Source organism: Pinus tabuliformis, chromosome X (assembly GCF_031772625.1).
Source record: "Pinus tabuliformis cultivar Carrire ecotype Pingquan chromosome X, CPIR1, whole genome shotgun sequence".
NCBI lineage: Eukaryota > Viridiplantae > Streptophyta > Pinopsida > Pinales > Pinaceae > Pinus > Pinus tabuliformis.
In genome coordinates this window covers 335,092,274-335,164,362 of record NC_142308.1, presented here as the reverse complement: position 1 = coordinate 335,164,362, position 72,089 = coordinate 335,092,274, and the positions used below count along the sequence as shown (strand labels likewise).

General features: G+C 34.9%; 3 protein-coding genes across 3 annotated transcripts; all 3 read left to right on the top strand.

Annotated features, from left to right (window-relative positions):
* Positions 1-15,863: 15,863 nt before the first annotated feature.
* Positions 15,864-16,865, top strand: LOC149139826 (putative UPF0481 protein At3g02645). Its single transcript, XM_089450831.1, has one exon. It carries the CDS (start codon positions 15,864-15,866, stop codon positions 16,863-16,865), a length of 1,002 nt encoding a protein of 333 aa, XP_089306957.1.
* Positions 16,866-26,745: 9,880 nt separating this feature from the next.
* Positions 26,746-28,776, top strand: LOC149139825 (putative UPF0481 protein At3g02645). Its single transcript, XM_089449255.1, has one exon. It carries the CDS (start codon positions 26,987-26,989, stop codon positions 28,550-28,552), a length of 1,566 nt encoding a protein of 521 aa, XP_089305381.1. The 5' UTR covers positions 26,746-26,986; the 3' UTR covers positions 28,553-28,776.
* Positions 28,777-40,765: 11,989 nt separating this feature from the next.
* On the top strand, positions 40,766-48,600 carry LOC149139824 (putative UPF0481 protein At3g02645). Its single transcript, XM_089450830.1, has 4 exons — positions 40,766-40,852; positions 40,978-41,068; positions 47,001-47,681; positions 47,765-48,600. The coding sequence occupies exons 1-4, from the start codon at positions 40,766-40,768 to the stop codon at positions 48,598-48,600; spliced, it is 1,695 nt and encodes a 564-aa protein (XP_089306956.1).
* The last annotated feature ends 23,489 nt before the right edge of the window (positions 48,601-72,089 follow it).

Below are 72,089 nucleotides of genomic sequence, written 5' to 3'. Positions count from 1 at the left end.
CACTTCATTTTCAAAGATTGGGTGAGAAAAATGTAAATATGTAAATACACGAAAATGATATATAATTTTTTAACTCTTTTTCTTTTCTTTTCTTTTCTTTTTCTTTTTCTTTTTTTCTTTTGTTTTTTTTCTTCTTCTTTTTCTTTTTTTTTTCTTTTTCTTTTTTTTCATTTTTCTTTTTTCTTCTTTTTTTTTTTTTTTTTTTTTTTCAGCCTTCTAGGGAGCCGGGGGTGGAGCGGCAGGGGTGAGGGAGTGCGAGAGGAATCTCAAACCTGCAACCTAGGATTATCCAATGCCTGAACCTTCACCTTAGTCTTCCTCGTGGCATTGGGGCATAGTCAGGTTATCACCTTTTTTGTAGGGTTTTTTTTGACACATTTTTATGGTTATGACTTGTTCGAACCTCCTCTTTGGTCCCTCTTTTGGTTTTTCGCCAATATTTTGATCGACAAGTGTCGCTGCATTAAGTTGAGGACTTTGGGGGCTTTTTCTATTTATTAGGCTATGATCTATGAGTTGGAAATCGATATGGTGGATTATAGGTGAGATACCAATATTTTTCCCATGAACGAAGATTTTTGACAAGTTTTCTATTCTCCATTAGATGAGTTGGGTGTCAGTGAGTTTCCATCTCTCGAGATCTCCCCACTAAACATTGACACTCACGATTATGTAAAGTAAGTTATAGATACTTTGATTCCTCACATTGTGCCATCGATTACTAAATGTGACAAGTATTTTTTGACTAATTTCCCTTTGTGAAATCCTTCATGTAAGATGACCCTGAAACCTCGGAAGGTTTTTGTGCTCACATCAGGTGAAGATATAGGATTACAAGAGGTTCTCATGCTAATGGAGAGAGCCTTAGTAGGAATATTAGTGGGCAAATTGATCAATATGGAGTTTTTCACGATTTGAGTGAAAGTTAATTAAGAACCAAAAATCATATATGTGTTCCTTATCACATTCTCATTAGAGGCTAGTTCTGCACCATTTTCCACTCCGAAAGAAAATTGTCACAGATAATTATTTATTATTATTATTATAGTTTTACATTATTTGTATTATATATATATATATATATATATATATATTCATAACATTTCCTTCCTCTTCAAAAAGATTTGTCCTCAAAGCTTACTGATCAAAGGGCTTGATCTATTTTCCTGTTTCAAATGTGTTTTTGTCTCTGAACTTTCATATTCGTTGATACAAGTCAATATGATGCTCTAAGTGATAAAAAAAAATAGATTGAGAATGGATTAGACCATCCTAGATTAACCATATGTGGAATGTTCTAATCACTAGAATTTTGTAATGAATTTTTATCATAAGACTGGATCCTACAAACCGCAGTATTCCTTGGAACATAAAACTCTTGCTTCCATTTTGAATGGTTCAAATCTGTAGATTGACTTAGTTGTCTACTCTTTTGATTTAGATGTCGATGAGGAACTCTTGCAATTTGATCTTTCCCTAATCTGTTTGTGGTGATTTTCTCATTTACTTGTTAAAAATAGCAACAAGAAAATCTTAATTTAATTTGTCCTTGGATTAAATTGGGAATTAAATTGTAATTCTATTCTCATAGCAACTTGTAATAGTTAACTAAGTTAAGTTGACTTAGTTGGCTTAGTGAATTCGAGTTGCAAGTTGACTAGAGTCGTGTAGAGTGATCCCTAAATTTTAGGGGCTCGAGTTGAGTTCTTATTGAGTTGTAATTATTTAATTTAGTTTAACTGAGTTAAATTCAGTTAAACAAGTTCTAACTGGGTTAAATTCAGTTAAACTAGTTCTAATTGTTGGGGGAACTAGTAAGTGGTCAAGTGAATTAAATTGGATTTAATTCACATGACAGTGATTAATCAGATAACTGATAATTCACTCAAAATAACGCATGCATATTAGTTCATATGAATACCCAGTCAAGATTATAGTTCAGGGATAGTGTAGTATCAGTTGTAAATTCATCTAAATTAAACAGGTGATGCATGCAATCAATAGAAGGCCTATGGATGGAATGCACAATTATGAGTGAGGAATTTATCAATTACATATGGGCTAATTCCCTTGGAAACTCCACAATGAAATAGGGGCTTGGTAGGCAACATATTTGGCTAAGTATTGGCTTGAGATGGTTTGTGAAACAATGAGATAGTTTGTACTTATGCAGAGATTGTTTGGGTTGAAAAAGAATTGTATTTTCTTCTCAGATCTTCTGGTTAATGCAATATACATAAAACGGGGTTTTTATCTGTTGCGTTCCCTAGATAAATATTGTGTTATATGCGATTGAAATTGTTTCTTTCCTGCTTCGTGATTGCATCAATCAGTTTTTTTTTCCACTGATGAGTAGAGTAGATTCAAGTATTTTTTTCTAGCATATTATATAAGTAGTTTGAATCTCAATAAAAATCTACATGGTATTAGAGATGAAGTCACCATAGAAGAGGAGAATATGAGTTTGTTGTGCAGGTGAAATGAAATTTGGAATTTCATACTTCAGAGTTAGCAGGAAGTCGTTCTATGGTTTGAGACTTAAGTATGACCTGGAGGGCAACTCGAATTACATAGCTTGGAAGGACAGGATGGAGGCAGTGTTGGAAAACAATGCGCTGAAGGAATTCATAGATCATGATATCCTGAAGCCTCCAAGATTTGATGCTAAATATCTCACTGAATGGAGAAAGTGTGTGGAAAAGGCGAAAAGGATTATCCTAGAAGGAGTTCGAGATCATATTGTCTCAAAACTCCATGGTAAGGAAAATCCATTTGCAACGTGGAAGGCATTGATGAACCTGTTTCAAAATAGCAGTGACCATAGGAAGCTGGCACTGTAGGAAAAGCTTAGAAAGATCAAGATGGAGAAGGGCAACTCAATTCCGAAGTACTTGACCAAATTCACCCAATGTCAGGATTAGATTTGATGTGTTGGGGTTACTGTTGCAGAAGACGATCTGGTGAGCTTAGGACTTTCCAAGAGTTGGCATAGATAATAGGACTCATTGAATGGCAGGGAGAAGTTACCATGGTGGGATCCATTGTGGTCCGACTTGGTACAGGAAGAGATTTGGCAGAACACTAGAGACTAATCTTCATTAAAGCATGATGATGAGGAAAAATGTGCCTTAGATGGGAAGGGGAAGTCATCCCATTCCAAATCAGATTCCAGTCAAGGTGGCAATAAGAATGACATGTCGAAAATCAAGTGTTTTCACTATCGTGAGATGGGACATTATGCCACAAAGTGTCCGCACAAGAAGGCTAGTAAGAATCCCTCAAGAGGAGTAACAGGTGAAGCTCTTGTTTCGTAATTCGAACTGGATTTTACCCTCATCATTTGCATGGTGTCATTGATGATGGGTAGTGTGTGGTACCTGGACAATGGAGTTTCATTCCATATGGCTTTCAACAAAGAGCACTTCGGTAACTTGGAGGAGAAGGATCTCCATAAGCATATCGATATGGGTGATGATGCGAGGTATAGCGCAACCGACATCAGTAATCTTACCTTCTAGAGGGAGTCTGGTTCCCCCCTCACATTGAGAGTTGTCATGTATGTTTCGGGTTTGAAGAAGAACTTGGTTTCTATTGCCATATTGGAGGATAGAGGCTATAATATGATATTTAGTAAGGGAAAATCTTTCCTTCGTCACATAGCCACAGGAAAATTGAAGCGGATCAGGGTTCAAGTGATGAAATTCTACAAATTTGAGGTAGAAGACTATGCAATATTGAGAACTAAAGTAGAAAAGGTGCAGAGTCGAGACATCTATGAGTTGTGGCATAGAATATTTGGTCACTTGCACCATGTATCTTTGAATATCATGTAGAAAATTTCGACAAGACTTCCCAAAGGTACACTAGAGTAGAGAGACACATGCAAAGGGTGTACATTGGGTAAGTATACCAAACTTTCCTTTCATGAAAAAGACAATCAAGCACAAGCAATCCTTGACAGAGTTCACTCAGATGTGCGTTGACTATTCTCGACAACATCGATGGCCAAGAACAAGTATTATGTAGTATTTGTAGGTGATTTTTCTCGTAAGTTTTGTATTTTCTTCATGCAGAAGAAAGATCAGATATTTAGTAAGTTTTTTGAATTTAAATCACTTGTCGAGAAATATACTAGTAGGAAAGTTAAAGCTCTCATAAGCAATAACGGTGGAGAATATGTGTCGAATGACTTCAACACCTTCTATTTATTAGAAGGCATTAAACAGAAGTTGATAGCACCTCATAACCCACAGAAGAATAGGGTGGCTAAAAGGAAGAACAAAATTATTGTGGGAGCGACATGGAAAATGTTACATGATCAAGGCCTACTACTACACTTGTGGGTTGAATCATGTAACACAACTGTTTATTTGCAAAATAGAATCCCTTGTGAATTATCGGGATGAGTACACCAGAAGAGGCTTTTTCAAGGAAGAAACCAGATGTGGCACACTTCAAGATCTTTGGTTCATCAGTATACTACCATGTTACCAAAGATGCACAAAAAAAACTAGAACCAACTGTTGAGTTGGGCATATTTGTGGGGTACACTGATACACCTTACAACTATTAGGTGTACCTTCTAATCAATAGGATAACAATGGTTCGTAGAGATGTGAAGCTCGATGAGGAGAAGACCATGATATATTCCCTTGATAGGGAGCTTCAACTACATGCGGTTGAGGAGATTTTAGCGCCAAAGGAGGAACCTAAGGATGATGTGGAGTAGCCACATGCAGAGGAGAAAGGAGTGGAAAGACACACTCATGCAGAGACTTCCAGAGATGGGATAAAGTGCACCTGAGAGGCTGATAGGTTATTGCATGATGCCAGAGAGAATGTGGGAGCACCCACATCACAGTGCAGGCAGAGGATGTCACCAGAGAGGCACACTAGCTACATGGCTCTAATAAGCGATAGTTTAGAGATTGAGCCATCCTCATTCAAGGAATAAGTGTAGCAACCATTGTGGGTTGATGCCATGGTTGAGTGTGACTCCATTTTCAGAAACAATGTTTGGGAAGTGGTCCCAAGACCAACCTACAAGTAAGTGGTGACGTCCAAATGGATTTATAAGGTAAAACAAATAGTAGATGGTAGTGTGGAGAAACACAAGGCCAAATTTGCGGCTAGAGGATTCTATCAGGTGGAGGGAATTGATTACGATGAGACTTTTTATCCTATAGCAAGGCACTCATCAATCAGATCTATTCTAGCATCGTTAGTGCAGATGGGATGGAAGATAGATCATATGGATTAAATGACAAATTTCCTCAAAGATATGATTGAGGAAGAGGTGTATATTGAGCATCCTAAAGGATTTGGGATCTCCAACAGAGATTCACATGTGTGCAGACTCGAGTGAGTGTTATATGGACTGAAACAAGCACCCCGTGCTTGCTACACCTGGATTGACAATTATTTCATTGGGTTGGCCTTCACCAAACATGAAGAGGATGCAAACCTTTACCATATTGTGGTTGAAGGTAAATTGTTGATTATTGTTTTATATGTCGATGATTTGATTTTGACAGGTGATGAGAAGTTGATCAAGTATTGCACAAAGGATCTTGCAAGAGAGTTTGAGATGAAGGACTTGAGGTTCATGCATTACTTTCTTGGTATGGAAGTATGGAAAGGAGATGATGAAGTGTTTGTCTCTTATGGAAAATATGACAACGAGATACTAAAGAAGTTCCACATGGAGAATAGTAAACCCATGGAGACTCCTCTAGCTGGTAACTAGAGGAAGGAGGATGCTACTTTAGGTGACGTAGTGGAGGCTATTATTTATAGGCATCTTGTGGGTTCACTTATGTATTTGGTGAACACACGACAGGACATGTTACGCAGTTAACCAACTTAGTCAAGCCATTGTTAATCCAACCAAACTGTAATGGAAGGTAGCTAAACAAGTGTTGAGATACCTCAAAGGCACCACTCATTTTGGTCTTTAGTACAGACAGATAGAGGGAGTGAAGCCTCAAGGCTTCCCAAATGTGGATTTTGTAGAGAGTCCATCCAGCATGAAAATCACATCGAGGGGAATCTTCAGTACGACAGGAAGCAGAGAAGTAGAGATCAATTTCACTCAGCTCAGCACAGGTAGAGTACATGGCTACTAGTCAAGCAACTTGTGAGGCTATCTTGATGAGGAATATTGTTGTTGGTTTGTTTGGTCAGCAAATGGATCTAATTGTGATTTACTATGACAATCAGAGTTGTATCAAACTCTATGAAAATCTAGTATTTCATGATCGGTCCAAACATATTGACATCCGGTATCACCATCTTCGATATTATATGCAGAGGAGAATCATGTTGCTAGAGTAATTTCCTATAGAGGAGAAGGATGCAGATATTTTGACGAAGGCATTTTCAAGATGCAAAATCAAGTTTCACAGAGGCAAGATCGAGGTAGAAGATAATCGGTTTTTTTTTAGAGGGAGTTTTAAAAATAGTATCAAGAAAATCCTAATTTAATTTTTCCTTTGATTAAATTGGGAATTAAATTGTAATTCTATTCTTATAGAAACTTTTAACAATTAATTAAGTTAAGTTGACTTAGTTGGCTCAGTATATTCAAGTTGGAAGTTTATCTAGAGTCATGTAGAGTGATCCCTAAATTTTAGGGAGCTAGGTTGAGTTCTTATTGAGTTGTAATTATTTAATTCAGTTTAACTCAATTAAATTTAGCTAAACTAGTTCTAATTGTAGGAGGGACTAGTGAGTGGTCAAGTGAATTAAATTGGATTTAATTCACATGCAGTGATCAATTAGGTCACTGATAATTCACTTAAAATAGCTCATGCATGTCAGTTCAGATGAAGACCTAGTTGAGATTAGAGTTCAAGGACTGTGTAGTATCAATTGTAAATTCATCTAAATTAAATAAGTGATGCATGCAATTAATAGAAGACCTGTGGATGGATTATGCCGTTATGAGTGAGGAATTTCCCAATTAAATATGGGTTAATTCCCTTGGAAACTTTGCAATGAAGTAGGGGCTTAGCAAGCAAAATATTTATCTAAGTAATGGCTTGAGCTGGTTTGTGAAGCAGTGAGATAGCTTGTACTTACGTAGAGATTGTTCAGGTTCAACAAGCATTGTATTTTCTTCTCGGACCTTCTAGTTAATGCAATAAACATATAATAGGGTTTTTAGTTTTTGCTTTCCCTAGATAAATATTGTGTTATGTGCGATTAGAATTCTTCCTTTTCTGCTTCATGATTTCATCGGTCAATTTTTGTTTCTGCTGATGAGTAGAGTAGATTCAAGTCTTTTATTCTAGCATATTACATAAGCAGCTTGAATCTACAACAAAAATCTACATTACTTCAGGTATTGTCATTGTTGAGTTGGTTACTGAATCATCACTTGGAATTTCCATTATTTTAACTACAATATCTAAATTGGTTTTAAATTTTATAGGTTTCTTTTCTTCTTGAGTTGTGATATTGATTGAGTCAAATTTCATATCTTTTTCTTCAACATGGACTAAAGACTTCGACACTTCTTTCGTGATAAATTCTTCTAATTTGTTGTTCAATTATTTGTTATCCTTTTTAAGTTTTTTAATTTGAATGAGTCGAATTTGATTATGATTTTTGAGACATAAGAGTTCCTCATTTTATGAGTTAGCTTTATTTTGTTTTTCAAGCTTCTAGTCTTTTAAACACTTGATTTGTCCTAATAATTTTTTGTTAAGGTCCTTTAAGTGTAAATTTTCCTCTTCTTTCTCTCATAGACTTCCGTTGAATTTCTTGTCAAAACTTTCTTTTTCTTGTTCTACCTTGTGCTTCTTAATTTTACACTTTTTGACTTGTGCAAGTAGTTTTTGGATATGATCTTTTAAAAGAAAATTTTCTTTGTTTTTATTGGATATGGTCTCCTCAAACTCTTTTTGCTTCTCCAATATTAAGTTTTGGTTTATTTGAGGTATCTATTTCGTAATATCCTTAAATTCTTCTGATGATGACATTATCGGTTTTGACTTCATTGTTATGTCTCCAAACGTGGTCATCTTTCCCTTATAAGAAAATATCATTTTGTTTTTGTATGTTTAACATGAACGCACCCAAATATCTAAATGAAGGTTGATCAAGAATTATGTCAAGCTCTATGTGATACATTTTTACAACATGAAATTGGGATATGTACTCATAATGATCTACTATTATTTGTAAATCATTAATTTCATCATTTTTCTAAAAAAATATATTGTTTCATCTACATTGGCATTAAAATTAACAGTCGATTCATCAGATTAATATTTATTTCATTTTCACCATTGCTTGCACTAATAACGATATTAACTATTTTCCCTTGGACGGTCCCTCCTAATGTAATTAACTCATGATGTTTGATTAAAATACCCTTATAAGAAAAATCGTCCTTCCTTCAGTTTTGATTTGGACTCCATGTTGTTTGTCAATAATTTTTCGTCAAACAATACTTTGACTACGTTCAACAAAATTCGCATTATTTCACTTAATCTTTAATCTCTATATAACTTCAAATATGTATTTTTTTAATAACTTTATATTAAGAGTCAAATAAATCCTTATAAATGACTTATTCACTTATATTTTTATAATACAAGATTGTCTTTTTTAATTTTCTCATCAAAAGTTTCATCAAAAAGTCACGAACCTTTGCTCTTCCACTGGAGAATTGAAGAATTGAGTTTTTGGAATTAATTATATGATTGGCTTTCGGACAAGGGACTGCAATTGTGGTCGACTTGACTCTATGAGTGGATGGTCATGACTCCTTAGTTCTATTATTTTTTCCACTCTTGATATTTAATCGAATCTTTAATGGCACGATGAAATAACCACTGTACACAAATATTTTAACTGTGGGTTGATTGGGAGAAATGTTGTGGCTATCGACGACAAAAATGCAACCACAGAATGTGCGTGTAGCATGAGAATGGCTTTTAGCGGCAGAGGATGACATAGTGTGAGAGCAGTTTGACAATGGCAGATGACGACCATTGAACGCGACGGACAACTGACGATGGGAGGAATGAGGTCAGCTGGTGGTTGTTGGCGGCTGCAAAGGTTAATCAAGAAATGGTGGCGGCAATGGATATGGACGACGTGCGACAAAAGAATTTGCAACGGGCGAGTAAAGTGGCAGTGGCTACAATGACGGTTGCAGTAGCTTTGGATCAATGGTGCTAACGACGTTGTTCCTGGTTGAGAAGTGGCAGGGTGGTTGTGTGCCCAATCCAACAATGGTGACAACTAGTGCAGGTTGTGGTGTTGTTGTTTATAGCGGCGGGAGATTTGTGGGGGTCGGCTATCCAATGACTTCCTCGTTAGCAACTTTGGCTATAGTTGGGCCATTGATGGTGGCATTAAGGCGACTAGTAAGTTTGTGTGCCATTTTGTTTTTTTACTTATTATTATTATTATTTTTAACATGTAATTTTTTATTAATTTTTTTTATTTGCATTTTTTTAATTTTTTCTATTTTTTTAATTATTTTTTTTATTGTTATTTTTTGTAATGGCCAAAGCCCAATTGATAAATTGGAGAAGCTCCAAATTCTTGTAACAAAACACCTGATTACGATGAAAACTACGCTGACAAAGACTTCAATGGTCAATTGTCAGGATCAAAGAGCATGGCTCTAATACCAACGTAACGAACAAGGTTGGTACACGCAGCAGAATAATTTTCAAAACACTTGGAAGATGTAAATATCCATAGCAGGACAAGTAATTGTATATTGAATATTATATAAGAATTGATGACATGATTACAATAAGGGTGAGGGTCTACTTATATGCTCTATGTAGGTACCTCTTCACCAACGGTTATGTCCTTAGGGACATACATTTTCATTAACTAGTTACTAATTAATCATTATTTATTATTATTATAGTTTTACATTATTTGTATTATTTTATATATATTTTTATTCATAACATACCAAATATAGAAATTGAGTCGTTGAAGCAAATAGAAATGCAACACAAGAAAACATAGGTGCAACTTGTAGAAATGACCACGGAAACAGAGCGTTCTCAAATAACGGCAAAACACTAACCCCTTGTTATTATTATTGGATTTAATGTTTCATTCTATAGATATTACAACATCTCCCCGATGAGCTATAGAGAACCTCTCGATCTAATTAATTATAAAAAACAAAAAAATTAACTAATTACACTTTAATTACCACTCTCTTTTTACCTTATAAAAAAATGTGGAATATGAATAGGAGTTGCCTTTAAGTGACACTTTTTGAAATTTCTCGCAGATTTCTGGCCATGTTCATATCTTGATTTGTGTTGTTTAAATTGGTTTTTTGATTGCATATATGGATTCGGCACAACACCCTGAAAAATCCTCAAGGCACTTCGTTTGCGCATAATTCACTCGTCAAAATTGTGATTTCATTGAATCCCTATCAAATTCTAGACAAATTAGCTCATAAAATAAACCAGAAAACTTTTCAAAAATCACATTTAAAGACAACTAGATATCATATATAATAATTACAATTTTGCAATAGAATGATACTATTAAATACTTAATTCAAAGTAAAAGAGAAACATTTAGATGACCAAAAAAAATATCAATTATTGGTCTCGTCATTATGGCATCTTTGGATGGTATTTCAATTTCTTTCACTTTTATTTTGGGTTCCATCCATTTGGGGGCTTTTGATTCACCTAACACGTGTTTCGCTTCTTTGACTTCATTATAGGCAAGTGGAAATTAATGTTCTCTGTATCGTCTTGCATCTGTCGATACTTTGAAAATAGTTTTGAAATGTAATCATCCGTCAATACTTTGAAAATAGTTTTGAAATGTTTGTTTATTTCTGAGTAGTTTTTTATGGAGGATTTTTTAAGTGTGAATTTTTGGACAGTTTTCAGTTTTTTATTATTATTTAATTTGCTTAAAATTTGATAGAGATTTATTGAAATCACAAGTTTGACCAGTGAACTCTTCACAATCTAAGTGCCTTAAGAGTTTTTAAAACAATGAATACCTATATGCAATCAAAAACCAGTTTAAATAACACAAATCAAGATTTGGCCACACTTTTTTTACTGAATTTTAATGAAAATCCACCAAAAACTCCAAAAAATTACAAAATGCTCCATTCTTTACTCTTTTAAATGTCATAGTTATAAGTCAAAATCGACCAATCGTCGACTTTTGACTTTACTCTTTTACTTTTTTTTCTTATTTCTTCTGGACTTGTTTTTTTCAATTATTTCTTGTGGGCTTGGTTTTTCCATGAATTTTGTCCAGTGATGTTTCATTTCGAAAGAAACCCAAAAAGTGGCTTGTTTGTCTATGTTGCCTTTGTAGACTGCGGTGGGCGGTTATTAAGTCTCGACTCTCGAGGGATAAAAAGAAATATCACAAGATCCTCCATTTGGAATTTCACTAACAGCAACATGATTTTGGGAGACAAGGGTTTCCAAATCAACTTTCTTCTACGAAGACTCATGCACGAACTCCCTAAGTTGGTAGGAGGGGAAAAATATTAGGAGATAATAACCATCATCAAATCCAACTACCTCAACATGGTTGCTGACTTGTGATATCCATAGCAGGTAGACTTGTCTTTGAGAATTTGGAAAATCATGAGGAATTGGGACCCCAATATTTCTTCAATATATTGGTCTAATCTTAATAAACATGAACTTCAAAAGAAAAAAATTCTAGTCATGGAAGGGAGGGACTTGATCAGATGAGGATATAAACTAGTTAGGGAATTTACAGTTAAGGCAGCCTAATATTTGGTTTCCAACCATCATCATTTTCCCTCCTAATCAATATGGAAAAAAATATAAATAGAGAGTCTCTGGTCCAAGATATCCCATTTCATCTAGTTGTTGTAAAGGAATTAAGCCCTTACTTGGGACTAAATCATTTGCAAAGGATTTAAGGGACCATTTCTATGTTATCTATGCCACTTAAACAAGGAAACAATGGAGCACTTATTCAATTCATGCCACTCTCTGGAAGCTCTTTGGAAAAAGGTAGGACAATTATTTGGTCAATCTGATTGACACTCCTCAGACATCTTAAAAACAATCAAAGATTGGCAATATTTTTCCTTTCTTAATCCCATTGTTAATCAAGCTTAGTTGCTTCTCCCCATATTCATTCTTTGGCACACTTGGAAGGAGCAAAATCTTTGAATTTTCAAAATGCCTCCTCCTCGGTGAATTATGTTTGGTCCATAATTTTGCTTCAGATCAATGAAACTATCATACTTTCTCCATGGTCCTTGTATGACTAGTCCTCCTCTCCTTCATATATGCCCATTCTTGCCAAGCTCAACCAGTGATCTTCTTCCTCTCGCACACCCCCGCAATTCTCCTCCCCCTCTCTTTTGTCTCCCTGTTTGTAGACTCCTCCATATCTAGGTCTTTTTACTCTTAACTTCGATGTAGCATCCAAAAGAGACCCATGTATAGGTTGATATAAAGGTCTCTTCCGAGATAACACATTTCAAGCTCTTTTTGTGTTTGTAGGGCCAATGGGCTACAACGCCAATAATGTAACATAATTATTTGCGTTGAAAAAAGGTTTTGTAGTTTTCCATTCAACAAGGCATCTACAAACTCATGGTGGAAGGAGACTCTAGACTAGTCATTGCAATCCTTAAAAAATTACTTATTGGGGCCTATACTAAAATAATCACTTCAAATTGGAGGTTGGAAAACTACACAGAAATAATTTTCCTCCTCCTCCCCCTGCTTCCTATTATGATCCCTTCCCATGTTCACCAAGTTGGAAAAGAGGTAGTGGATTGCCTTGCCAATCAAGGGCACTCATAGGTTGATTTTCATATATCTTCTCCCTAGACAAGCATCACCCCATCATCTTAGCTAAACAATTATGCCACTCTAGTGACTAGAAATAATTAGAACCTAGATCAGTTGGGAAGCATGGTAAGGGGCCTTTATTCTTTCATTCAGGCCTTTTGTGTGTTATCTAACCACCCTTCCCTTAAGAAAAAATCAACCTGTTGTCCCACATGCCATGCCATCATGCACACTATAAGTGTGGTGCAACCATCCGCGAGGAAGGGAGTTGTTGTGATTGCAATCAAGCCCACTTTGGTGCCATACTCTTCCACCTCCTACCCTTGCAAATATATAAGAGGAAATCCAACAGATAATGAATGACATCATTTTAGGCAGAGATGAGTTTATGAATGCAAAGATATTGGCTTTTGTCACCAATTGGGTGTTGGACACTAGCCATCCCAGAGGAAGACAAAATAAATATTTCTACACTATTGAATTATACTGGCTTATCAAAGCCCTATTAGGGAAAGTCCTCTTGGAGAGAATGAAGCCAAAAAAAAAAATCTATAGTTAAATGATTTGCATGCAAAACAGAGAGACATGGCACATCGTTTCATCGGGATTTAAGCTAAACATATTGATCATTGTTTTCTTTATATTGCTTCTCATATTTTGGCAACACTACTAGTTTATATGGCTATTACTATGACTTTATATTATTATTTAGTTTCAGAGGTGGCTTTCATTGTGCAGAGTGTGAAGCCACCTTCACACTTTGCACAATGATATTTAAAATTCCTTCAAATGAGCTGAAATTGCAGAATCAAACTTACCAAATATAGCAATTGAGTCGCGGAAGCAAATAGAAATGCAACATAAGAAAACATAGGTACAACTTGTAGAAATGATTACAAAAATAGAGCATTCTCAAATAATGACAAAATGTGGGCCCCTTGTTATTATTATTGGATTTAATGTTTCATTCTATAGATATTGCAACAACTCCCCTTTGAGCTATAGGGTCCCTCTCGACCCAATTAATTATCAAAAAATAAAAATAAAAATCAAATAATTAGCTACACTCTAATTACCACTCTTGTTACCCTTTAATAAGAGTGGAATATGAATAGGCTTTGCTTTTAAGTGACATTTTTTTAAGTTTCTCGCAGATTTCTAACGAACTAAAACATTTGTGGTCACATCTTGATTTGTGTTGTTTAAACTAGTTTTTTTTATTGCATATATGAATTCACCAACATGAGCCTGAAAAAGTCCTCGACACTTTGATTGTGGAAAGTTCACTAGTCAAAATTATGATTTCATTAGATCCCTGAAATTCTAGACAAATTTACTCGGGAAAAAAACATAAAACTTTTCAAAAATAACATTTACAAACAATTAAATATCCTCTCTGGTAATTGCAAAAAAAATATTAAATATTTAATTAAAAGTAAAAAAGAAACATTTAAATAACCAAAAAAAAAATCAATTATTCGTCTCATCATTAAGGCATCTTTGGCTGATATTTCAATTTCTTTCACTTTTATGTGCACGTCCATCCATAAAGCGTGTTTCCCTTCTTTGATTTCATTATAGGCAAGTGGAAAGTTTTGTTTTTTTATCGTCGTGTTTCCCTTCTTTGATTTCATTATAGGCAAGTGGAAAGTTTTTTTTTTTGGTATCGTCTTGATAATCATCTGTGGATATTTTGAAAATAGTTTTAAATGGTTTATTTATTTTAGTGAAGAGTTTTTAAATGTAATTTTTGGAAAAAAAGTTTGTTTATTTTTTGATTTAATTTGTTTAAAATTTGGGAGGGATTTATTGAAATATCAAATTTGATAAGTGAATTTTTTATAATCTAAGTTTGTTGAAGATTTATTAGACTAAAAGTTTGAGGATATTAAATTTATATATATAATTAAAAAACCAGTTTAAATAATACAAATCAAAATTTAACCACAAATTTTTTAGCTAAATTCTAATAAAAAACTCTAAAAAAATCAAACTAAAAAACTACTTTCTTTACGCTTCCGTTAAATTTGTTCATTTTCCACCTCTGACCGGATCCTGGCATGATACATAAATCGACCCGTCGTCGATGATTTTGACTTTACTCTTTACTTTTTTTTCTTGTTTCTTGTGGACTTGTTTTTTTCAATTATTTCTTGTGGACTTGGTTTTTTCATGAATTCTGATCCGATGGTCTTCCATTTCGAAAGAAACCCAAAAAGTGGCTTGTTTGTCTACGCCTCCTTTGTAGACTGCGGCCGGTTGTTATAAAATCGTGAGTAAAACGAGTGGTGATATGAAAGGTTTTCGTGAAGATTCGATCAGGTAATTGCGTTTATTAATTCGTGATTGAAGTTAGAGATGGGATTGACTTGAACATTCTGGCTTTTATAGCTACAGAATGTGTGAAAAGAAAAATAGTTCATGTCTGTGTGGCGTGCTCTAACTCTGAAACATTTAGCTTTGCGGAGGTCATTCGGCTCTTCAAAGGGGGAAGATGGGCAAAATACCATCATCTGAATTTCGATTGAGATCGTTTAAATATCAATGGAGAGCATCTAAATCCCGATCGAGAACTCCCCTTGGAGCCGTGACTGGTCAATTGCGAGAATTACGTGACAATAGAGAAACGGCCCTCGGAGCCGTGACTGATCAACCGGGAGAAATATCTGGCGGCACAGAAATAACAAAATGGATAAGGAACAGAGCACTGGCTCTTCATATTCCACAGGAATCCTATGCTGATCCCAAATTGCAGTCCGTTGTATGCATATTTACAGTTCCTAACTTCCTCAAAGAGTTGAATATCAAAGCATATGTCCCTCAAGCTGTTTCGCTGGGTCCCTATCATTCCAACAGAGCAAATCTTTCTGGAATGGACGATCACAAAAAGAGAGCCCTGCGTAGAATGATGACGAGGTTCAATAATATGAGGGCGCCACTGATCCACATAATTTGGAGTTCTCCTTTCGTGCAATCGAGAAGATCTTCCAGGACGTGGGAAATATCAAGAACAGCTACGAAGAAGAAATTGAGTGCAAGCCAGAGTCCCTGGCTGTGATGCTTACTTTGGACGGTTGCTTCCTTCTCGAAATATTGAGGACTCTGGGAGGAGACGACTTAATCTGGGAAGGTAGTGATAAGTATGAACCTATTTTTGATAGAAATAGGATTTATTTTACTGGATTCGATATACTGAATGACATTTTGATGCTGGAAAATCAAGTCCCCTTCACAGTTCTCCGAAATCTACTCGAATTGGAGTTCAATTCGGTCAATAATGTGGAGGAATTTCTTTTGGATGTGGTGGTAAGAGTTCCAGGGACGAGGTTCTACCCTTTTGATTATGATCGGAAAGATATGGAAAGATGGTCCCGGCGGCTACCACATGGAAAAGCTCATCATTTTCTGGGATTGCTGCACAGCCTCATTGTGTCTCCACCTTCCGATGATGATAATGAGCGTGCAATTCCGATCGACAGCAACGGCAAGGAAAAATCAGGGAAGGACGACAGATGCATCCCTTCTGCAGTACAATTAAGTAATGTTTGTATCAAATTTGAGCGATGCAATGGAGGCATCAAGCAAATTTATTTTGATCGGAAGAAGGCTACAATCTTTCTTCCTCCAATCAATGTCACAGACCACACAGAGGTACTGTTCCGTAACTTAATTGCTCTTGAGGTATGCCAGGCCTCTGGAATCAATTACGTTACCAGCTACTTGAGTTTAATGAACAACTTGATCCACACGGAAGAAGACGTGGCTCTGCTCAGAAATAGCGGAATCCTTAAAAACTACCTTGGGAGTGACGCAGAGGTCGCAAGGCTCTTCAATTGTGTGTGCAGGGGAATCACTCTGTGCCCCAAAGGTGTCTTGGAGAAACTGCAAGATGATGTGATGGATCACTACAGCAATAAGTTGCGGGTGTTGATTGCCCAGTTTGTGGAGGAGCATTTATCACCGACCTGGAAAGTTGTAGGTATGTTAGCGATAGCAATTCTTGTACTGTTTCTCACGTTGTTGCAAACCATCTTCTCCATACTCCAAGTATACGGGTAGTCTCCAAGTATATAAGAGTACGGGTTAGGCATATTTCTGGTCATTTATAAGAGTATAGGATAGGCATATTAACAAATGTTTTATAGCTTGATGTAGCCTTCATTTTTATCCTTTTGTAACCTTATTATTCACGCTATCTAGATTGAAATTCTGTTGCACTATTCAAAACTATCTAAATGGCACTTCGGTTGGAGTATATGAAAATTAAGTTAATGAATTCTATGAATTGTTTATTGGTGGAAGTTCGTTTCATCTTATATGTAATTTCTATGGTGATCTTTCAGTAAGGAGAGAAACAGTCAGAGAACTTGGGTAATAACTTGTTTGAATTATTAATAGTGGTCAATCGGCAGGGTGGAAGCGTTGTCATTTCTGTTGAGTTCAATTGCAAATGTGTCAATATTTTAAAATTCAGTTGACAGAATTGAGGTTAAACCATTAATTTTATTTAATTGCATTAAAAGTTTAAAATATTTCTATTTTATATTTCTAAAAATTTATAATTAAAATAGAAATGATTAAGTATAATTTTTTCCATTAATCTTTTTATATAAACTATTTTAATATTAAATAATTAAATAATTTTTTATATTAAAATTATCTAAAATGTTTCACTATAGTGCTTTCTCCCTCTTCCGCCAATAATCTAATTTGAGGAATAGTTTTTCCAGAGATTTTCTATAATTATTTTACTCGTCAAACTAAGCCATAGATGTTTCCCTGCTAAATCATTTTAGAATAAGTTTTATTTCAAAATATTGGTTTGATATCTAGTTTTATTAACCTAAAAGCTTCCAATGTGACCAACAATCATTTTTTTCAAGTAACCTAAAAGCTTCTAGTTCGATAAACAATTATTTTTAATCTAAACATTTAGAGTTAAACAACCAGCAATTTTAAAAGTTAGACTTTTTTTTTCAAAATTAAACATTTAATTGTACAAATGAATTTGACCTTTTGTAATTTTTATTATTTTAATTCTGGAATAAAATATTTAATTGTATTAATATTGTTCATGAGTAAAACTATATTTTCCAGGTTGAATCATTAAATTTGGTATTGAAATTGAAATGAATGTTAAGCGTGTATTTTTGTGAAGTATGTTAAAGGTTTTTTACCTCAATAAAATGCACATCTCCACTTCATTTATTGTTCAGTCTGATTGATTCAAATTGTGCACTGTTTAATTAATTATTTTACACACTTTTGAATTATTATATGTTTACTTTGACCTTTAAATAATTTTGCTTCATTCATTTATTGCTCAATCTGATTGATTCAAATTGTAGACTGTTTATTCAATTATTTTACACACTTTTGAATTATTATATGTTTACTTTGACCTTTAAATAATTTTGCTTCAAGTTTCATATATGTTTTACTTGCATTATGTCAAAGTTGTGTATAGGTTTTGCTTCAGGTTCCTATTGAGTAGAACAATTTTCCTTTTAATTCAAAGCAATAGTTCCAACTCTTCACATAATTTTCAATTCGATAGGTTTTGTTATTGCAACGCTATTACACAAAAAATATGCAAGGGCAAATAATGACTATTTCTAATGAATGTTAAATTCAATCATTGTAATCACATTCTCACCAACTCAGCACTTTGGCTATTACACTCTCAAAATTTGTTCACACTCTCAAGAAATAAACACACGTTGCAAAATAAAACCAATCTATCACATCGTCACTCTTATTCAGAAAATAAGTGCAGTCACACATGAATTATAACTGAGGAAATAAATAAAAAAACTATAGTACCTTCCTAACTAGTGATCTGTGCTAAGAAAGAGGGCCCTTCCTTCCTAGGAGAGGCTAGTACACTATACAACACACAAGCTAGCCAACAGAAAGGTATGACACCACAAATGATTGCGAAATAACATCATAAGTAATGATGGTAGTTGGTAATTACTAATTTAGGATAAGTGTATTGTGCATTTGGCAGATGGTAATTACTGAATTTAGCTACAATCATAGTGTATTGTACAATACATACCATACACTCCTCCCCCAAATTAATTACAAAAGCCCTCCGCGGCATTTCCGACAAAAAAAAAACACATCCAATGCCATAATGAGGAGTAAAATAGGACGTTACAAAGGAAGCTAAAAAGGAAGCGAAAATAGATGCTAAAAACAATGCCATAACGAGGAGAAAATATGACATTGCACAAGAAGCTATACATGAAGCTACATTAGGAGCTAAGGAAGAGGTTAAGTTGGGTGTAATAGTTGGCGCTATTTTTTGTCGACTGTTTGTGATTGGCGAAAAAATTGCCAAATTAGCACCATCCTGATAAATAACGCCTATTTTTTTCAAAAAGGTGGAGAAAAGTACACTAAAATAGTTAATTGAAGCAAAAAACCAAGCTAAAGAAGAAGCTAATCACAAAGATTTTTTGTAGTGTATATACATATATTCTTAACTTTTTAATATATTAAATGTGTTTTAGAAGTATAATTTGTGTTAGAAGTATATTTTTTGATGAAATATTGAAATTTTATCATTTTATTTATTTGAGCATTATAGATTTAAAAATAAATTGATTGATATGAATATATTTAAATAATTTAATTAGCTTATATCTACTAAATTTTCTAAATATTACTAAATCTACAATCAAATTAAGTGTACACAAAATTTTCAATGGAAAATCACACAAACTACCAAAATGATTCCAAAAACCATACATCTCATCCATATAAATCCAAGTAGAGAAAAAATACTTAAGTGTCCTCGTAAAGGATCCCTAGGATATCCTTAGATATAGTACTGTTAATATATCTCTATATAGGGATAAGGATCCTAAAAGATATCCCTCAACCTCATATAATGCATGCATCTATAACCCCAAGGGTTAGCTCAATTGGTCAAGTCCTTGTTGTTAAGTCGTTGCCGATCGGGAGGTCACAGGGTCAATTCTCCTCGATTCCCTTGGGTTTAGGCCCTGATAGTCTGGCTGACAGGATTTAAAATATTCTCTCCAAGGTTGATCTGCCCATCCCTTTAAAATATTCCCTCCAAGGTTGATCTGCCCATCCCTTTAAAATATTCCCTCCAAGGTTGATCTGCCCATCCCTGGCTGACAGGATTTAAAATATTCCCTCCAAGGTTGATCTGCCCATCCCTTTAAAATATTCCCTCCAAGCTTGATCTGCCCATCCCTCAAGAATTGGCCTATGCACTATCCACAGAGTCACCAAGTTGGTTTAAACAACAAACATGCATAGGAACAAGTTTTTATATATAAATGAAACAAAAAATATAATAATCCAAAATAGCAATGTATTTTACTTTAAAAATACAAAAAAAAAAAAAAAAAAAAATCTATCTCGTCCCTTATAAGGACGAGGGTGTCTTTACATATTTATATGAGTAGGGTATTAGCTTGTTTCAAAAATAGAGCAATAGAAATCATTGAATTGGGCAAAGAAAATTTTAAAGATGAGAAATGATTTAAAGTGTGAAACTTTAGTGAATCTTATTAGTCCATAATATGCCAACTATAAAATGTTTAGCGATATTTTTGAAAATTATCCAAATTTCTAGTGGTTTTATGTAGTCTCCATACAATTTTGGCAATTTCTAAAGTAAAATATTTGTATTGTATAAAATTTGGGTGAATTATTTTCAGGAAAAATGGGAATTAGCGAATATTTTCTTTTTTGGAAAAAACATGGAAAGTTAGCCCATTTACAAAATTTAGCCCCGGAAAATGTCCTTGAAATGGGATTTACAATTTTCATTGCAATAGACATTGGATTACTATGATCTATGATTGAATGCAAATGTTTTCATATATAGTGACAATATATGTAATTGTTTCTTATCCAATTCATTAGTTCACATAGATGGTTGGTTTCTTGTCACGGGCAAGGGATGATTCAATGCTAGTGTTTGTTGCTCCCTTAAATAGATAGTTTTGGTTTCTTGTGTGGTGGCATGTTTTGATAAATGCATGTATACCTTCAGTTGAAGTCAGTTTTATGTTATTGGTTGGAGATGTCATATTTCAACCATGTGGAAAATGCTTTGTTCCAACCAACTTCTCATATGAAATCCGTGAACGAAACCTATACTGACATGCTAGAGATGCTTTACATGTTATCTTAGCAAGCCTCACAAATCTTGACAAAATGTTTACACCTAGAAAGCTGTGATTTCTCTAAATGTTTTGTAGATCTAGAGTTAAGATAGACCTATACTAATTCTTAATAATATAATTTATATTTATATAAATTTCACAACCCTATACATAAAAATATTCTTATTTTTAATTTTATTAAAATCTTAATATATATATAAATTTAATATTTTAATGACATATTCATCATATAAACATATAATTTTAAAAAAGATAAAAAATAAAAAAATATTTACTTTTATATGTTTATTAATTAAATTCAAATATGAAATTCTAAAATATAATGATTGTGAATATGCAACATTATCATCATTATGAAATATATATCATTATAAATTTATCTTAACATAATATATATTAACACTTTTTTTCGAAAAAAATTATTTATAATTTTATTATTAAATATAAAATTACAATAAAACAAATTAACTGGAATAAATTTTTACTGTGTTTTATTTTCAACTACTTTTTTAATTAAGTTATTGTTATTATTATTATACTAACATCTCTTTTATTAAACTGTAAAATGCAGCTGGACCCAATTAATTAGGAAAGAAACGAAAAGCAAATAATTAATTAGAGTCATTACCACACTGTTGTTTGTTGTTACTTAAAAGTGTGGAATATGAATATGGTAATTCCGTTTTGCAATAAAAGCGATAACGATGATATTATTAAGTATTTAATTTACTAGTAAAAGCAACCATTTAGTTGACAAAACGATGTTAATTATTGGTGTCATCATTAAGGCATTATCTTTGCTAATATTTCAATTTCTTTCACTTTTATGTCCACGTCCATCCAGTGAAGTGCTCTTCATTTATGTAGCACGTGTTTCTCTTTGACTTCATTACATGCAAGTGGAAAGTCATGTTTTCTGTATCGTTTCTACTTATTTTGAAAATAGTTTTGTATTGTTTGCTTATTTCTGAGTGCTTCCGTTTCATTTTCCATGCCTATTTGATGAGTCATTTGTCCGACTGGATTTTGGCGTGAGACATAAATACCATAGTTATAAGTCAAAGTCGAGGAGAGGTCGATTTTTGACTTTATTCTTTTCGCTCTCTTTTTTTAATTCTTTTTGAACTTGTTTTTTTGAATTATTTCCGGTGCCATTGTTTTTTCTATGAATTCTGATTAGATAATCTTTCTTTCGAAAGAAATTCAAAAAGTGGTTAGTTTGTTTACGCTGCCAAGGTTGGAATTTCAAAACAGAGTAACTCATTAAATTTGACAGTTTTCGCATCTCTCTACCTGTGTTCATCTTTTTAGCAAAGAATCTTGACGGTTGTTAGAGTCCTATAATAATAGGATTCAAAATTTTGAATTAACTATATTAAGTCTTGTAATATTGTACATACCTTTGCTTTTCTGCAAATGTTTTGCCATATTAAAAAAAATAAAGAGGATATGTCCTAAAAGAACAATCAAAGAACAAAAAGAAAGAAAAAGATCAAAAAAGTAAAAAATATGAACCCCAAAAAGAGATAAGAATAGATCATGAAAATGTGCAAATTCAAATGCCACTACCTTTTACTTTATTTTGCAAAATAAGATTGTGTGCAGCGTGTCAAAAATGTCACAATCCATCATGGTCAAATAGTTTAATCTTGATTCATTCATGCTTTAAATTTCATGTTGATAGATAGGGAATAAAGATCTGTCGAAATTGTTCAATTTTGGAATATTAGTAGTTAGGTAGAAAATAATAATGAGCTCATCCGCGTAATATGAGCCATTGGAAATTATAAGGTTAGAATTAGATAGTTTGTTTATCAAAAGAAAAAGAAATGAAGGGTTAGCAAGCTCAAATGCACCCACTAAATGAAGAAAAAATGCTAGGGTAAATAAAGAGTAGGTAGAAGAAGTTTTGCAAGTGCACAAGTTTGCTAAGTCACAAAGCACTTTCATCATGCTTAATCCTATTTTTTATGTGGTGGAGGAATTGTTAAAGACAAATGGCATTCACTAAGAAGCTTATTTACTAATTTCTCCTCATCTCACTAGACCCCCCAAATACTTAGTTTATTAATTTCCCCTCAATATCCCTTCATTACTTGCAAAAACCATTTCCCTTCATTTTGACCTTTTATCCCTTTGTTTCACACGTTTCTCTAGACATTACCCTTTAAAAATCATCCCCCTTTCGCAAAACCCCTTTCCCTAATGTGAAACCCATTTCCATCACAAATAATACATTCCCCCCTTATTAATTTCCTTTTTTCCCCTTAAAAACCCACTTTATAATCCCCCACGTTATAAATCCCCAACACCCTTTAACTCACCAAACCTTGGTGTATAGTTAAAATCCTCCGCCATATAAACCCATGGTCCCCACCTTTATTAACCCATTGCTTATATTCAAAATCTCGTGATTACCTGTTAATTAATCACATTTCATTGTAATTAAACCTTGGGCCCCGCCAACCACATCCCCACTCTGTCCGGGCAACTTCACCACGTGATATCCCTCCGATCTCCCACCCCTAGATCCAATGACGCATATCAATATCACGCAAATTCACAATCTGACAGTTAACGGTCCAAAGGCATGCGAGATTCACAGGTGGGACAACTATTTCGTCAATCTGATTGACACTCCTCAGACATCTTAAAAACAATCAAAGATTGGCAAGGTTTTTCCTTTCTTAATCCCATTATTAATCAAGCTTAGTTGCTTCTCCCATATTCCTTTTTTGGCACACTTGGAAGGAGTAGAATCTTTGAATTTTACAAAATGCCTCCTCCTCGGTGAATTATGTTTGGTCCATAATTTTGCTTCAGATCAATGAAACTATCATACTTTCTTCGTGGTTCTCCTCTCCTTCATAAATGCCCATTCTTGCTAAGCTCAACCTATGATCTTCTTCGTCTCTCACACACCCCAATTCTCCTCCCCCTCTCTTTTGTCTCCTTGTTTGTAGTCTCCCCCATATCTAAGTCTTTTTAAGCTTAACTTCGATGTAGCCTCCAAAAGAGACCCATGTATAGGTTGATATAAAGGTCTTTTTCGAGATAACACAGGTCAAGCTCTTTTTGGGTTTGTAGGGCCAATGGGCTATAACGGCAATAATGTAACATAATTCTTTGTGTTGGGAAAAAGTTTTGTAGTTTTCCATTCAACAAGGCATCTACAAACTCATAGTGGAAGGAGACTCTAGACTTGTCATTGCAATCCTTAAAAAATTACTCATTGGGGCCTCTACTAAAATTATCACTTCAAATTGGAGGTTGGAAAACTACATAGAAAGAATTTGCCTCCTCCTCCCCCTGCTTCCTATTATGAACCCTTCCCATGTTCACCAAGTTGGAAAAAAAGTAATGGATTTCCTTGCTAATCAAGGGCACTCACAGGTTGATTTTCATATATCTTCTCCCTAGACAAGCCTCATCCCATCATCTTAGATAAACAATTATGCCACTCTAGTGACTAGAAACAATTAGAACCTGGATCAGTTGGGAAGCATGGTAAGGGGCCTTTTTTCTTTCATTCAGGCCTTTTGTGTGTTAGCTAACCGCCCTTCTCTTAGGAACAGATCAACCTATCGTCCCACCATGCGATGCCATCGTGCAGACAATAAGTGTGGTGCAACCATCCACGAGGAAGGGAGTTGTTGTGATTGCAATCAAGCCCACTTTGGTGCCACACTCTTCCACCTCCTACCCTTGCAAACATACAAGAGGAAATCCAACAAATAGTGAATGACGTCATTTTAGGTAGAGATGAGTTTACGAATGCAAAGATATTGTCTTTTGTAACCGATTGGGTGTTGGACGCTGGCCATCCTAGAGGAAGACAAAATAAATATTTCTACAATATTGAATTATACTAGCTTATCAAAGCCCTATAAGGGAAAGTCCTCTTGGAGAGAATGAAGCCAAAACAAAATTTCTATAGTTAAATGATTTGCATGAAAAACACAAAGACATGGCACATCGTTTCATCGGGATTTAAGTTAAACATATTGATCATTGTTTTCTTTATATTGTTCTTGATATTTTGTCAACAATACTAGTTTATATTGCTATTACTACGACTTTATATTATTGTTTAGTTTTAGAGGTGGCTTTCATTGTGTAGAGTCTGAAGCAACCTTCACACTTTGCACAATGATATTTAAAATTCCTTCAAACGAGCTGAAATTGCAGAATCAAACTTACCAAATATAGCAATTGATTCATGGAAGCAGGTAGAAATGCAACATAAGCAAACATAGGTACGACTTGTAGAAATGATTACAGAAATAGAGCATTCTCAAATAATGACAAAATGTGGGCCCCTTGTTATTATTATTGGATTTAATGTTTCATTCTATAGATATTGCAACAACTCCCCTATGAACTATAGGGCCCCTCTAGACCCAATTAATTATCAAAAAATAAAAAATAAAATAACTAACTACACTCTAATTACCACTCTTGTTACCCTTTAACAAGAGTGAATATGATTTGCTTTTAAGTGACATTTTTTGAAGTTTCTGGCAGATTTATAACCGACTAAAACATTTGTGGTCACATCTTGATTTGTGTTGTTTAAAGTTTTTTTATTGCATATATGGATTCACCAATACCAACCTGAAAAACCCCTAGACACTTTGATTGTGCAAAGTTCACTCGTCAAAATTATGATTTCATTAGATCCCTCTAAAATTCTAGACAAATTTACTCGGAACAAAAAACAAAAAAACACCCAAAAAAATAATAATAATAATAATAATAATTTAAAACATAACATTTAAAAACAATTCAATATTCTATCTTGTAATTGCAAAAAAAATTAATATTTAATTAAAGGTCAAAAAAACATTCAGATAACCAAAACAAGATCAATTATTCGTCTCATCATTAAGGCATCTTTGGCTGATATTTCAATTTCTTTCACTTTTATGTGCACGTCCATCCATTTAGGGGCTTTTGATTCAACTAAACCGTGTTTCCATTCTTTGATTTCATTATACGCAAGTGGAAAGTTATGTTTTTTCTTGTATCGTCTTGATAATCATCTGGGGATATTTTGAAAGTAGTTTTAAATTGTTTCTTTGTTTTAGTGAAGAGTTTTTAATTGTAATTTTTTGATTTAATTTGTTTAGAATTTGGAAATATTGAAATAATAAGTATTTCATTATATGCAAGTGGAAAGTTATGTTTTTTCTTGTATCGTCTTGATAATCATCTGGGGATATTTTGAAAGTAGTTTTAAATTGTTTCTTTGTTTTAGTGAAGAGTTTTTAATTGTAATTTTTTGATTTAATTTGTTTAGAATTTGGAAATATTAAAATAATAAATTTGATAAGTGAATTTTTTATAATCTAAATGTTTTTAGGATTTTTTAGGGTAAAGTTTTTGGGATACTAAATTTATATATATAATTAAAAAACCAATTTAAATAATACAAATCAAAATTTAACCACAAACTTTTTCACTAAATTTTAATAAAAAAACTCTAAAAAATACACTAAAAAACTACTTTCTTTACTCTTCCGTTAAATATTTTAATTTTCCACCTCTGACTAGATCATGGCATGATACATAAATCGACCCATCGTCGTCGATTTTGACTCTACGCTTTTACCTTTTTTTCCTTGTTTCTTCTGGACTTGTTTTTTTCAATTATTTCTTGTGGCCTTGGTTTTTCCATGAATTCTGGTTTTTCCATGAATTCTGATCCGAAGAAATCCATAAAGTGGCTTGTTTGTCTACGCCTCCTTTGTAGACTGCGGCCGGTTGTTATAAAGTCGTGAGTAAAACGGGTGGTGATATGAAAGGTTTTCGTGAAGATTCGAGATTGAAGTTAGAGATGGTATTTTTCATGGCATTCACGAAGGATTATTGACTTAACATTCTGGTTTTTATTGTCCATAACAAAAGCTGCAGAATGTGTAAAAATAAAAATAGTTCATATCTGTGTGGCGTGCTCTAACTCTGAAACATTTAGCTTTGCGGAGGTCATTCGGCTCTTCAAAGGGTAAGATGGGCAAAATACCATCGTCTGAATATCGATTGAGATCGTTTAAATATCAATTGAGAGCATCTAAATCCCGATCGAGAACCCCCCTTGGAGCCGTGACTCGTCAATTGCGAGAATTACCTGACAATAGAGAAACGGCCCTAGGAGCCGTGACTGAACAACCGGGAGAAATACCTGGCGGTACAGAAATAACAAAATGGATCAGGAACAGAGCATTGGCTCTTCATATTCCACAGGAATCCTATGCTGATCCCAAATTGCAGTCCGTTGTATGCATATTTACAGTTCCTAACTTCCTCAAAGAGTTGAATATCAAAGCATATGTCCCTCAAGCTGTTTCTCTGGGTCCCTATCATTCCAACAGAGCAAATCTTTCTGGAATGGACCATCACAAAAAGAGAGCCCTGCGTAGAATGATGACGAGGTTCAATAATATGAGGGGCGCCACTGATCCAGATAATTTGGGCTTCTCCTTTCGTGCAATCGAGAAGATCTTCGAGGACGTGGGAAATATCAAGAACAGCTACGAAGAAAAAATTGAGTGCAAGCCAGAGTGCCTGGCTGTGATGCTTACTTTGGACGGTTGCTTCCTTCTGGAAATATTGAGGACTCTGGGTGGAGACGACTTAATCTGGGAAGGTAGTGATAAGTATGAACCTATTTTTGATAGAAATAGGATTGATTTTACCGGATTCGATATACTGAATGACATTTTGATGCTGGAAAATCAAGTCCCCTTCACAGTTCTCCGAAGGCTACTCGAATTGGAGTTCAATTCGGTCAATAATGTGGAGGAATTTCTTTTGGATGTGGTGGTAAGAGTTCCACGGACGAGGTTCTACCCTTTTGATTATGATCAGAAAGATATGGAAAGATGGTCCCGGCGGCTACCAGATGGAAAAGCTCATCATTTTATGGGATTGCTGCACAGCCTCATTGTGTCTCCACCTTCCGATGATGATAATGAGCGTGCTATTCCGATCGACAGCAACGGCAAGGAAAAATCAGGGAAGGACGACAGATGCATCCCTTGTGCAGTAGAATTAAGTAATGTTGGTATCAAATTTCAGCGATGCAATGGAGGCATCAAGCAAATTTATTTTGATCGGAAGAAGGCTACAATGTTTCTTCCTCCAATCAATGTCACGGACCACACAGAGGTACTGTTCCGTAACTTAATTGCTCTTGAGATATGCCAGGCCTCTGGAATCAATTACGTTACCTGCTACTCAAGTTTGATGAACAACTTGATCCAAACGGAAAAGGACGTGGCTCTGCTCAGAAATAGCGGAATCCTTAAAAACTACCTTGGGAGTGACGCAGAGGTCGCAAGGCTCTTCAATTGTCTGTGCAGGGGAATCACTCTGTGCCCCAAAGGTGTCTTGGAGAAACTGCAAGATGATGTGATGGATCATTACAGCAATAAGTTGCAGGTGTTGATTGCCCAGTTTGTGGAGGAGCATTTCTCACCGACCTGGAAAATTGTAGGTATGTTAGCGATGGCAGTTCTTGTACTGTCTCTGACCCTGTTGCAAACCATCTTCTCCATACTCCAAATATACAAGTAGCCTCCACGCTGTTTTATTCTTTGCTCTCAAATGTCCTTCATAAATGATTTCTGGTAATTTATAAATGTTTTGTATCCTGATGTAGCCTTTTTGGCCAGTATTCACGCGATTTTGTTCGACTTCCCGATGGCTACAGCAATCAGCCTTTCTGTTCCATAAACAATTATTTTTAATCTAAACGTTTAGAGTTAAACAATTTTTAAATGTTAGATTTTTTTTTGTTTTAGATTTTTATTTTGTGGGTCAAAATAAACATTTAATGGCACAAATGGATTTGATATTTTGAATTTTTTATTATTTTAATTCTGGAATAAAAATATTTAATTGTATTAATATTGTTTATGAGTAAAATTATATGGAGCTGTCTATAATGCGACTTTTTGGAGATTCCAGTGACGGAATCTGGCAGAAGAAATTGAGGTTAAATCTTGATTTGCATATTTGGATTCAGCACCCTGGAAAACCCATGGGACGCTTTCATTGTGCAGAAACTAGCTATCAAATTTGCGATTCCAATAAATTCCTGCCGGATTTCAACCGGAAAAACCCACCGGGAAGGCTTTCAAAAAGTCCCGTTATAAACAACTGCAAATTATATTTTCCAAGTTGAATTATTGAATTTGCTTTTGAAATGAAGGTTGAGCCTGCATTTTTACGAGTCAAAATTCTTTTACTTCACTAACACACTTTTGGGTTATTATATGTTAACATTGACCTTTAAATAATTTTGGTTCAAGTTTTATATATGTTTACTTTATTATGTCAAAGTTGTGTATAGGTTTTGCTTCTAACTTCCGGTTGAGTAGAACAATTTTCCTGTTAATTTAGAGCAATAGTTCCAACTCTTCACATAATTCTGAATCTGATAGGTTTTGTTATTGCAATGTTATTACACAAAATATATGCAAGGGAAAATGATGACTATTGCTAACTAATGTTAAACTCAATCATTGTAATCACACTTTGAGCAACTCAACACTCTGGGTATTACACTCTCAAACCTTGTTCATACTCTCAAGAAATGAACACACGTTGCAAAATAAAACCACTCTATCACATTGTCACTCTTATTCAGAAAATAAATGCACTCCTGGAAACCATTCTCTCAACAAATATTGAAACACACATTCAAATGAAATGAACACACCATCAAACTATAATAGAATTTAAATTACTTTAACACTAACAAAGAGATTGGTCCATGACCTTTGTTGTTACAAAACACAAAGGTTAGAATTATGCAATCATTAAAGCATGAACAAAACTAATAATAACACTAACAACACTCACACATGAATTATAATTGAGCAAATAAATAAATAAAACTATAGTACCTTCCTAACTAGTGATCCTTGCTAAGAAAGAGGGTCATTCCTTCCTAGCAATGCTCACACATGAATTATAATTGAGCAAATGAATAAAAAACTATAGTACATTCCTAACTAGTGATCCCTACTAAGAAAGAGGGCCCTTCCTTCCTAGCAGAGGCTAGTACACTATACAACACACAAGCTAGTCAATAGAAAGGTATGGCACCACAAATGATTGTGAAATAACAACATGAGTAACGATGGTAGTTGGTAATTACTAATTTAGGATAAGTGTATTGTGCATCTCCCAGATGGTATTCACCGAATTTAGCTACAATCATAGTGTATTGTACGATACATATTGTACACTCCTCCCCCAAATTAATTACAAAAGTCTGACAAAAAAAATTCGCATATAATGCCATCACGAGGAGTAAAATAGGACATTACAGAGGAAGCTAAAAAAGAAGTGAAAATAGGCACTAAAAACAATGTCATAACGAGAAGCAAAATATGACGTTATAGAAGAAGCTATACATGAAGCTACATTAGGAGGTAAGGAAGAGGTTAAGTTGGGTGTAATAGTTGGCGCTATTTTTTGCCCACTGTTTATGATTGGTGAAAAAATTGCCAAATTAACACCATCTTGATAAATAACACCTATTTTTTAAAAAAAGGTGGAAAAAAGTACACTAAAATAATTAGTTGAAACAAAAAAACTAACTAAAGAAGAAGCTAATCACACAGATTTATTCTATTATATATATATGTTTTTAACATATTAAACCTGTTTTTATATTAAAAATATAATTTTTGTTAGAAGTATAATTTTTGATAAAATATTGAAATTTTATCATTTTATTTATTTGAGCATTATAAATTTTAAAATAAATTTATTGATATGAATATATTTAAATAATTTACTTAATTCATACTTAATTTAAATATTGCTAAATTGTACACAAAATATTCAATAAAAAAATCACACAAACTACTAAAATGAGACAAATCACACAAACTACTAAAATGGGACATCTCATCCATTTAGGAAAAAAAATCACACAAACTACTAAAAAATCACACAAACTACAAACTACTAAAATGAGACATCTCATGCATATCAATCCAAGTAGAAAAAAATTAATTAAGTATCCTGGTAAAACATCCCTAAAATATCTATATATCTATATATAGATATAGGGATAGGGATCCTAAAAAAAAATATCCCTCAACCTCATATAATGCACGCATGTATAAAATATAAAAATGAAGTGCAAACAATAGGTCTAACTCCTTACCTCAAGAGAGCCCCTCAAGAATTGGCCTATGCACTATCGAGAGAGTCACCAAGTTCGTTTAAACAACAAACATGCATAGGAACAAGTTTTTACATATAAATAAACAAAAATATAATAATGCAAAAGAGCAATGTAATTTACCTTAGGTGTCTTTACATATTTATTTGAGTAGGGTAGGTAGGGTATTAGCTTGTTTCAAAAATAGAGATAGAAATCATTGAATTAGGTAGAGAAATTTTTAAAAATGTGAGTTGATTTAAAGTGTGAATTTTTAGTGAATCTTATTAGTTTTAATATACAAACTATAAAATGTTTAGCGATATTTTTGAGAAATTATCCAAATTTCTAATGGTTTTATATAGCCTCCATATAATTTTGGCAATTTCTAAGGTAAAATATTTGTATGGTATAAAATTTGGGTGAATTATTTTAAGTGAAGATGGGAATTAGCGAATCTTTTTTTTTTGGAAAAAATATGGAAAATTAGCCCATTTACAAAATTCAACCCTGGAAAATGTCCTTGAAATGGGATTTACAATTTTCATTGCAATAGACATTGGATTACTATGATCTATGATTGAATGCGATTGTTTTCATATATAGTGACAATATGTACAATTGTTGCTTATCCAATTCATTAGTTCACATAGATGTTTGTTTTCTTGTCACAGGCAAGCGATGATTCAATGCTAGTGTTTGTTGCTCCCTCAAATAGATAGTTTTTGTTTCTTGTGTGGTGGCATGTTTCGATAAATGCATGTATACCTTCAGTTGAAGTCGGTATTATGTTATTGGTTGGAGATGTCCTATTTCAACCATGTGGAAAATGCTCTGTTCAAACCATCTTCTCATACGAAATCCCTGACAGAAACCTAGACTGACATGCTAGAGATGCTTTACAAGTTATCTTAGCAAGCCTCACAAAACTTGAGCAAATGTTTACACCTAGAAAGAGGTGATTTCTCTAGATACTTCTTAAAACTAGAATTAAGATGGACCTATACTAGTTCTAAATAATATTATTTATATTTATATAAATTTCACATCTCTATACATAGAAATATTCTAATTTTTAATTTTATTAAAATCTTGATTATATATATATATATATATATATAAAATTATAATTTAATGTTTTAATGAGATATTCACTATACAAATATATATATGAAATTCTCAAATATTATTATTATTATTATTATTATAATATAGATATATATATAAAGTTTTTATATATTTATTAGTTATATGTTATGAAATATGAATTATTATAAATTTATTTTAATATAATATATATATTATGGATTTTTTTTCAAAAAATTGTTTAATTGTTTATAATTAAATGAAATAGATTTATTATTTTTACTATATTTTATTTTATTTTACTATTTTATTTTCAAAATACTTGGAAGACATAAACATACATAGTAGGACAAGTAATTGTATATTGAATATTACATAAGAATTAATGAGATTATTACAATGAGGGTGAGGGCCTGCTTATATACTCTAAGTAGGTACCTCTTCACCAACGGTTATGTCCATAGGGACATACCTTTTCATTAAATAGTTACTAATTAATCATTATTTATTATTATTATTATAGTTTTACATTGTTTGTATTATTTTATATATATTTTTATTCATAACATTTCCTTCCTCTTCAAAAAGATTTGTCCTCAAAGCTTACTGATCAAAGGGATTGATCTATTTTCCTGTTTCAAATGTGTTTTTGTCTCTGAACTTTCATCTTCGTTGATACAAGTCAATATGATGCTTTGAGTGATAAAAAAAAAATAGACTGAGAATGGATCAGACCATCCTAGATTAACCATATGTGGAATGTTCTAATCACTAGACTTTTGTAATGAATTGTTATCATAAGACTGGATCCTGCAAACTGCAGTATTCCTTGGAACATAAACCTCTTGCTTCCATTCTGAATGGTTCAAATTTGTAGATTGACTAAGTTGGCTACTCTTTTGATTTAGATTTCGATAAGGAACTCTTGCAATTTGATCTTTCCCTAATTTGTTTGTGGTGATTTTCTAATTTACCTGTTAAAAATAACAACAAGAAAATCTTAATCTAATTTGTCCTTGGATTAAATTGGGAATTAAATTGTAATTCTATTCTCATAGCAACTTGTAACAGTTAACTAAGTTAAGTTGACTTAGTTGGCTCAGTAAATTCGAGTTGCAAGTCAGCTAGAGTCCTGTAGAGTGATCCCTAAATTTTAGGGGCCCGAGTTGAGTTCTTATTGAGATGTAATTATTTAATTTAGTTTAACTGAGTTAAATTCAGTTAAACTAGTTCTAACCGAGTTAAATTCAATTAAACTAGTTCTAACCATTGGTGGAACTAGTAAGTGGTCAAGTGAATTAAATTGGATTTAATTCACATGACAGTGATCAATCAGATAACCGATAATTCACTCAAAATAACTAATGCATATTAGTTCAGATGAAGACCCAGTCAATATTATAGATCAGGGACAGTGTAGTATCAGTTGTAAATTAATCTAAATTAAACAGGTGATGCATGCAATCAATAAAAGGCCTATGGATGGAATGCACAATTATGAGTGAGGAATTTCTCAATTACATATGGGCTAATTTCTTTGGAAACTTTGCAATGAAATAGGGGCTTGGTAGGCAAGATATTTGGCTAAGTATTGGCTTGAGATGGTTTGTACTTGTGTAGAGATTGTTTGGGTTGAAAAAGAATTGTATTTTCTTCTCAGATCTTCTAGTTAATGCAATATACATAAAACGGGGTTTTTAGCTGTTGCGCTCCATAGATAAATATTGTGTTATATGCGATTGAAATAGTTTCTTTTCTTCTTCATGATTTCATCAATCAATTTTTTTTTTCCACTAATGAGTAGACTAGATTCAAGTATTTTTTTCTAGCATATTATATAAGTAGTTTGAATCTCAATAAAAATCTACATGGTATCAGAGATGAAGTCACTATAGAAGAGGAGAATATTAGTTTGTTGTGCAGGTGAAATGGAATTTGGAATTTCATACTTCAGATTCAGCAGGAAGTCGTTCTACGGTTGGAGACTTGAGTATGCCCTAGAGGGCAACTCGAATTACATAGCTTGGAAGGATAGGATGGAGGCAGTGTTGGAAGACAACGGGCTGAAGGAATTCATAGATCATGATATTCTAAAGCCTCCAACATGTGATGATAAATATCTCACTGAATGGAGAAAGTGTGTGGAAAAGGCGAAAAGGATTATCCTAGAAGGAGTTCGAGATCATATTGTCTCGAATCTCCATGGTAAGGAAACTCCATTTGCAATGTGGAAGGTATTGATGAACCTGTTTCAAAATAGCAGTGACTATAGGAAGCTGACACTAAAGGACAAGCTTAGAAAGATCAAGATGGAGAAGGGCAAATCAATTCCGAAGTACTTGACCAAGTTCACCCAATGTCAGGATGAGATTTGATGTGTCGGGGTTACTGTTGCAGAAGATGATTTGATGAGCTTAGGACTTCCCAAGAACTAGCATAGCTAATAGGACTCAGTGAATGGAAGGGAGAAGTTATCATGGTGGGATCCATTGTGGTCCGACTTGGTACAGGAAGAGATTTGGCAGAACACCAGAGACTAATCTTCATTAAAGCATGATGATGAGGAAAAATGTGCCTTAGATGGGAAGGGGAAGTCATCCCATTCCAAATCAGATTCCAGTCAAGGTGGCAATAAGAAGGACATGTCGAAAATCAAGTGTTTTCACTATTGTGAGATGGGACATTATGCCACAAAGTGTGCGCACAAGAAGGCTAGTAAGAAGCCCTCAAGAGGAGAGCAGCAGGTGAAGCTCTTGTTTCATAATTCAAACTGGATTTTACCCTCATCATTTGCATGGTGTCATTGATGATGGGTAGTGTGTGGTACCTGGACAATGGAGTTTCATTCCATATGGCTTGCAACAAAGAGCGCTTCAGTAACTTGGAGGAGAAGGATCTCCATAAGCATATCAATATGGGTGATGATGCGAGGTATAGCGCAATTGACATCTGTAATGTTACCTTCTAGAGGGAGTCTGGTTCCCCCCTCACATTGAGAGATGCCATGTATGTTTCGGGTTTGAAGAAGAACTTGATTTCTATTGCCATATTGGAGGATAGAGGCTATGATGTGATATTCAGTAAGGGAAAATCTTTCCTTCGTCACATAGCCACAGGAAAATTGAAGCATATCAGGGTTTGAGTGATGAAATTCTACAAATTTGAGGTAGAAGACTACGCTATATTGAGCACTAAAGTAGAAAAGGTGCAGAGCCGAGACATCTGTGAGTTGTGGCATAGAAGATTTGGTCACTTGCATCACGTATCTTTGAATATCATGTAGAAAATTTCTAGAGGACTTCCCAAAGGTACACTAGAGCAGAGAGACACATGCAAAGGGTGTACATTGGGGAAGTACACCAAACTTTCCTTTCATGAGAAAGACAATCAAGCACAAGTGATCCTTGATAGAGTTCACTCAGATGTGTGTGGATCATTCTCGACAACATCGATGGCCAAACACAAGTATTATGTAATATTTGTTGGTGATTTTTCTTGTAAGTGTTGGATTTTCTTCATGCAGAAGAAAGATCAGACGTTCGGTAAGTTTTTTGAATTTAAAGCACTTGTTGAGAAATATACTAGTAGGAAAGTTAAAGCTCTCATAAGCGATAACGGTGGATAATACGTGTCGAATGAATTCAACAACTTTTGTTTATCAAAAGGCATTAAACGAAAGTTGATAGCACCTCATAACCCACAGAAGAATACGGTGGCTAAAAGGAAGAACAAAATTATTGTGGAAGCGACATGGACAATGTTACATGATCAAGGCTTACTACTACACTTGTGGGTTGAATCATGTAACACAACTGTTCATTTGAAAAATAGAATCCCTCGTCGAATTCTCGGGATGAGTACACCAGAAGAGGCTTTTTCAGGGAAGAAACTAGATGTGGCACACTTCAAGATCTTTGGTTCATCAGTCTACTACCATGTTACCAAAGATGTACAAAAAAACTAGAGCCAACAGCTGAGTTGGGCATATTTGTGGGGTGCACTGATACACCTCACAACTATTAGGTGTACCTTCCAACCAACAGGATGATAATGGTTCGCAAAGAGGTGAAGTTTGATGAAGAGAAGGCCATGATATATTCCCTTGAGAGGGAGCTTCAACTACATGCAATTGAGGATATTTTAGCGCCAAAGGAGGAACCTAATGATGATGTGGAGCAGCCACATGCAGAGGAGAAAGGAGTGGAAACACACACACATGCAGAGACTTCCAAAGATGGGATCAAGTGCACTCGAGAGGTTGATAGGTTATTGCATGATGCCAGAGAGAATGTGGGAGCACCCACATCACAGTGCAGGCAGATGAGGTCACCAGAGAGGTACACCGACTACATGGCTCTAATGAGCGATATCGTAGAGATTGAGCCATCCTCATTCAAGGAATAAGTGTAGCAACCTGTGTGGGTTAATGCCATGGTTGAGTGTGACTCCATTTTCAGAAACAATGTTTGGAAAGTGGTCCCAAGACCAACATACAAGTAAGTGGTGAGTTCCAGATGGATTTATAAGGTAAAACAAACAATAGATGGGAGTGTGGAGAAACACAAGGCCAAATTTGTGGCTAGAGGATTCTATCAGTTGGAGGAAATTGATTACGATGAGACATTTTCTCCTGTAGCAAGGCACTCATCAATCATATCTATTCTAGCACCGTTAGTGCAGATGGGACGGAAGATAGATCATATGGATTAAATGACAACTTTCCTTAATGATATGATTGAGGAAGAGGTGTATATTGAGCATCCTAAAGGATTTGAGACCTTCAACAGAGAGTCGCATGTGTGCAGACTCAAGTGAGTGTTGTATGGACTGAAACAAGCACCTCGTGCTTAGTACACCTAGATTGACAGTTATTTCGTTGGATTGGGCTTCACCAAAAATGAAGTGGATGCGAACCTTTACCATATTGTGGTTGAAGGTAAATTTTTTATTATTGTTTTATATGTCGACGATTTGATTTTTACAGGTGATGAGAAGTTGATCAACTATTGCACAGAGGATCTTGCAAGAGAGTTTGAGATGAAGGACTTGGGGTTCATGCATTACTTTCTTGGTATGGAAGTATGGCAAGGAGATGATGAACTATTTGTCTCTTAGGGAAAGTATGACAATGAGATACTAAAGAAGTTCCACATGGAGAATAGTAAACCCATGGAGACTCCTCTAGCTGGTAATCGGAGGAAGGAGGATGCTTCTTCACGTGATGTAGTGGAGGCTATTATTTATAGGCATCTTGTGGGTTCACTTATGTATTTGGTGAACACACGACCAAACATGTTATGCAGTTAACCAACTTAGTCAAGCCATTGTTAAGCCAACCAAACTGTAATGGAAGGTAGCTAAACATGTGTTGAGATACCTCAAAGGCACCACTCATTTTGGTCTTTGGTACAGACAGACAGAGGGAGTGAAGCCTTAAGGCTTCACAAATGCAGATTGGGTAGGGAGTCCATCTGACAGGAAAATCACATCAAGGGGAATCTTCAGTACAATAAGAAGCAGAGATCAATTTCACTCAGCTCAGCACAGGTAGAGTACATGGCTACTAGTCAAGCAACTTATGACGCTATCTTGATGAGGAATATTCTTGTTGGTTTATTTGGTCAGCAAATGGATCCAACTGTGATTTACTATGACAATCAGAGTTGTATCAAACTCTATGAAAATCCAGTATTTCATGATCGGTCCAAACATATTGACATCTGGTATCACCATCTTTGATATTATGTGCAAAGGAGAATCATGTTGCTAGAGTACTTTCCTATAGAGGAGTAGGATGCAAATATTTTGACGAAGGCATTTTCAAGATGCAAATTCAATTTTCACAGAGGCAGGATCGAGGTAGAAGATAATCGCTTTTTTTTCTAGAGGGAGTGTTAAAATCAACAACAAGAAAATCCTAATTTAATTTTTCCTTGGATTAAATTGGGAATTAAATTGTAATTCTATTCTTATAGAAACTTGTAACAATTAATTAAGTTAAGTTGACTTAGCTGGCTCAGTAAATTCAAGTTGGAAGTTTATCTAGAGCCATGTAGAGTGATCCCTAAATTTTAGGGAGCTAGGTTGAGTTCTTATTGAGTTGTAATTATTTGATTCATCTTAACTCAGTTAAATTCAGTTAAACTAGTTCTAATTGTTGGAGGAACTAGTGAGCAGTCAAGTGAATTAAATTGGATTTAATTCACATGCAGTGATCAATCAGGTCACCGATAATTCACTCAAAATAGCTCATGCATGTCAGTTCAGATGAAGACCTAGTTGAGATTAGAGTTCAAGGACCGTGTAGTATCAGTTGTAAATTCATCTAAATTAAATAAGTGATGCATGCAATTAATAGAAGACCTATGGATGGATTATGTCGTTATGAGTGAGGAATTTCCCAATTAAATATCAGTTAATTCCCTTGGAAACTGTGCAACGAAGTAGGGGCTTAGCAAGCAAAATATTTGGCTAAGTAATGGCTTGAGCTGGTTTGTGAAGCAGTGAGATAGCTTGTACTTACGCAAAGATTGTTCGGGCTCAACAAGCATTGTATTTTCTTCTCGGATCTTCTAGTTAATGCAATATACATATAATAGGGTTTTTAGTTGTTGCTTTCCCTAGATAAATATTGTGTTATGTGCGATTGGAATTCTTCCTTTTCTACTTCATGATTTCATCGGTCAATTTTTGTTTCCGCTGATAAGCAGAGTAGATTCAAGTCTTTTATTCTAGCATATTACATAAGTAGCTTGAATCTACAAAAAAAATCTAAATTACTTCAGGTACTGTCATTGTTGAGTTGGTTACTGAATCATCATTTGGAAGTTCCATTATTTTAACTGCAATATCTAAATTGGTTTTAAATTTTATAGGTTTCTTTTCTTCTTGAGTTGTGATATTGATTGAGTCGAAGTTCATATCTTTTTCTTCAACTTGGACTGAAGACTTCAACACTTCTTTCGTGATATATTCTTCTAATTTGTTGTTCAATGATTTGTTATCCTTTTTAAGTTTCTTAATTTGAATGAGTCAACTTTGATTATGATTTTTGAGACATAAGAGTTCCTCATTTTCCAAGTCATCTTTATTTTGTTTCTCAAGCTTCTAGTCTTTTAAACACTTGATTTGTTCTAATAATTTTTTGTTAAGGTCCTTTAAGTGTAAATTTTCCTCTTCTTTCTCTCATAGACTTCTGTTGAATTTCTTGTCAAAACTTTTTTTTTCTTGTTCTACCTTGTGCTTCTTAATTTTACACTTTTTGACTTGTGTAAGTAGTTTCTGGATATGATCTTTTAAAAGAAAATTTCCTTTGTTTTTATTGGATATGGTCTCCTCAAACTCTTTTTGCTTCTCCAATATTAAGTTTTGTTTTATTTGAGGTATCGATTTCGTAATATCCTTAAATTCTTCTAATGATGACATTATCGATTTTGACTTCATTGTTATGTCTCCAAACGTGGTCATCTTTCCCTTATAAGAAAACATCATTTTGATTTTGTATGTTTAACATGAACGCACCCAAATATCTAAACGAAGGTTGACCAAGAGCTATGTCAACCTCTATGTGATACATTTTTACAACATGAAATTGCGATATGTACTCATAATGATCTACAATGATTTGTAAATCATTAATTTCATCTTTTTTTCTAAAAAAATATGTTGTTTCATCTACATTGGCATTAAAATTAACAGTCGATTCGTAAGATTAATATTTATGTAATTTTCACCATTGCTTGTACTAATAATGATATTAACTCTTTTCCCTTGGATGGTCCCTCTTAATGTAATTCACTCATGATGTTTGATTAAAATATCCTTATAAGAAAAATCGTCCTTCCTTCAGTTTTGATTTGGACTCCATGTTGTTTGTCAATAATTTTTCGTCAAACAATACTTTGACTACGTTAAGCAAAATTCATATTATTTCACTTAATATTTAATCTCTATATAATATCAGATATTTATTTTTTTAATAACTTTATATTAAGAGTCAAATAAATCCTTATAAATGACTTATTCACTTATATTTTTATAATACAAGATTGTCTCTTTTAATTTTCTCATCAAAAGTTTCATCAAAAAGTCACGAACCTTTGCTCTTCCATTGGAAAATTGAAGAATTGAATTTCGGGAATTAATTATATCATTGGATTTCAGACAAGGGATTGTAATTATGGTCGACTTGACTCTATGAGTGCATGGTCATGACTCCTTAGTTCTATTATTTTTTCAAGTCTTGACATTTAATCGAATCTTTAATGGCATGGTGAAATAACCATTGTACACGAATATTTTAACTGTGGGTTTATTAGGAGAAATGTTGTGCCTATCAACGACAAAAATGCAACCACAGAACGTGCTTGTAGCGTGAGAGTGGTTCTTAGCAGCAGAGGATGACATAGCGTTAGAGTGGTTTGACAATGGCAGAGGACGACCATTGAACACGACGGACAACTAACGATGAGAGGAATGAGGTCGGATGGTGGTTGTTGGCGGGTGCAAATGTTAATCGGGAAATGGTGGCAGCGGTGGATATGGATGGCGTGCGACAAAATAATTTGCAACGGGCGAGTAAAGTGGTGGTGGCTACAATGGTGGCTGCAGTAGCTTCAGATCGATGGTGCTAGCAAAATTGTTCCTGGTTGAGAAGTGGCAGCAGCGGTGGTTGTGTGCCCAGTCCAACAATGGTGACAACTAGTGCGGGTTGTGGTGTTGTTGTTTATAGCAGTGGGAGCTTTGTGGGGGTCGGCTATCCAACGACTTTGTCGTTAGCAACTTTGGCTATAGTTGGGCCATTGACAACGGCATCAAGGCGACTGGTAAGTTTGTGTGCCCTTTTGTTTTTTTACTTATTATTATTATTATTTTTAACACGTAATTTTTTATTAATTTTTTTGATTCGCATTTTTTTTCTTTCTATTTTTTTAATTATTATTTTTATTGTTATTTTTTGTAATGGCCAAAGGCCAATTGATGAATTGGAGAAGCTCCAAATTCTTGTAACAAAACGCATGATTACGACGACAACTACGTTGACAAAGATTTTAATGGTCAATTGTCGGGATTAGAGAACGTGGCTCTAATACCAACGTAACGAACAAGGTTGGTATACGCAGTGGAATAATCTTCAAAACACTTGGAAGATGTAAACATCCATAGTAGGACAAGTAATTGTATATTGAATATTATATAAGAATTGATGACATGATTAACAATAAGGGTGAGCGTCTGCTTATATGCTCTATGTAGGTACCTCTTCACCACAGTTAGGTCCTTAGGGACATACATTTTCATTAACTAGTTACTAATTAATCATTATCTATTATTATTATAGTTTTACATTATTTGTATTATTTTATATATATTATTATTCATAACATACCAAATATAGCAATTGAGTCGCTAAAGCAAATAGAAATGCAACACAAGCAAACATAGGTGCAACTTGTAGAAATGATCGCGGAAATAAAGCGTTCTCAAATAATGGCAAAACACTGACCCCTTGTTATTATTAATGGATTTAATGTTTCATTCTATAGATATTACAACATCTCCCCTATGAGCTATAGAGAACCTCTCGACCTAATTAATTATAAAAAACAAAAAAAATTAACTAATTACACTCTAATTACCACTGTCTTGTTACCTTATAAAAAAATTTGGAATATGAATAGGAGTTGCCTTTAAGTGACACTTTTTGAAGTTTCTGGCAGATTTCTAGCCATAGTCATATCTTGATTTGTGTTGTTTAAATTGGTTTTTTGATTTCATATAGGGATTTGGCACAACAACCTGAAAAACCCCAGGGCACTTCGATTGCGCAGAATTCACTCGTCAAAATTGTGATTTCATTGAATCCCTATCAAATTCTAGACAAATTAGCTCATAAAATAAACCAGAAAAATATTCAAAAATCACATTTAAAGACAACTAGATATCATATTATATAATAATTACATTTTTGCAATAAAATGATACTAAATACTTAATTAAAAGTAAAGAGAAACATTTAGATGACCAAAAACAATATCAATTATTGGTCTCGTCATTATGGCATCTCTGGTTGGTATTTCAATTTCTTTCACTTTTATTTCAGGTTCCATCCATTTAGGTGCTTTTGATTCACCTAACACGTGTTTCGCTTCATTGACTTCATTATAGGCGAGTGGAAATTAATATTTTTTGTATCGTATTGCATCCGTCGATACTTTGAAAATAGTTTTGAAATGTAATCATCCGTCGATACTTTGAAATGTAATCATCCGTCAATACTTTGAAAATAGTTTTGAAATGCTTGTTTATTTCTGAGTAGTTTTTTATGGAGGAGTTTTTAAGTGTGAATTTTTGGAAAGTTTTCAGTTTTTTATTATTATTTAATTTGTTTAAAATTTGATAGAGATTTATTGAAATCACAAGTTTGACTAGTGAACTCTTCACAATCTAAGTGCCTTAAGAGTTTTTAAAACATTGAATACCTATATGAAATAAAAAAACCAGTTTAAATAACACAAATCAAGATTTGGCCACATTTGTTTTTACTGAATTTTAATGAAAAATCGACCAAAATCTCCAAAAAATTACAGAATACTCCATTCTTTACTCTTTTAAATGTCATAGTTATAAGTCAAAATCGACCAATCGTCAACTTTTGACTTTACTCTTTTACTTTTTTTGCTTATTTCTTCTGGACTTGTTCTTTTCAATTATTTCTTGTGGGCTTGTTTTTTCCATGAATTCTATCCGGTGATGCTTCATTTCGAAAGAAACCCAAAAAGTGGCTTGTTTGTCTATGTTTCCTTTGTAGATTGCGGCAGGTGGTTATTAAGTCTCGACTCTCGAGGGATAAAAAGAAATATCGCAAGATCCTCCATCTGGAATTTCACTAACGGAAACATATTTATTATACAATAACATTGATTTTGGGAGACAAGGGTTTCCAAATCAACTTTCTTCTAGGAAGACTCACGCACAAACTCCCTAACTTGGTAGGAGGGGAGAAATATTAGGAGATAATAACCATCATCAAATCCAAAAACCTCAACATGGTTGCTAACTTGTGATATCCATAGCAAGTAGACTTGCCTTTGAGAATTTGGAAAACCATGAGGAATTGGGACCCTAATATTTCTCCAATATATTGGTCAAATCTTAATAAACAAGAACTCCAAAAGAAAACAATTCTAGTCATGGAAGGGAGGGACTTGATCAAATGAGGATATAAACCAGTTGGGGAATTTACAGTTAAGGCAACCCAATATTTGGTTTCCAACCATCATCATTTTCCATCCCAATAAATATGGAAAAAATATAGATAGAGAGTCTCTGGTCCAAGATATCCCATTTCATCTAGTTGTTGTAAAGGAACTAAGCCCTTACTTGGGACTAAATCATTTGCAAAGGATTTGAGGGACCATCTCTATGTTATCTCTGCCACTTAAACAAGGAAACAATGGAGCACTTATTCAATTCATGCCACTCTGTGGAAGCTCTTTGGAAAAAGGTAGGACAACTATTTGGTCAATCTGATTGACACTCCTTAGACATCTTAAAAACAATCAAAGATTGGCAAGGTTTTTCCTTTCTTAATCCCATTGTTAATCAAGCTTAGTTGCTTCTCCCCATATTCTTTCTTTGGCACACTTGGAAGGAGCAAAATATTTGAATTTTCAAAATGGCTCCTCCTCGGTGAATTATGTTTGGTCCATAGTTTAGCTTCAGATCAATGAAACTATCATACTTTCTTCGTGGTCCTTGTATGATTGGTCCTCCTCCCCTTCATATATGCCCATTCTTGCCAAGCTCAACCTGTGATCTTCTTCCTCTCTCACACCCCCCCCCCCCAATTCTCCGCCCCCTCTCTTTTGTCTCCTTGTTTGTAGTCTCCCCCATATCTAGGTCTTTTTAAGATTAATTTCGATGTAGCCTCCAAAAGAGACCCATGTATAGGTTGATATAAAGGTCTCTTCGAGATGACACAGGTCAAGCTTTTTTTGTGTTTGTAGGGCCCATAAGCTACAAAACCAATAATGTAACATAATTCTTTGTGTTGGAAAAAAGTTTTGTAGTTTTCCATTCAACAAGGCATCTACAAACTCATGGTGGAAGGAGACTCTAGACTAGTCATTGCAATCCTTAAAAAATTACTCATTGGGGCCTCTACTAAAATAATCACTTCAAATTGGAGGTTGGAAAACTACATAGAAAGAATTTGCCTCCTCCTCCCCTTGCTTCCTATTATGATCCCTTCCCATGTTCACCAAGTTGGAAACAATGTAGTGGATTGCCTTGCCAATCAAAGGCACTCGCAGGCTGATTTTCATATATCTTCTCCCTAGACAAGCCTCACCCCATCATCTTAGCTAAGCAATTATGCCACTCTAGTGACTAGAAATCATTAGAACCTGGATCAGTTGGGAAGCATGGTAAGGGGCCTTTGTTCTTTCATTCAGGTCTTTTGTGCGTTATATAACCACCCTTCTCTTAGGAACAGATCAACCTATTGTTGCACCATGTCATGCCATCATGGACACAATAAGTGTGGTGCAACCATCCACGAGGAAGGGAGTTGTTGTGATTGCAATCAAGCACACTTTGGTGCCATACTCTTCCACCTTCTACCCTTGCAAATATATAAGAGGAAATCCAACAAATAGTGAATGACATCATTTTAGGCAGAGATGAGTTTACGAATGCAAAGATATTGGCTTTTGTCACCGATTGGTGTTGGACACTAGCCAGCCTAGAGGAAGACAAAATAAATATTTCTACACTATTGAATTATATTGGCTTATCAAAGCCCTATTAGGGAAAGTCCTCTTGGAGAGAATGAAGCCAAAAAAAAATTCTATAGTTAAATGATTTGCATGCAAAACAGAGAGACATGGCACATCGTTTCACCGGGATCTAAGCTAAACATATTGATCATTGTTTTCTTTATATTGTTTCTAATATTTTGGCAACATTACTAGTTTATATTGCTATTACTATGACTTTATATTATTGTTTAGTTTCAGAGGTGGCTTTCATTGTGCAGAGTGTGAGGCCACCTTCACACTTTGCATAATGATATTTAAAATTCCTTCAAATGAGCTGAAATTGCAGAATCAAACTTACCAAATATAGCAATTGAGTCGTGGAAGCAGATAAAAATGCAACATAAGCAAACATAGGTACGAATTTTAGAAATGATTACAGAAATAGAGCATTCTCAAATAATGAAAAAATGTGGGCCCCTTATTATTATTGGATTTAATTTTTCATTCTATAGATATTGCAACAACTCCCCTATGAGCTATAGGCCCCTCTCGACCCAATTAATTATCAAAAAATAAAAACAAAAATAAAAATAAAAATAAAAATAAAATAACTAACTACACTCTAATTACCACTCTTGTTACCCTTTAACAAGAGTGGAATATGAATAGGCTTTGCCTTTAAGTGACATTTTTTGAAGTTTCTTGCTAAAACATTTGTGGTCACACCTTGATTTGTGTTGTTTAAACTAGTTTTTTATTGCATATATGGATTCACCAACACCAGCCTAAAAGACCCCTCGACACTTTGATTGTGCAGAGTTCACTTGTCAAAATTATAATTTCATTAGATCCTGTTAAATTCTAAACAAATTTACTCAAAAAATAAAACTAACTAACTTCTTTTCTTTTCAAAAAAATAACATCTAAAAACAATTAAATATCCTACCTTGTAATTGCATAAAAAAAAAATATTAAATATCTAATTAAAGGTCAAAAAGAAACATTTAGATAACCAAAAAAAATGCAATTATTCGTCTCCTCATTAAGGCATCTTTGGTTGATATTTCAATTTCTTTCACTTTTATGTGCACGTCCATCCATTTAGGCGCTTTTGATTCAACTAAATCGTGTTTCCATTCTTTGATTTCATTATAGGCAAGTGGAAAGTTATGTTTTTTCTTGTATCGTCTTGATAATCATCTGGGGATATTTTGAAAATAGTTTTAAATTGTTTCTTTATTTTAGTGAAGTGAAGAGTTTTTAAATGTAATTTTATGATTTAATTGGTTTAAAATTTGGAAGGGATTTATTAAAATAAGAAGTTTGATAAGTGAATATTTTATAATCTAAATATTTTGAGGATTTTCTAAAGTAAAAGTTTTTGGGATACTAAATTTATATATATAATTAAAAAACTAGTTTAAATAATACAAATCAAAATTTAATCACAAACATTTTCACTAAATTAAAAAAAAAAACTCTAAAAAATTACACCAAAAAACTGTTTTCTTTACTCTTCCGTTAAATATTTTCATTTTCCCGCTGACTAGATTCTGGCCTGATACATAAATCGACCCATCGTCGTCGATTTTGACTCTACTCTTTTACCTTTTTTTTCTTGTTTCTTCTGGACTTGTTTTTTTCAATTATTTCTTGTGGCCTTGGTTTTTCCATGAATTCTGATCAGACGATCTTTCATTTCGAAAGAAACCGAAAAAGTGCCTTGTTTGTCTACGCCTCCTTTGTAGACTGCGGCCGGTTGTTATAAAGTCGTGAGTAAAACGAGTGGTGATATGAAAGGTTTTCGTGAAGATTCGATCACCTAGTCGCGTTTATTAATTCGTGATTGAAGTTAGAGATGGGATTTTTCATGGCATTCACAAAGGATTATTGACTTAACATTCTGGTTTTTATTGTCCATAACAAAAGCTACAGAATGTGTAAAAATAAAAATAGTTCATATCTGTGTGGCGTGCTCTAACTCTGAAACATTTAGGTTTGCGGAGGTCATTCGGCTCTTCAAAGGGGAAGATGGGCAAAATACCATCATCTGAATATCGATTGAGATCGTTTAAATATCAATTGAGAGCATCTAAATCCCGACCGAGAACCCCCCTTGGAGCCGTGACTCGTCAATTGCGAGAATTACCTGACAATAGAGAAACGGCCCTCGGAGCCGTGACTGAACAACCGGGAGAAATACCTGGCGGTACAGAAATAACAAAATGGATCAGGAACAGAGCATTGCCTCTTCATATTCCACAGGAATCCTATGCTGATCCCAAATTGCAGTCCGTTGTATGCATATTCACAGTTCCTAACTTCCTCAAAGAGTTGAATATCAAAGCATATGTCCCTCAACCTGTTTCGCTGGGTCCCTATCATTCCAACAGAGCAAATCTTTCTGGAATGGACGATCACAAAAAGAGAGCCCTGCGTAGAATGATGACGAGGTTCAATAATATGAGGGGCGCCACTGATCCAGATAATTTGGAGTTCTCCTTTCGTGCAATCGAGAAGATCTTCCAGGACGTGGGAAATATCAAGAACAGCTACGAAGAAAAAATTGAGTGCAAGCCAGAGTGCCTGGCTGTGATGCTTACTTTGGACGGTTGCTTCCTTCTCGAAATATTGAGGACTCTGGGTGGAGACGACTTAATCTGGGAAGTAGTGATAAGTATGAACCTATTTTTGATAGAAATAGGATTGATTTTACCGGATTCGATATACTGAATGACATTTTGATGCTGGAAAATCAAGTCCCCTTCACAGTTCTCCGAAATCTACTCGAATTGGAGTTCAGTTCAGTCAATAACGTGGAGAAATTTCTTTTGGATGTGGTGGTAAGAGTTCTAGGGACGAGGTTCTACCCTTTTGATTATGATCAGAAAGATATGGAAAGATGGTCCCGGCGGCTACCAGATGGAAAAGCTCATCATTTTCTGGGATTGTTGCACAGCCTCATTGTGTCTCCACCTTCCGATGATGATAATGAGCGTGCAATTCCGATTGACAGCAACGGCAAGAAACAATCAGGGAAGGACGACAGATGCATCCGTTGTGCAGTAGAATTAAGTAATGTTGGTATCAAATTTCAGCGATGCAATGGAGGCATCAAGCAAATTTATTTTGATCAGAAGAAAGCCACGATGTATCTTCCTCCGATCAATGTCACGGACCACACAGAAGTACTGTTCCGTAACTTAATTGCTCTGGAGCTATGTCAGGCCTCTGGAATCAATTACGTTACCTGCTACTCGATTTTGATGAACAACTTGATCCACACGGAAAAAGACGTGGCTCTGCTCAGAAATAGCGGAATCCTTAAAAACTACCATGGGACTGACGCAGAGGTCGCCAAGCTCTTCAATTGTGTGTGCAGGGGAATCACTCTGTGCCGCAAAGGTGTCTTGGAGAAACTGCAAGATGATGTGATGGATCATTACAGCAATAAGTTGCTGGTGTTGATTGCCCAGTTTGTGGAGGAGCATTTCTCACCGACCTGGAAAATTGTAGGTATGTTAGCGATGGCAATTCTTGTACTGTCTCTGACCCTGTTGCAAACCATCTTCTCCATACTCCAAGTATACAAGTAGCCTCCACGCTGTTTTATTCTTTGCCCTCAAATGTCCTTCATAAATGATTTCTGGTAATTTATAAATGTTTTGTATCCTGATGTAGCCTTTTTGGCCAGTATTCACGCGATTTAGCTCGACTTCCCCATGGCTACAGCAATCAGCCTTTCTGTTCCATAAACAATTATTTTTAATCTAAACGTTTAGAGTTAAACAATTTTTAAATGTTAGAATTTTTTTGTTTTAGATTTTTTTTTTGTGTGGGTCAAAAATAAACATTTAATGGTACAAATGAATTTGATGTTTTGAATTTTTATTATTTTAATTCTGGAATAAAATATTTAATTGTATTAATATTGTTTATGAGTAAAATTATATTTTCCAAATTGAATTATTGAATTTGCTTTTGAAATGAAGGTTGAGATGCATTTTTATGAAGTATGTCAAAATTCTTTTATTTTACTAACACACTTTTGAGTTATTATATGTTTACATTGATCTTTAAATAATTTTGGTTTAAGTTTCATATATGTTTACTTCATTATGTCAAAGTTGTGTATAGGTTTTGTTTCAATTTCTAGTTGAGTAGAACAATTTTCCTGTTAATTTAGAGCAATAGTTCCAACTCTTCACATAATTCTCAATCTAATAGGTTTTGTTATTGCAATGTTATTACACAAAATATATGCAAGGGCAAATGATGACTATTGCTAGCAAATGTTAAACTCAATCATTGTAATCACACTTTGAGCAATTCAACAACTCAACACTCTGGCTATTACACTCTCAAACCTTGTTCATATTCTCAAGAAATGAACACACGTTGCAAAATAAAACCACTCTATCACATTGTCACTCTTATTCAGAAAATAAATGCACTCCTGGAAACCATTATCTCAACAAATATTGAAACACACATTCAAATGAAATGAACACACCATCAAACTATAATAGAATTTAAATTACTTTAACACTAACAAAGAGACTGGTCCATGACCTTTGTTGTTACAAAACACAAAGGTTAGAATTATGCAATCATTAAAGCATGAACAAAACTAATAATAACACTAACAACACTCACACATGAATTATAATTGAGCAAATAAATAAATAAAACTATAGTACCTTCCTAACTAGTGATCCCTGCTAAGAAAGAGGGTCGTTCTTTCCTAGCAACGCTCACACATGAATTATAATTGAGCAAATAAATAAATAAAAACTATAGTACATTCCTAACTAGTGATCTCTACTAAGAAAGAGGGCCCTTCCTTCCTAGCAGAGGCTAGTACACTATACAACACACAAGCTTGTCAATAGAAAGGTATGGCACAACATGAGTAATGATGGTGGTTGGTAATTACTAATTTGGGATAAGTGTATTGTGCATCTCCCAGATGGTAATCACCAAATTTTGCTACAATCATAGTGTATTGTACGATACATATTGTACACTCCTCCCCCAAATTAATTACAAAAGTCCGACAAAAAAAATCGCATATAATGCCATCATGAGGAGTAAAATAGGACGTTACAGAGGAAGCTAAAAAAGAAGCGAAAATAGACACTAAAAACAATGTCATAACTAGAAGCAAAATATGACGTTACAGAAGAAGCTATACATGAAGCTACATTAGGAGCTAAGGAAGAGGTTAAGTTGGGTGTAATAGTTGGCGCTATTTTTCGCCCACTGTTTATGATTGGTGAAAAAATTGCCAAATTAACACCATCTTGATAAATAGCGCCTATTTTTGAAAAAAAGGTGGAGAAAAGTACACTAAAATAATTAGTTGAAACAAAAAGCTAACTAAAGAAAAAGCTAATTACAAAGATTTGATATATATATATATATATATATATATATAAATAATATTTTAACATATTAAACTTGTTTTTATATTAAAAGTATAATTTTTGTTAGAAGTATAATTTTTGATAAAATATTGAAATTTTATCTTTTTATTTATTTGAGCATTATAAATTTTGAAATAAATTTATTAATATGAATAGATTTAAATAATTTACTTAATTCATATCTATTACATTTTTTAAATATTCTTCAATCTACAATCAAAATATTCCTCAATCTACAATCATTTTTTTTAAATATTCCTCAATCTACAATCAAAATATTCCTCAATCTACAATCAAATTAAGTGTAGAGAAAATATTCAATAAAAAAATCACACAAACTATCAAAATCAGACATCTCATCCATATAAATCCAAGTAGAAAAAAAATAACTAAGTACCCTGATAAAAAATCCCTAAAATATCTATATATAATACTATTAATATATCTCTATATAGGGATAGGGATCATATAATGCACGCATGTATAAAATATAAAAATGAAGGGCAAACAATAGTTCTAACTCCTTACCTCAAGTGAGCCCCTCAAGAATTGGCCTATGCACTATCGAGAGAGTCACCAAGTTCGTTTAAACAACAAACATGCATAGGAACAAGGTTTTATATATAAATAAACAAAATATAATAATGCAAAAGAGCAATGTAGTTTACTTTAAAAATACAAAACAATTTGTCGTCCTTCGAGGGTGTCTTTACATATTTATATGAGTAGGGTAAGTAGGTATTTATATGAGTAGGGTAAGTAGGTATCTTTAAAAATTTAAAGATGAGAATTGATTTAAAGTGTGAATTTTTAGTGAATTTTATTAATTTTAATATGCAAACTATAAAATGTTTAGCGATATTTTTGAGAAATTATCCAAATTTCTAATAGTTTTATATAGCCTCCATACAATTTTGGCAATTTCTAAAGTTAAATATTTGTATGGTATAAAATTTGGGTGAATTATTTTAAGTGAAAATGAGAATTAGCGAATCTTTTGTTTTTTGGAAAAAACATGGAAAATTAGCCCATTTACAAAATTCAACCCTGGAAAATGTCCTTGAAATGCGATTGTTTTCATATATAGTGACAATATATGCAATTGTTGCTTATCCAATTCATTAGTTCACATAGATGCTTGGTTTCTTGTCACAGGCAAGTGATGAATCAATGCTAGTGTTTGTTGCTCCCTCAAATAGATAGTTTTTGTTTCTTGTGTGGTGGCATGTTTCGATAAATGCATGCATAACTTCAGTTGAATTTGGCATTATGTTATTGGTTGGAGATGTCCTCTTTCAACCATGTGGAAAATGCTCTGTTCAAACCATCTTCTCATACGAAATCCCTAACAGAAACCTAGACTGACATGCTAGAGATGCTTTACAAGTTATCTTAGCAAGCCTCACAAAACTTGAACAAATGTTTACACCTAGAAAGAGGTGATTTCTCTAGATACTTCTTAGAACTAGAGTTAAGATGGACCTAATTCTTAATAATATTATTTATATTTATATAAATTTTCTATTCTTATTTTTAATTTTATTAAAATGTTGATAATATATATATATATATAAATATAAATAATTTAATGTTTTAATGAGATATTCACTATACAAATATATAAATAGATAACTTTAAAAAAATATATTTTTTGGTATGTTTATTAATTAAATTCAAATATGAAATTCTAAAATATAATAATTGTGAATATGTATTATTATTATATTGTTATCTATATATATAAAAAGTTATTAGTTATATGTTATAAAATATGAATTATTATAAATTTATTTTAATATAATATATATATTATGGATTTTTTTTTCAAAAAATTGTTTAATTGTTTATAATTAAATGAAATAGACTTATTATTTCTACTATATTTTATTTTCAATTAAATTTTTAACTAAATTATTGTTGTGATCATTATATTAACATCTCTTTTATTAAATTGTAAAACACAACTGGACCTAATTGATTAAAAATAATAATAATAATAATAAATAAATAATTACAGTGTAATTACCACACTGTTGTTATTTAAAAGTGTGGAATATGAATATGGTAATTCCGTTTTTGCAATAAAAGTGATAATGATGACAAAATTAAGTATTTAATTTACTTGTAAAAAGAAACATTTAGTTGACAAAAAGATGTCAATTATTGGTGTCATCATTAAGGTATATTTGGCTGATATTTCAATTTCTTTCACTTTTATGGCCACGTCCATCCATTGAAGTGCTCTTATTCATGTAGCACGTGTTTCCCATCTTTGACTTCATTATATGCAAGTGGAAAGTCATGTTTTTTTAGTCTTTGAAAATAGTTTTGAATTGTTTGCTTACTTCTTAGTGCTTCGTTACTTAGAAGGTGAAAAAGAGCACATCCTTATCAGCATCTAATATTATAGATCTTAATATATGGAGTTGAGGATTTGGAAGTTGAGAGGGACTTTCATATTTCTTATGATATATATATATATATGGAGTTGTGAGTTCTGGATTTGAAAGTTGAGAAGGATTTTCATATTTTTTATGATTTTCTTTGAGGCTATGGCTTTGAATATATCTATGGGGTGGGATCATAGTTTTTGGTTTTCAAAGTTTTCATGTCTTGTTATGGATGATGGATTATTTCTTTATTTTCAGGTATATTTTGGATATTTTTAGACATTTTTTTTTGAATAAACGTGTTATGAACACGTTCATCATAGATGACATATACAAGTAATATATTTAGGTCTCTTGGCTTGAACCACTAGGATGATTGAAGCCTAAGATGACTTTCCATGCATTTCTTAGAGACATGTCCTCTTTGTTTGATCCCCTTGTTGTGACATTAGATGCATGCACTCTAAGATATTTCTAGTCTAGTTTTGAGTGGGGTTACATAAGCTTTGGTGGAGGCTAAGCAATAGATTCCTCAAGAGAATAGGCTTTTCTAATTGTCATATAGAAGAGAATGAGATGGAACATTTTGTTTTTTGTTGTCTTATATACTACGAGAAGAATCCCTAATGAAGAAATTATATGCAGTTTAGAAGATGGAATCAAGACTCTCAGCAATGAAGACAAAGAGCTAGTTAGGCAAGAATGCGCTGTCATCCTAAGAAAAGCTAAACCTCCTAAAAGAAACCTAAACCCTCAACAACTCAAAGCCATAAGGAATCTAAGAAATAATAAGGACATTGTCATTCTGAAAGCAGACAAAGGTGGCGCCACTGTCATTATGAATTATGAGGATTACATAAACAAGATGAAAGACCACTTATATAATAGTGGAAGCTACAAAAAACTTGAAGAAAACCCCATCTCTAAGATTACTAGACTAGTGAAGAAAGCCATTAAAGAAACCAATCTTGATGATAAACTAAAAAAGCGCCTTACTCCTGATAGTGAAATCACTCCTCGGATTTATGGAGCCCCTAAAGTGCATAAAAAAGATGTTCCCTTAAGACCTATAGTCAACACTATAGGATCTCCCACTTATGAATTAGCAAAATATGTCGCTAGCATCTTAGCTCCGCTAGTTGGAAAAACCAGCTCTTACATAAAAGATTCCAATCAATTTGTCAAATTCATTAAAAACACAACATTAGATCCTGAAGACAAAATGGTTAGTTTTGACGTAGTCCAGCTCTTCACCAAAATCCCCCTTGATGAAGCCATTCAAGTGATCAAAGATGTGGCAGACCCCCAAACTGCAAAGTTTGCTGAAATTTGTCTCCGCTCAACCTTCTTCTCCTTCCATGGTGAAATCTTTGAGCAAACTTCGGGCGTTGCTATGGGATCCCCTCTTTCTCCAATTGTTGCTAATCTCTTCATGGAAAAATTTGAAACAAAGGCTCTTGACACATACCCTTTAAAACCCAAGTTCTGGGTCAGATTTGTAGATGACACAAGTGTCAATTGGCCACATGGGGATAAAGAACTTAAAAACTTTTTGAACCATCTCAATAGCATATCTGAAGACATCAAGTTTACAATGGAAATAGAGGAGAACAACTGCATTCCTTTCCTTGACATTCTCCTCATAAGAAACAAAGATGGTTCCATAGGTCATAAAGTATTCAGAAAGAAAGCTCACACTGACAACTACCTCCATGCTGACTCGCATCACCACCCAGCTCAAAAAATGGGGGTACTGCAGACCCTCTTCACTAGAGCTTGTAGAATTTCAGATAATAACCACACTGATGAAGAAATTACATACCTGAAAAGAACTTTCACCAACTTAGGATACAGTAGTAAAAGCATCCTCAAAGCTATTAATAAGGCAAAGTCTGGGAACAATATTAACAAAACAAGAAACCCTGTAACTTCTAATGCCTACCTTCCATACATTCAAGGTGTCACAGACAAGATAGCCAAAATTCTCAAGAAAAAAGACATCAAAACTTCATTCAAACCCTTGTCAACTATCAAACAAAAAATGAAATCTGTTAAGGACAGCCAGGATCAGCTTCAACAGAAAGGTGTTTATGTCATAAACTGCTCTTGTGGTAAACAATATATAGGGGAAACTGGCAGGTCTGTAAGGATAAGACTCAAAGAACATAGCGCTGATATCCGTAAAGAAAGAACTCGCTCTTCTGCCTTGGCTGAGCATGTTGGAAAAACAAACCATCACATTTGCCTTGAAGACACCAAAGTCATTGCTAATGAAGAACACCATTTCAAGCGGAAAATTCGTGAAGCTATTGAAATCATAAAGCATCCTAGTAACCTTAATAGGGATGGAGGCTGGGACATCAGTAAAAATTGGAACTCTCTGCTTAGAAAAAGTTATCCCTCCCCCCATCCGCATTCCCCTTCTTCCTCTCATATTTCCCTGTCTTAACTTTCCCCTCTCTCATCCCTAAGATTCTTATTTCCCGTTAAAATATAGTGCCTATGTTGTCCTTAATTATCTAAGCTTATCTTTAATCTCAAGAAAAATAAAATAAATCTAGATTAGAATTTGGCTTAAAAAAGTCCATTAAATTGCATTATTAAAACAAAAATTCCCCTTTTATTTCAATTAATATCTAATTCCAAGCATGAACTTATAAGTAATCAAATTAATTAAAAAACATTATATATCTAGGTTAATTAAACAATATAAACTAGGTTAATAAAACAATATAAAACATAAGAAATTAACTTAGTTAATTAAACAATATGGAGCTGAATTGAAAAAACAACTTAAAACTAAATTAATTAAGCCATATATTACTAAGTTAAATATACAAAATATATAACTAAATTAATTATACAATAGAAGACTAAGTTAGCAAACACGATATAACTAAGTCAATTATGCCCTTATGTATTTATTGCGCAACCTTTGTGCATGTAATAATACATTATTATAAATGCATTATAAGAATACATTATTAATAAAATTCCAAACAAGAACTTATAAATAATCAAATTAATTAAAAAACATTACATATCTAGGTTAAATAAACAATATAAGCTAGGTTAAGAGAACAATATAAACCCTAGTGAATTAACTTGATTAAGTAATCAATATGGAACTAAATTAAAAAACAATATAAAACTTAATTAATTAAGCCATATATAACTAAGTAAATTATTCAATATAAAACTAAATTAATTATACAATATAAAACAAAGTTGAAAAACAATGGGTCGGCTCAGCCTCCTAACTGTCATCCTTCACCCTATTTATCACATACTCTTTTTCTCTTCTCTGTATATCAAGTCCTGATGATGAGTCTTGCTCTAGACTCGAAACGTCGACATGAAAAAAGATGAACACTGTGGATTATCCGAATTCAATTACCTCTCAAAAACCACTCCACAGAAACCTGCAATCCAAAGGGATAGTTATGTCGCCTTTTTAATGGATATCAGAACCCTCTCTCCATCTTCTTTTGGTACCTGGATCAATAGTTCTTAGCATTTTTCATGAGGAAGGCATTGGTCCTCCCATCTTCCATGGGCCACTGCTTTATTGGGCATTACTTGGACAACCACATCCTTTTATTCAGTGTTCTTAGTAGACAAAGGCTTAAAGCAACAGAGCCATGGTACCCACTAGCCACCTGGTTTTAGATTGTTTTACACATCATGTTTAGTGCCCAAATCCCATGGTTAATTGCTAATATAACATGAATATCAAATTCAAAAGAAACATTATTAGGCTACCATTACTCTTTCACTTATATACAAATTTTTGGACTCTAATTTTTGGTCAAGCTCAGACATTGGAAAAACCCCAAAGGGGAAAGCCAGTTTGATGGAGGATTTTATTTTTATTTTCTCAGAGAATTAATTACAACATTAATTACATCACATAGAGTACTTATATCTCCTTGTTGTTGTCTAGAAAATCGTGTCATTGTCCTTTAAACTCGTTCACTGTCCAAGAATCGCTACTTTGGAATGTGTGCCATTGACAAACTTTCTCTGCTCAAAAAATAATCACTGTCCTTGAAACCATCACCATGAACTTCATGCCAGTGACAAACCAATGTCCCTTGAAATTAATTCCACTACTCAGAATTTCCTTCCTTGAAATCTGTGCCACTGACCTACAAATTTCTCGAAATTCATACTGACAGAACTGCTTTTGTTCTTTTAAAAATGGGTTGTTAGACCAGGATTAAATGTCTGGAAAAGTGTGCAACTAGACCATCTTTTCAACCTAGAAATCTTTGTTGGAAACCTTTGTCTGTTCCTTCTCATAATTCCTGCTTATCTTCCAGCCTCTAATTCTATCTACTAATGGTAGGTGCCCTCTCAGTTTGGTGTTGTGGAATATCTCCAAGATACTATAGGTCTCTCCTTGAGCAAAACTTTGTTATCTCAGCCTCTTCTCCTATAAGGTGGCACTTGTGGCATCATGAATAGAAATTTCCATCAATAGTCAATGCAAAAGGCTCCATTTGGAAAATCCCAAGGTAGAAGTACAATCTACAAAGGAGAAGATGAAGTAAAATTATCAATGAGTGGACATCCTCATCATAATATCTTGGAAATGTGTGCAAGTTGACTTCCTCTCATATAAGGTGTCCTCTCCATTGACTAACAAACTCTGAAAAGGGGTAATGACCCTCAAAATATTTGTTGAAATTGTGAGTGCCTTATAATCATATGTTTGGCCAACATATCAATTGTCTTCCTTTATGAATAGATCTTAAAAAGGTGTTTGAATTCCTGTTGGAGATGCAAGTGAGACTTGAACACTGAAATAGATCAGAGAGAAAGTCATATCTTCTTCCCATAGGTAGAAAAATTGATCACTCAACACTCAGAATGCATGTATGACTGCTACTATATTTCATGTTACCATATTTGTTCTAAATGTTGAGTATAGTTTGTTGGAAGTTATTAGTTATTCACTAGTGGCTTGGCCTCTTCAAGTGTGTAAAAACACATCAAACTATCCTCAAATATTTGCTATAGGTTGTTGATTTGTAAGCAATGATGTATTGAGCTAGAAACAACCCCCCTTTATTGATTGATCAGCTTGACAATTGAAATAGTTGGGTAAGAGCAACATCTACTAGGATAATACATAAATATGCTACTTTTAAACAAAAGGGAGGAATCAGATCAATCATTTTCAAGTTTGGTGGAATTAGAGATGAGTCGTTTGAATACTTGAAAGCAAAGCTTGTCACACGCCTAGTTATGAGAAGTGAATTTGGAGAGGTCATTTTGGGTATATTAAGTGTAGATCTTGTTCTTGAGATGGCCCTTGTAGTTATTCCAAATATTGTAGTTTTACAATAGTATAATTTCCATGTATTAGCTACTTTGCATGAATTGAAAACATAGTTAAATACATTTTTTCTAGTTTTGCTGCTGGAATGGTGTCACAAGTCTCTATCGTTTATGTTTCCTCACTTGGATGCAAATGAATTGGTTATTGTAATGCAATTCTATGAATCCCAAACATAATCTAATGCTAGAGATATTTTTACTAGAGTGTTGCCAGTTCTACTTGAGGAGTTTGTACATTTCCTTAGGGATGCACATAGTGACAATACTAATCAAAGGCTATCAAAGGTTCTAGATATGATTTAAGAGGTGACTTGTCTTGTCACTAGATCAAATGATCTTCTAGGATTTTTAAGGTATTACTTTGTTGGAATTTTTAATTGTGTATTTGTCAGCACTCAAACCAACAGGGGGCCTAAAAGGGGTTCCTAAGAGGGAAAATTCTAGGTTAAGGGCAATGGTGGAGGTTGAGCCCACTATCACCACAACTAAGTCTCCCTGCTATTTACGAAATTTCATCGATGGGAGGAGTTCCAGTAGTGTAGGGATCACATGTAAAGTATATGTTAATGGGTAGGTGGAAAGCGACCCTAGAAACCCTTTCCCAAGGATGGAGTGCATAATGGAACTTGCTTGCTCTTTAAGTAAGGGACTTGGTCCTCCAGGATTAAGGGGTGAGGATTGGAGGGTTGAGGGAGAAGAAATAGGTTTATAGATGAGCTTCTCAATCCCTATAATCCTTGGGAAACTTGGATTCCCAAATGGTCCTTGACAAATAATCTTTATTGAGAAGTGGGACCACACGAGGCCAGGTGGACCCAACCTAGGTTCGAGGATGGAATGCAACAACCAATGATGTTCCTATACTAGACAAGCTGAAGGGAAAGGACCAAACAAGAATATTTACTTTAGAAGGTTGAATTTATCCTGTTGAGGTCTAGCCTTGTGGATGCCGAGGAAAAATTCTATCCTAGAGCTAGGGATTGGGATTCCCGAAGATTCCACTATTAGAAATGCCTCAAATTTGGAGGAGAGGGAGGGGACCCAATAATGCAGTAGCCTATAGGAGATCAAACTTTTTACTTGGGTCACTTCCTAGGAAATTGATGCCCTAGGTGGCCTTTGAGGGCTAGACCTAAGAAAGAGTGGTAAAAGGTGAAAAAGGTGAAGGAGATGACCACCCTTTTTAGGGTTCAGTGCCTAATTCACTTGGGGATATGGAGTCAAGGATGATTATGAGTAAGAAATTGGTTTCTTAATCAAAGAGGCCCGTAAAGTCAGCTTCATCCAATGTTGAGAGAAAGAAAAGAAATGTGACCTTTAAGCATATATACTTCAAATAAAATGATGCAAGCTTATTGAGACAAATAATCTCTAGGACAATTCATTCATATAACATTGGCCCATACATCAAATTAGCTAAAACATGCTTAATTCCACATTTCAATTATGCAGCAACTAGCCATAATTTTAGCAGTATGCAACAATAAGAATAACAACGTTAAAATTTACTTACAAGATTATAGATTATATCCAACTAGCATTTTGTTTGCAAGACAAAGATCAAAGACAAGAAAAATAGCCCAAATCCATAAATCAAAATTCATCCATCTCCAAAAATATCCTCCAAGGATAAAATACGAAAATCTCTATGATTAGAGAGATCCCAAGTCTAGTGATGATCCAAATGAATGTATCTAACATCAATATATAACCTCCTAAGGAGTTCAAATTATCCTATGGGCCTACAATAGCCCCTAATGATAAAATAGTATGCAAACAAAACCCTTATGGGTGACAAGCCCACCAAACTAGCTCACAAGTGGAAAAATAAGCCTCACAAGGGGTCAAATAATAACATGTACATGTCTTGGGGCCCTCCAAAGGCTAAAATTGTTCTGAAGTACCATACTGATGAATAAATTCCTCGAAATATGATGGAAAAGGGGGTGGCCCCTTGTTGTCCAAGTAGTAGACCTGTGGTGCTTTGAGTGGGTCTGAGGGCACATAAATGTCCCCATGGGTCTCCATATGAATCATAGATGCCTATAGATCCTTTTCAAGGGTCCCAGTGGTGGAATGAACATCGTACAAGTCCTGGGACACTTGCCAAGAGTGTGGGGCTCCTGTGGGGGCTGTTGGGCATAATGTAACAAGCATATCACCATCATCCCAAAAGTTAATCGCTAGTAGTCTCCAGGCATTGATAAAGATCCGTGGAGTTTTGTTTGTTGTTGTGGAGGCCAGTGGCTCTCTATGCACACCCTTTATGTGCCAATGTAGACCTTTGGGGGTTAGGATCCCATATAGGGAGACCAAACCCAAATGGAAACCACCTGTAATCCTGTATAAGATTTAATGTGTCCCCTAGGTTTCCAGTACAACCAGTCATTAAATAATTGTGTAAAAGAGTTTTCAAACCATGGATAACAAAGTTGGCACTTCATAATGGCATGCCCTTCTGTAGCAGTCTTTGGTGTGTGCTAGTGTCTCCAAGCTCCAAAGGGGTTAACCAAGTACCTTATCCGGTGGTTTCATCCCTTAAAGGGGATAGTATGTCCAAGGTACATCCCTGTAATGGGGGTGGCATGTGATAAATAAGTGGAATGGAGTAGGGAATGAGAGGGGCAATCTTGGGCCACATATTGGGGCATAGGGTTAGCTAGATAATGGGAATCCCACACCTTGGTATGTAATGTGTAGGAGGGAGCAATCTTGGTACATGAGGTGCCCCAACCTTTATTTTTCCACCTTTTTTTATGTGCCTTTTCCCTTTTGTGAATTTTATTTAATTAATAGCTCAGGGCTCAAAGGACAAGAGCATGATGTGTAAGATATAACAGTGATTACCCCCTTTTAGGTAGGGCAGATCATTTCCCTCTAGGGGTTTGGAAAATCATGGGTTCCTGAATGATAAAGGGGGATCATCTAGGGCATATGGAACCAAGGTGATGACCATGGATTGGGGTACTCGTAAAGGGAAATGTATAGATGAATATCCCTACCAAATCTGAGTCATGTATTGGCCTATTGAATTCCCAATATGACTTGGATAATTTACTCATGCCCGCCAAATGATTTTGAGAATAACTAAACCTATGTGCTTGAAATATCTAGATCATCCCATTTCATCATTGGTCTTAAAAGGCCCTTTGATATTGCACACATGATCAACATTTCTAATATGGCATGAAATAAGAATCTGCCAAGGGCAATCCCCTCCAATGGATCATATATTTTTTAAACTACATGGACTATTACATAACTCAAATATTAGTTACAAGTTTATAATCAAGAACCCCTTTCATCCATGCTAAGTTTTCCTAATGGAAACTCCCCAAAAATCATCTAGTTTTCTTTAGCCAACCATGGATGGGGTAAAGGCAAGAACAATAGAATTACATCTTCTATTGTCAGGCTTCTATTAACTATGCTAAGTTTCCAATTAGTGGAAGATATCTATTGGACATTTACTATATTTCACTTTGAAATATACATAGCATCCATCTCCACTAATCAACTAGCGACACATCATATGAAGTCAATCTGGAAATCCATCTTGACCAATTGTGAGCACTTTTGTCTTACCCACAACAATACTTGTTGCTAGAGAAAAAGTGTCAAGACACTGCATTGTTCTTTCAACTAAATCCTGTGTAAGTTTTGGCCCAAGTGCAGATCCAATAAAGGGCATATTAAGAATTTAGCTCTTTAAACATGAGGATTTCCCTATTTTGACCTTGAATGTGTGTTGTGCCATTAGGGAGTGTTGTAATGTCCCCAATTAAATTGATTTTGCTAAGATGAATTTCTATTTTTCAATTGGGTGTTGGGAAATATTTTGGCATGTAAACTTAGGAAAAGTGGGTGGAGGGAGTCCCCCCTTAATTTTTGGAGAGATGGAGGCCACCAACATTAGAGAAAATGAAAGATTAAATTAATAGTGGAATATGGGGCCCACATAAAGTACACACTTGGGGAAGAAATAATTTGAATTACTTGAGGAAAATAAAATTGGTGGAGGGACCCACAAGGAATTCATGGCCAACAATTATAAAAAGAAGGAATGAGGGAGAAATAGGGGTCTTTTGCCTATTTGAAAATTGAATTTTCCTTGGTTGTTCAACTGAGCCAATATTGTGATGTTTAGCACAAGAGCTTCCCAAGGAGAGAAGCTCGACCTTTCTTTGGTGGAATATGAGTGCCACCCTAGGAAGGATTTCCTTCATCATGGAGACTGAAAAAGACATCAACTACAGGTCCCATGCATTTCTGGAGTAGAGCGCGTAGTCTGGAAGCCACCACTGCACAGATGGAGGATTCACTGATTGTTTGTGGAGTTGGGTTGCTGGGAAATTGACCAAAGAAGCTAAAGGAGTGTTCTTTGACAATTTTCATGAGTGTGGAGGGAAGCTACAGCCAAGAGGACCAACCTACAAGCAACTCTCACTTTATCATACATAGGATTGCATCATCTCCTCTATGACTGCGCAGTCATTGGAGGGAGACTCTTTTGGGGAAACATCATCTAGGGGAGTTGGGAGTTGGGGTGCAGGAAAATCATTGGGAGGAAAATTTGAGGAGGATTACTCGAGTTTGGAGAGAAGATATTGATAGGAGTAGCCCCAGTAACAAAATTCGAATTTGGTGGAGGGCCAAGCTGTGAAGGGTTAAATTTTGAATGTTGGAACTAAGGAAAACCCTTTCCGGGTTTTTCTGGGTTTTGGGCAAGGAGCACTCTCCTAATTTTATAGAATTTTTTGGGCACCATAGAGAGGGAAAATCAAGGGGACAAGTCAGGAAAGAATGCAATTTTGGAGCAACAACACAGTTTTTTGGAGGTGTTGATTATTGCAGTCGTTTGGCTTTCTCGTACTCATCACATGGTGCTTGTAGCTTTCCTTGTGCAAGCCTAGGTGCAATTTATCCAACTAATTTGTACCACAACATATATTATTAATAAAATTTGACCAGTTAGGGGATTTGTAGAAATTTCTGGTTTGTGTATGCATTTCTGAAAATGTATGTGTTATTTATTTGTGCATGTCTTTGTTATCATTGTAGAAATTATACTAAGAATATTACAGTGGTATTAAAGCATGATCTTGGCTAGTTGTGGAGTATCCAACAAGATCATGGAAGATTTGGGCATGTATGCACTGTGATGGGTGAACTATAGACAAACCCATGGCTCAAGGGAGAGTGAGTATCATTGAGGGAAAAATGACCCTCACCCACTTTGATGGTTCAACTAGGAGTTCTGTCAGAAAATGGGTACAAGAATTGGACACATATTTCTAGCTAAACCCCATGATGGAGGCAGACACTATTAGACATGCCACTTTGCACTTGGATGGAGATGTTATGGAATTGTGGTACCAAGGGTTGATCCCTTTGGGTCATGTACGTATCACATCCTATAAAGAGTTCACATAGAGGCTCATGGAGAGATTTGACCAAAATGATGCAAGACCCCCTAAAAGGGAGTGGATAGGATGAGGAAAGATAGAGGATGAGACCAGGACACCTTTCTACTGGTGGAGATCAGACTTTAGATGTCAGAAGCTCGAGGAGGAGGTTGAGCATAAGGACACGCAGGATGGTGAGGGGCACATCGATATACCCAGTGTGGCACAGGAATCACCATTGTTGGAGGCCTCTTTGGTGGTGTTATCACCTAGATTGACCTCAGGCTAAAGGAAGGCAATTCCAGGGTAACCACAAACCACGCTTAACCTAGTAGCTAGCCCTACTAGGTCATGATAGGGCTCTCTTCTTATGGATCTCAGTCAAGATGACTGGATCAGATAGGGATTTTAGGCTAGGTATAGTAGCTCAGAAAGTTTTGATTGATTTGATGATGTTTGCTGGATCAGATGGACCTTGGCAGTAGGGTCTGGGAAATTAGGTCAGAAATGCAGGGTGTTCTATGGGGCAAGCTAGGTATAGGCTTTAGCACTTGAAATCTAGTGAGGTGGGGTGTCTAAGACTGGTGAGGAGCTAAGGAGGGAATGTGACAGTCATGGGTCCTTCTCAAACAGTAGAAAACATAGAATACTGAATGATTTCCCAAGGTAGAGCACTGCAGATAATGGATTCTACCTATCTATCTTGATATCATTCAATTAGAAACAATGAAATAGATGATGGCATACATAACACATGTAAACAACTGATAACAAAATAAGAAACTTTGCAAAAGAACCATACCACATGGATCCCATAAAAATAGTTGCAATTCCTATTAATTTCCTTGCCAAACTGCTTACAATGGTGTACAATCAAGCTCTGAGCATCCAAGTGAGTCCAACCCCACCAAATGACCAAGAAAACACATAATATAGAAATCTAAACTACTCATCCTGAAATTCATGGGTCGAATCCATGAGAACAGGGGCTATTTCAACCATTTCCCAACAAAGAACTAGAATATAGGCAGTCAAACAACTTGCCTCTAAAAGAGGGGAAACTAATTCATTTGCCTCAAAACCACCTCTAACTACTGAATCTATCCTCTAACACTATTTTACCATTACATTTACATGCCATGTCATCAATTCGATCAGCGAAATCATCCATGAGGAGAGAGAAATCAAATTCACAGTCAAAACAAGCGAATTTTAGTTCCCTGAGCAAAATGGCCCTAAGTGCAGTGCCACTGGTCCTAAGCGCAGCACCACTTTCCACCTGATTTTGGAGGCCTTCCCCTTAGCCAAATTGAGCCCATGATAGCTCATTGGAAATTTCTTCAAGTATAGTTTCTGGAACACCTAGAATTTTTGAATTTGGAGGTCATTTGCCCCCTCAAAACTTGAATCTCCCAAGACTGCTTCTGTGTGTCCAAAAAGAGGCAGAAAGGTCATTTTTTGGTAGTTTTTGGACCTTTTGGTGAACCATATCTACTCCAAAACTTCTGAAAATTTCCAGGGTGCATGTCCTCATCATTTTGAATCCAAAAATGTCAACTTTTTCTCCAATGGATGCCCCAGGAAAAAGTGTCTGGACAAATTTTCTGTGTTGTGAATTTCAAAATTTCAAAAATACAAAAACTTCTCAAAATTTGCCCAAATTTGGCATGGAGCACCACCATCAAGTGCTTTGGTTGGCCAAAGAGGCTTCAGCCAACATTTTGAGTCTATCTTTCTCTTTCTTGCCCTCTAAGGCTCTCCTCAACCTAGCTTTCATCCTCTTCATTCTCATGTTGCAAATTTTGTTTTGTGTCCTATAGTGATAGGCCATGTGCCTCATCATTTGGTTATCTCTGTTGGCCCTTTGAAATAATAGATGGTGATATTGTGAAAGTTACTCCAGCCAATGTCACTTCATAGTTATGCAAGTGAGCTGCAAAAAGTCTAGCAAGCTCATGATGAAACTGGACCCTCTCCACTAGTTCACAAAATTCATAACATCCAAGGTGCCTAAAACATGAAACTGCTAGTGGAAAGGATTCAAAATATCTTAAATTATTGGGCTCTTCTCTTATGATTTTGCCTCCCTTATGAGGCTTTCTCTGCTTCCTATGTCTCTCCACTGAACTATCACTTGCTGTCTCCTCATCATAATCAAAATCACTTCCTCTATCCATTGAACTAGCTATTTAGTTGCACAAATGTTGACAGTGTAGATGGGACAATGTAAATGGGATGATGGGTATGCTCTAGGGTTTGTAAGTGAATGTATGTAGTTATAAACAGAGCATAGGCTATGAGAGTGAAGGGAGGGTTATGGAAATGAAAGATAGGTGATGAAAAGTAGATGAGTATGGAGGGAATGATGAATGAAAGGGTTTAGTTATGAAGCTAGACAGTGAAATGGACCAAGTGATTAGGGTTTTAATGGAAGAGGATTAGGGTTTAATAATGAGAATGGAGGAGAGGTCTACAACATGAAGTTTGCAATCTAAACACTGTATAAGAGCAGATACTTACTTGCAAATACGAGATTGGAGGCAATTTGGGCGAAAATTTGAAGTTTGGAGTGATGGGATGGTTGTCTACTCTAAGAGCAGTGCTCCTGCCTAGACGCATAGCGTCGTGCCCTAGGCACAATGCCTGTTCAAAAATACACTGGCAAAAAACTCCCTACACACAACGCCTTGCCCTAAGCGGAACACCTCCTTCCCTAAGCACAACACCACTTCAAGACAACTTTTGACTGCCTTCCCGATGTTCAAATTGGGTGTGGGATAGATCATTGGAAAGCTTGTCGAGTCTTCCTTCTAGAAAATCTTGAATTTTTCAATTTGGAGTTCATTTCCCCTGTCAAAAGTCCAATCTCCCAAGACTGGTCAAAATGTGTAGAATGAGGCTACCAAAATGTAGAGTGTTGTTTCTATCAATGTTTGGAGATCTTCCTGAACTCCAAATTGATCTCATGATAGCTCATTGGAACGCGATTTGTGTCTAGTTATCATTGGAATCATCAACCAAGTAATTTGGTCACATTAGCTAGGAGAAATTTTTATTTCCCCAAAGTCACTCCAGAAGTGAATCAACTCTCTTGTAGCAATTGTATTTCTGACATTTCCCTAAAACCATGAGACCTGTGTACAAAATTAAGGACGTTTTTCTTCTTGGATTTATGATGAACAAAAACCTCTCTCACTTTTGTCAAATTCATCTTTTCTTGCTCAAAAACACAGTGTGAAGAAAAATCATCCCTTATGTGTGGTGAATGGCTTGTTCCTTGGAATGACTTCTCGACAAATGATGGAGACCTAATGTTTGATGATATGAAATGGCCTCATACCTTCTAATATCCTTTATGCCTCCTCTACTCAGATATCTCTGATCCCATAGCCAACCCTAGCTCAGTGGGAGATAAAATTAGGGTTTAGTGCTTGTTCTCTTTTACTTTTGCCGGTGGATTTGTGCTCATGATAACCTGATTTGTTGTAGTGGAAAGTGCTTGGAAACATCACAAGATTTTTAGGAGCAGATAGGAACCAATATTACATATGAAAACATAAAATTACATCATTAATGGAGATAAAAACAAAATACCCTGTTTTCACCTAAAAAAAGTTTTGAGGTGAGAACTACATTAGGCTTTCAAAATGATAAATTATGGCTTTGCTAATCATTATTGGCCTCCTCATGTCCTTGCTAATCATTATTGGCATGTAATTATTGGATTTGACCATGGTGGGACCCTAAAACCTAATGAAATGAATTGCAAAGGGAACATGAGCCATGATTGAAATATATGGAAGAGGATTAGCAAGTATAGATCATGAGGGAAAATTGAAGTAAACCCTACCAACAGTGAATCCATGACCTAATGGAATGAAAACTCATTAGTATGGGACTCCTACTATGAAATGAAAAAGAGCATATTTTGATAACTGATGGCAGTGTGACAACACTGACACTAACATTGGCTCCAATGCGGATGGTAGCTCCTTGGAGGTGCCAAGAACACCGTAGACCTAGTAGCCTTATCCATTGGGCATGGAGTAAGAAAAAATCAATCTAAAATACATGACTGAATACTGATGACTCAAAGACACCAACTGACTTGAAACTGACTCAATACTAATACACAACTAACAAACTGGAAAATATGCTCATAATGGAGCTTATTCAATAAAACCTACTCTAACTGTTCCATTCATCACCTGATCAAGTGAAATGAAATAACCAATGCAACCAAGTAAGCATTCTGGCTTCTATTTGAATTCTCCACAAGTGCTTGTTTATGAGAAAGAAGAGAGAATTATTGAAATGCAACTCCCATGAAAACTTGTAAACACATCCAAATTTTCCCAGATTGAATAATATGGATTCTCTATCTGACTCCGAAAATACTGCATAAGGATCTTGAAATTTATGTGCACTGGGACTTAGCTCATCCATTGGATTACTTTGCTTCTCCTCATACCATGAATGCAAACTTTCATCTAAGCTTTGTGATGAGACTCCTGCTGAAAATGACAAAGAAACTGGCTGTCGGATCAAGTTTGTATCAATACTTTTTCAGGCTCACAGTTAGCTAATGGAGAAGGAATTTGACTGCAGACATCATCCAACACATCAGCTATTGGATCATTAAAAAATTAAAAATACTATTGCAACCCATTTTCTATTAGTTCCAATGAGATTGCATGATTTTCTATAGGCTGCTCATTTGAAGATATACTATGCGAAATTCCCTTCAAAAACTGAAATGATTCAAAACATAATGGTACAGAATCAACTTGCATCATTTGATCATATGTTCCAGCTTCCAAGTCTTCATCTGCAATTTGACAATCAATGGCATTTGGGGGCTGCAAATCTAGATATGAGAAGTCTTGAACAAGGATTTCATTAGCCTCTAGATGGTCCAGATCTAAACTTATTGACGGTTGATTTCTGATTGCATGGAAGTTGTCTATGATGAACTGAAACAAATTAAAACAAAAAGGAAAAGATCCTTCACTTACTTCAAAATTTGCTACACTTTCCTCCTCACTTCCATAGCTGATATGCAACAACTGATCACTGTATTCAAATTGCTGAAAGTGAAATTCCTCCTTCCATAAACCAATTGTTGATTTGTTTGCAAGACTAGCTTCTGTTTGGAGAACATAATCACCATCATACTGATCGAACTTAGGAAAATCATCAATATAAAACACATCATCAAGCATACATGTCATATCAATAGATCTCCCTTCTCCGAGATGATCTATAAAATAATCATTATCAGATCTATGACAAATGGGATAAGAAAGAAAATGTTTTGGATCAGCCACTTATTCTTCTTCAATCAACGAGCCACGGTCTTGAACATCATACTCATTCCTTGTGGTGATCTTTTGCATCATCTCTTCCATTGCACTTACCAAAATGTCGAGCTTTACCTCTAAAGATGTCGATTCCTCTGGATCTATGTTCTTCGTCTCTTCTTCCTTCAACTTTTCCCTTCTGATCAACAAATTATCCTCTACATCTACTGCATTGTTCTGCATCTCTTCAAGTGTTGCAAGGTTCCTTTCTCTCAGCTGAAACTCCATTTCTAGATCAAAGGCATCCAGGTAGTGTAAGAGAGCAGATCCAGGAGGAGGTCTTATAGTAATAGGCATCAAACAATAAACTTAGTTAAATCTGGTAGAAAACTGTTGTACTATCTCCCCTGGCAGTCTTTTCAACTGGTTATATTCTTCTAGAATCAAGAAAGGGTTCTATCTGACCACCCACTTGTCGAGGAAAACTTTGACGAACTATTGGAAATCTGAGATGCTTGCATCAGGCAGGTTTTTGAACCAACTCTTGACTTTGCCTTGCAAAGAAAGAGCAAAAAGCCTAATACTGACATCCTCTTCATTAACTTCAAAAAGGTCAAGAAAAGACTCAAAATTCAGTACATGTATCTTAGCAGAGATGTTGCCACATTCACCATCAAATATTGGTAGATATAGGTAATGATTTTCAGGGAAGGAATGGGATATAGGAGGTAAAATCAGAGGCTTGTATCTATTTGGAATTTTACAAGGTATAGGAATATGTACAGAAGGTGTAGAATCAGTCTTGGTCTCTTGAGGCTCATCAGTTTGAAGACGGTCATCACAAGATTCAGAAGAAAGGCCTTGATCAAGATCGAAGGCATGCGAACATTTTGTATTCACAATCTTCAAAGGGACAAAATCAAATGCAGGTCTAGGATATTTTCTCAAATACAATATACTTTGTAAAGCCTTCTTGACATTCTCGAGAAAAGAGAAGAAATAATTTATAACAAAGAACATAATGTCTTGGATGAAATTCCAACTTGAATACCTGATCTTTCCATATTATCCTTTCATGTTTTTGTTGGTCAGGTTCATCCTCCAGTGGAGTCCTTGGATTTGATCTCAAAACTGATTTAGAGTCGCCAGGTGAATGATTTCAGCCTTCCGGTGTCTAATCATTGTCCACCATCAACAATCAGATTTAAACTTGATACATTTTGCTGAGGAACATAAAACTACTTTTCCCCAGTATGGTCGCCACTATGTTATCACCTAGATTGACCTTAGGCTGAAGGAAGGCAATTCTAGGGTAACCACAAACCATGCTTAACCTAGTAGCTAGCCCTACTAGGTTGGGAGAGGGCTCTCTCCTTATGGATCTTAGTCAAGATGACTGGATCAGATAGGGATTTTAGGCTAGGTATAGTAGCTCAGAAAGTTTTGATTGATTTGATGATGTTTGCTGGATCAGATAGAGCTTGCCAGTAGGGTCTGGGAAATTAGGTCAGAAATGCAGGGTGTTCTATGGGGCAAGGTTGGTATAGGCTTTAGCACTTGAAATTTAGTGAGGCGGGGTGTCTAAGACCAGTGAGGACCTGAGGAGGGCATATGACAGTCATGGGTCCTCAAATAGTAGAAAACATAGAATACTGAATGATTTCCCAAGGTAGAGCACTGCAAACAATGGATTCTACCTATCTATCTTGATATCATTCAATTAGAAGTAGTGAAATATATGATGGCATACATAACACATGTAAACAACTGATAACAAAAGAAGAAACTTTGCAAAAGCACCATAAAACATGGATCCCATAAAAATAGCTGCAATTCCTATTAATTTCCTTTCCAAACTGCTTACAATGGTGTACACTCAAGCTCTAAGCATCCAAGTGAGTCCAACCCCACCAAATGGCCAAGAAAACAAATAATATAGACATCTAAACTACTCATCCTAACCTTTAGGGGTCGAATCCATGAGAAGAGTGGTTGTTTCAACCATTTCCCAACAAAGAACTGGAATATAGGCAGTCAAACAACTTGCCTCTAAAAGAGGGGAAACTAATTCATTTGCCTCAAAACCACCTCTAACTAATGAATCTAGCCTCTAACACTATTTTACCTTTGCATTTACATGCCATGTCATCAATTACATCAGTGAAATCATCCATGAGGAGAGAGAAATCAAATTCATAGTCAAAATAAGCAAATTTTAGTTCCCTGAGCAAAATGGCCCTAAGCGCAGTGCCACTGGTCCTAAGCGCAACGCCGCTTTACACCTAATTGTAGAGGCCTTCCCCTTAGCCAAATTGAGCCCATCATAGCTCATTGGAAAGGTATTCAAGTCTATCTTTTGGAACACCTGGAATTTTTGAATTTGGAGGTCATTTGCCCCCTCAAAACTTGAATCTCCCAAGACTGCTTCAGTAAACCAGATCTGCTCCAAAGCTTCTAAACATTTCCATGGTGCATGTACTCATCATTCTGAATCCAAAAATGTCAAATTTTTCTCCAATGGATGACCTAGGAAAAAGCGTAGCACTGGTGGCGTTGCGCTTCTCGACAAATTTTCTGTTTTGTGAATTTCAAAATTTCAAAAATACAAAAACTTGTCAAATTTTGCCCAAATTTGGCATGGAGCACCACCATCAAGTGCTTTGGTTGGCCAAAGAGGCTTCAGCCAACATTTTGAGTCTATCTTTCTCTTTCTTGCCCTCTAAGGCTCTCCTCAACCTAGCTTTCATCCTCTTCATTCTCATGTTGCAAATTTTGTTCCATGCCCGGTAGTGATAGGCCGTGTGCCTCATCATTTGGTTATCTCTGTTGGCCCTCTGAAATAATAGATGGTGATATTGTGAAAGTTACTCCACCCAGTGTCACTTCATAGTTATGCAAGTGAGCCGCAAAAATTCTAGCAAGCTCATGATGAAATTGGACCCTTTCCACTAGTTCACAAAATTCATAACATCCAAGGTGCATAAAACATGAAACTGCTAGTGGACAGGCTTGCAATTCTCTTAAATTATTCGGCTCTTCTCTTATGATTTTTCTTCCCTTACGAGGCTTTCTCTGCTTCCTATGTCTCTCCATTGAACTAACACTTGTTGTCTCCTCATCATAATCAAAATCACTTCCTCTATCCATTGAAATAGCTATTTAGTTTCACAAATGTTGACAGTGTAGATGGGACAATGTAAATGGGATGATGGGTATACTCT

Excerpts from the sequence above, each read along its gene's own strand:
- LOC149139825 (XM_089449255.1), top strand. The coding sequence starts at position 26,987 with ATGGGCAAAATACCATCGTCTGAATATCGATTGAGATCGTTTAAATAT.
- LOC149139824 (XM_089450830.1), top strand. The coding sequence starts at position 40,766 with ATGGTGGCAGCGGTGGATATGGATGGCGTGCGACAAAATAATTTGCAA. Across the intron at positions 40,853-40,977 it reads TGGCTACAATGGTGGCTGCA|TGGGAGCTTTGTGGGGGTCG; the intron begins GTAGCTTCAGAT and ends TGTTTATAGCAG. Across the intron at positions 41,069-47,000 it reads CAACGGCATCAAGGCGACTG|GTTTGCGGAGGTCATTCGGC; the intron begins GTAAGTTTGTGT and ends TGAAACATTTAG.
- LOC149139826 (XM_089450831.1), top strand. The coding sequence starts at position 15,864 with ATGCTTACTTTGGACGGTTGCTTCCTTCTCGAAATATTGAGGACTCTG.